This window comes from Lepisma saccharinum, chromosome 30 (assembly GCF_977018435.1).
Source record: "Lepisma saccharinum chromosome 30, izLepSacc3.1, whole genome shotgun sequence".
NCBI classification, from domain to species: domain Eukaryota; kingdom Metazoa; phylum Arthropoda; class Insecta; order Zygentoma; family Lepismatidae; genus Lepisma; species Lepisma saccharinum.
In genome coordinates this window covers 40,120,660-40,181,607 of record NC_139258.1, presented here as the reverse complement: position 1 = coordinate 40,181,607, position 60,948 = coordinate 40,120,660, and the positions used below count along the sequence as shown (strand labels likewise).

General features: G+C 36.8%; 1 protein-coding gene across 1 annotated transcript; it reads right to left on the bottom strand.

Annotated features, from left to right (window-relative positions):
• Positions 1-17,799: 17,799 nt before the first annotated feature.
• On the bottom strand, positions 17,800-58,342 carry LOC145981940 (uncharacterized). Its single transcript, XM_083115436.1, has 5 exons — positions 57,995-58,342; positions 26,835-27,000; positions 23,240-23,331; positions 21,367-21,511; positions 17,800-18,027 (listed from the first exon to the last, which is right to left on the bottom strand). The coding sequence occupies exons 1-5, from the start codon at positions 58,340-58,342 to the stop codon at positions 17,801-17,803; spliced, it is 978 nt and encodes a 325-aa protein (XP_082971562.1). The 3' UTR covers position 17,800.
• Between the last annotated feature and the right edge of the window lie 2,606 nt (positions 58,343-60,948).

The following is a 60,948-nucleotide window of genomic DNA, read 5'->3' as shown; positions in this document are numbered from 1 at the left end:
TTCATTAAAATTCCTGAGTTTTTATTTTAAACAACAAATGATACACAATTACAATCAGAAAGTTCGATTTCGATACTGAATGCAAGCCTGTACCACAGAGATGAAATGAACGGAATTTGGTTCGCGTTTGGCGATACTTCTTTATCACTTTTTGAAAAAAGCTTTGATACGTATTACGCAGTGATTTCATACAATGTTAAATTACGATTTCATTAACTACATTAGGCAACACTTATCGCATCCCCAAAATAATATTCTAATGACAAGAATCAGACGACACAATTTCAAAATGTAAACAGACTGGTCGGCCGGATGAAGCTACTTATCCAAATTAGAAACTAAATATTGTGTAAATGAAAGAGTTGTAGAATACGTACATTCCTGGTACTATTTGTAAATATTACACGTATTCTACTCTCATTCCCGCAATAAAATTTAGTAGAAGAAAAGGTTCGTGAATATGGACACGAATTTGACTTCAGCCGGTTCGCGAGGAACAGTAGAAACACAGAATACTAACTACGGTCAACCAATCTCCCATAAGACTGAAACAGCCCTGGGAAAACCCTACTCGGAGTGCCAGTTACCCAAGGTAACTTAATATACTATAAGGTAGCGCCATCCGAAAATTGCCGATCATGCACGAACGCGTGACGTCATGTGGGAGGATCGGTTATGCTCGGTGCCCCTTCGGTTATGTTCGTTCGGGGCTTGGCAGAAGCAAACGGCCGCTATCATTTCTATGCGAGTTTCAGAGAGGGAAAGTGTTTCATTACTTTGAGGGGTAAATATTGATTATCATACTTCGGGATGGTATTGAGGTATTCCTTTAATGATTAGTAACATAATTAAAACACGCTACTTTTAAAAGAAGGGGAAAATTGCACGTGCAAAAGTATTGTAAAAATTCATTTTTCTGAAACATGATCGATATATTACAAAGAAGGTTGTCCGTGTTCTAATTAGAATTTCAGATTTCATCATTTCATAAATCGTATTATGATTTTAATAAGAAACGTTGCATGCTAAAGAAGTATTGCATAGTGAAAGAGTTACAAAGAAAGAATTGATTGACAGATTTGGTTTATTTTTGCCTTTCTGTCTTTCTTTAAATATGAAAGGAAAACCCATAAGAGGATCTCTTTCTTTGTTTCCACAAGCCGGCCTCCTTGGCGTAGTGGTTAGCACATCGCACTTCAACGCCAGAGATTTGGGTTCGAATCCTGGCTTGGGCATGGATGTTTGTGAGTGTTCATTCATCATTTCATCACTCATCCCTATCTTCGCAAATTAGCCAAAAGTGGCACAAGAAGCGAAGTAAAATGAAGCAAATCAATCAATCAATATTTGTTTTCACATATACTATCACATTTACTAAATTCTCAATTTTCCCATTAAGGACAAATCAATATCTTGCCCGATTGGATTCGAATCCGGAATCCCTGGCGTCGAAGCACGATGTGCTAAACACTACGCCAAGGAGATCGACAGAGGCCTCCGAAGTACTACGGGCTCACAGAACATCACAGGAGTACTATCGGATTATAAATTATGGATATTAGAGTTTGGATAATAAATAAATAAATTATATAATATATAATCTATAAATAAAAAAACGCCCGTTCTTTATTTATAGAATCTCAAAGAGAGCAATAGTTTGCCAAACTAAAAATAATTCTATCTTGTTCTCACGATAATAAAAATAGAAGGCATAATAAAAAATAAATAGGTAACTATAGATTGACACAGAATTGAATAAGATGAATTTTGATGTAACTCGTTTTTATGTGGTTCTACTGATTAACTTTTAATTGGAGTCCAAACTTGAATATCCGTAATTTCTAATCCGATAGTAGTCCGGTATAATCTATTTACAACATTTAACACAACGAAGTACAAATGCCTAATATTTAGTTTTCTGACTAAATAGTTCCTTCTTATTCATTCAGAACGTTGCAATCAATTCCAGGAACATTTCAAATTTTACATAACATCAGAAAGTATTAAAATTATACTGATATACTTAAAATCCAATCCTTACCATTCACCATAATGTAACTTTATTTTTGAAGTTATCAAGTGAAAGAAGCAATATACAATCTAGATAAAATTTTACTCTGCATTTGATACTTACTCTAAATTCGAAAGAATTCCCAACCTTCTTCATATATTTATTTACTGTACAATAATTTACGTACGGATCAAAGTTCCACATGCAAAAATTTTTTGAAAAGTTTTATGTGGAGGAAGAATGATGAAATAGTTTGTAAGATAGTAGTTTCAGACTTTGAAAACGCAATTCCAGTTTGTAATTTGCAGATATTTTAAATTTATCTGGTTCAAATTTGGCTGCAAGTTATCGTTGTCATAGTTCTAAAAAGTATTTTTTCGTATTAAGAACTTTACATACAAACGCGTGCAGAAGATGAGTCAAAGTGTACAGTACTAATTTAACTAAGTTAACCTACTCGAAATACTTGATGAGTGCTAGGAACATCAAACTTAAATGTCTTAACCTACTAATTCAAGCCTATAGAAATAGATCTTTGATCACACGGTAAATGAAACGCTTTGAGAATATCGATGAAAATATCTTAGTTTAATTAAACAATAAAGGAGAAAAGTTACATGAACTCACAATGATTGACCGTGCAAGTGCACGAATTATTATTCGTTAAAGGACTTTGTCCGCAGATTTTCCATTTCCATTCCCATGTGTGTCTGAGTTGTATAACCGGAAAATATACTCCAAGGCTGATATGCGACACACATTTGTACATTAACGAAGTAACTTGCATTACACTAATCTTAGATCTTGCTCTTTTTGACAGAAATGTACTACAAAGAAATAATGTAACATCCATTGGTTTATATTGAGTACAAGGGTACAAAATTATTCACAATATATTTGTGAAATACCAAAATTGAACAAAGTTGCAAACATTTTAATGATAGGAGTAATATTCACTTATGCAATATTTACCATCGTGCATACAACGCTATGTAACTCGAATTGAAGATGTACTAAGTGAATTTCATTTCGAATAGCGTGAAAGTTAGTACACGATCTTCGAAATGCCCATTTCCGACAACGTTTTTCACAATAATGTGAACATACAAATCACAATTCACATCGGTCTGTGTTAAATGAAATTGTTAATAACTATAAATCCGACTTACATAAAATGTACTTAACAAATCAGTTAGGCTCACTACGTACTTCGCACTAGTTGAACACATTTTCAAGATATTGATGACTTCTCTTGTAGTACTTTCGGTTAGGTTACGTTCTAGATTTTGAACTTTTTTATTTGGTTAAAGCGGTTGAAAGAGGTTGTTTGTAATCTTTAATTTATTTGCTTCATTATGCAGATGTGTATTTCTCCTTTGTAATAGATCGAATATGTTTTCCAACAACGAAACATTGCTTGCAGTTTGTGTATATACCAACGTCTATATATTTTTCACTTTTTTGGCAGCATAGTCTTTAGCCTGTTTGGGGCACGTTTCCTTATTGCGTGTCTTTCGTAGCATACAGCTTTGCAAACCTTATCAGCACGTCCTACAAGCGAAGCATATTGTGAAGATAAGTGTTTAGGAGAACTACACCATTTCCTCGATTATTTGGTACTAAAGTAATTGGATGTAATTTTAGCGATGGCACTGCAGTTGGCTTCAGCACGTTCTTTGGTGGAAAATACAGAAATTCTGCTTTTAGATCTCGCACATACGTAGTCTTCTTCACAATAATTGGCACTGCACACTTGCATTTTTTACATTTCGTCTACAATCATGAATCCATTGTTTACTTACGCAATTATCGACTGGAAATCTATGATATTTTATGTCAGTTCCTTTAGTTTTCTGGTTATAGTTTTCATAGCTTGCTACAGCACAATTAGACATGATTGTAGTCTACAAGTACAAAAATACAATAAAAATAAATCGAACGCTACGAAATCAACAACCTGCTTGTTCCGATTTTTGCGACGTGTTAGTAGCTAAATGTACCCCGCACCAAACTTACTGCACATAGCAACGAGCACCGTCAAACCCGATCCTCCCAGATGACGTAATGCATACGTACTTCACATAGCAACGAGCACCCCCTGCCAGTTACCCTCGTAACTGGAAGTTACAAGACAACATGACGATTTAGAGAAAGCGTCAGCTGTTCCCGCCAGGTATTGTTAAGTGATTTCTTTGCCTCATAAAATGATGTTGAGGAGGAGATATGTGAATTCTGATACGTCTTCAGACGAGGATGACTTACTAATGGTGGAATATGCTAATCGGAGACGACCACAAACATTCAGAGACCGCACGAATTACTTGGATGAATTTGATGACTACGATTTCTCCAAGAGGTTCAGGCTGACAAAAACAACGGTGTCGTCACTCCTTCTGGAAATAGAAGAGTCTCTAGACACGCAAACAAACAGGTGAGATATCTATATGTGGTTGTTTATATTGTGTGCGTTATATTTATTTTAAAGTGTACTTATTGCAGTTTTGTTTATAATTTTAGTTGCTCAATTTTGTAAGCAGCGAAGCTGTGAAAACGATCCTAACTTTTGTGTAGTACTTGCTTGTGTTGGCATTTCATGTAGAATTAATTTTCCAGGCCTTTATGTTAATCATGACGATGAGGTTAAATAATAAATGAAAGAATACATACAATGAAAAACCCGCGAGGTTAATGATATATATGTACACAAGTGCACTCATGCTTTTTGACATTTTTCAAATTCTGTTCCAAGAATGGGTGGAAAAAATTAGTTTTCAGATTTTTTGAGTGAGGAAACGTGATTTCCCGCCCCCGAGTTCTAAATATATAATGAGATGATAAATTCGTAGAGCAGGCCATATTTTCGGTTTCCAGGACAGGGCCCCAAGTTCCTTTTGTTTATTGCGATTTCATCATGCTGCGAATTATATTTGAACATGGTTCGATTTCGATTTACTTCTGTTAATACATACTGAGGAGTTTTGGTGGTTACTCAAGATTTTGTTCAACATTTGCTTTTGTAGTTAGGTCAGGCTGGCAAAGTTTGGTTCTCTTAGCATTAAAACGAAGTGTCTAAATGCATTCTATTAAGGTTCTGATTCTTTTACAATAATTTACATTAGTCTACAATACTTACAGGCGCTTGTCAATGGAAAATACAGTGCCCATGGGAAGTCTGCATTGTTGCGTAAGTTTTTCCAACATAAATAACTTTTGGTACTATTTTACTATACCGGAGACACCTATCAATGATTTATTTCGCAATTTTTTACATTGGTAACGTACTATTCTGCATAGCGGAACATTTTTCTAGGTGAAATAATGAATTTCTAACGAAAAATACCTAAATTTTAAAAAAAATTAAAAACGTTTTTTAACCAAAAAAAGTTGAAATTTTGATATAAAGAGTAATTATTAAACCATTGACGTTAGCCCAAAAATTCACGATAGCCCCACGAACCATCACGGGGTCGAGGTATGCCTACTAGGTTAGGTTAGGCCTGTTAGGTTAGGTTCCATTAGCACTCCTTTTGTTCAATTTAGCATATACGGACAACATCGGTTTTTCTCGATGACGTGCAGAAAGCAAATGGCAGCAGCAGCAATAGCGCGTCGGAAATAGATTTTCGTAGAAAACCACATGCATTCGCATTAAAATGGATCGAAACTACATTCCCGAACATCAACAATGCTACAGAAAATGATTTGCGTAAGTACTTTCTCCTGTAAATTTGAAGAAATCCGTCTCCGGTATAGTAAAGTGTTACCTAACTTTTTGGTAACAGTTTCATAGACCAGAGACACATTAAAATCGAATATTTTGTGTTTTGCATGGTTTGTACTTACCAATTCTGTATTGCAGAACATAGTTCATGTTGCCGTTATGCTTTTTACACGAAAACAACCTCAATTTTTCACATTCTGAGTGCCTTTTTTTTATTCCTTTCTTTGCTTCCAGAACACACAATATGCCGGGCACATCTTGACTCACGTGGCTATGCAGGGTTTCAACCTTGTTCACCGAAAAATACCTACTATCGTGTTTGTCACGTGTGCAAATTATACATTATGCACGGGTAGCTGACGGATAGCCCCACGAACCATTATGCACGGTAGCTGACCGATAGCCCCACGAACTATTTCCGATAAGGTTAGGTTTGGTTACGTTAGGCAAACATAGTAAAAAAAAGGGGGGGTTGAAACACTCACAGGGGCTTACGTCATCAAACGTACGCAGCATCCAATTGTCATAGGGCCAGGAAATGAAAGCAATGGCAATTGTGAAATATTTCTCTTGAAAAATATGTAATTTCCCAGTCAAATAAATTCCACGATGAAAGAAAATACCTCGACGAACGTTGTAAACCTTGGAGAAACTCATTTCCGTAAGTAGTTTCTTGTGTAAAATTGAAGAAATGTGTCTCCGATGTATGAAACTGTTACCAACTTTCTTCGATATCCAAACAGTGCTCATTACTTTAAAGAAGGTCCAAATTTCGGGTGACAAAATTCTACGATAATTAGTGTTCCTATTAGGAGAAGAAAAGAAGTCATAAAACAATCAGAATGATTACCCCAAGACAGTTCTTGGCCTGTCTCACATAGCTTTTTTTTATTTTATGGATAATAAGGTTCCGATTGTTTTATGATATACTTTTTTAAATTCATCTAACAGGAAGGCTAGTTATCGTAGAATTTTGGCAATCATTGTAACATGAAATTTGAACCTTCCTTAAAGTAATGAGCACTGTTTGGATTTCTAAAAAAGAAGTTATTTATGTTGCAAGCATGCTTTCTTTACATGGACAATGTATTTTCTGTTGACAAGTATGTAAGTAAGTATTGTAGACTAGTAGGAATTAATGTAAAAGTAAATCGGAACCTTAGTAGAAAACATTAGGCGACTTTATTTTAATGCTCAGAGGACCGAACTGTCCTGTCTAACCTACCTACGAAATCGCTAAAACTTCACAGCATATATTAACATAAAAACATCAGAAATGGAAACTGAACCATGTTCAAATTGTATGATGAAATCGCAAGAAAACAAGAAGCTTGAGCATATCGGAGTGACTATCACCAGATTATAAACTGTGCATGTGCATAATCTACAACCTGGCTTCCTGCAACATGCATGTGTGTTTTCTTTAGTTGTTGATGTGTGTGAAGCTTATGTCGGTGTGCATTTATTTCCGTGCAGGAGACTAGTACTTTTGTTGTGCACGGAGTTGTAAAAATACTGCTAGATGTTCTGCTAATATGTCACATGACATAAGTAAATGCTTTCGTTGTTAGGTTAGGCAGGTCAGGTTTAGGGCCCTTAGAATTAACAAAATATCTGTAAATCCTTTTATTGTTGGGTTAGATTAGTCAAATTTGGGGTTCTTAGCATTAAAATAATGCCATAGGTAAATGCTTTAAACATTCGAAACCATTACCCCTTGAACACATTCTTTCTGTACAGTGCAATTTCAAATTATTGTGAGAATAAGTGAGCTTGATTAATGCAACCTGCCCTCATGATAAATATCTCGGGTTATGTTTTTTTAGTCCCTAACAGCCATGGTCATGTGAGATGATGCATGGCACAACAAATCATCCGAATTTTTCAGAGGTAGGCCTCTGTAATTTTATTTTCCTTTTGTCTGAATATTTTTCCAGATATATATATAACTAGAGGCTTATTATTAAAAATCCATATCTCATACAATGTTGTTGTATAGTACATTAATACTTTTTTTCAAGAAAACCAAGACCATGACTCTTTGGAAATGCTACAGTCCTTGCACAAAGTTATGAGGAATTTTCAGTTGTCCTGTTCCAAGAATTCTCAAAACTTTCTGTAGTTAAATCCATATTTTAGACACTAACACAATTGTGATTAGCCTCACTAGATCCTTTTATTGAATAAGAATGCGAGTTAAATGGAGAACACGATGAGATCATAATAAGAAGAAACTGTCAATATAAATTAGGTGGCACCACCAAATGTTTTAAGACTGCATATTCTCCTATTCTAACAGCTATTCAATTCAATAGTCTTTATTCTTGCCCAAGATTCAGCACATGCTGATCTACCACATAACCTGCCAAAGAATGATGTTGCAGAGTACATTATTATACATGAAAATTATAAGATACTACATAAAAAAAAACATGAAATAAAACTACTACTACTGCACATAGAAGTGACAAAAGGAGACATTTATTTAGTTTATTTATTTGTCTGTATTATGTAGACCCCTGTTGAAAGGGCATGGGAAGCGACAATTACAGAGATTGTTACATTTTTTTAGTAAAATGTTACCTTTTAACCATTACACATACATATTCACAAACAGATAAGACTTCAGCTAGGAACATTTTTAGGACTACAGATTTATAGTGTTACAATATTTTGTGAATTCTGCAATACTTAATGAAATAGGCAAGCAATTAATGAAAAAATGATATGACAAAAATATTAGTAATAATATGTATAGAAGAAGCCATAACTGGATGCATTTTGACTACAGGTTTACAGTTGAATTTTGTGATATTTACAGAATGAAATATGTGTTTACATAATGAACAAACATATTTCTTAATCTCTATCATTCAATTTTTATTAAATATTGGATTCAGCAGGAAGCGGCCCCGGTATCCACCCAGCATCGAATAACATGGGTACCCGGGGGGAAACCCTGGGGGGTAAAGGCGGTCAGGGGCGTGGTGCTGATCACATCACCCCCACTCACGACCGGATCAAGAAAGTGTGGGGCGTTACCCTCACACCCCCTATACGCCTTCATGGCACTTTACCTTTTTGTACCTTTTAGCATATTCATATATTTCTTGAGTATTAAAATGAGCCAAAATTTAGCTACGGAATATGTACAGTGTGTGTGTGTGTGTGTGCGCGCAAACAAATGACAAAAATAACATATTATTACTTAGTTTCAGTCTAGTTTAAGGTAATATATTTTATAATAATTCACAGGAAATGTTAGTTTTAATTGTGCAGTCTTACTTTGCTTCTGATCATCAATCAGTGAATCATATACAGTCTAGATCACTTTGAAACACTGGAAACATGTATTACTGGACTATTTATTTTACCTGTACCTATTCCAACATTACTTTCCTTTCTTGGACTGCATGCTGAGTGGTCAATTCACAAACTTGCTTCACAGAAATAGTATCCCCATTTTAGGTGGGATTTAGCTCTGACAACTCTGGCCTGTGTCCGGCAGGCCTTACCGGTAACTGGGCCCCTAAACAGGCATATACAGAACCCACAGCACACTTACCCCAAAGTCTTTCCCTGCTATTCCCTTGCATTGGCGCCTGTCTTCTCCTCTTGTTACCTCTTGAGGGTAGTGGTACGACCTTGCTCTTCTCTTCTGTTGGCTGCAGAAAAAAATGTCCTCTGTAATATCTACTCGACGGCAACGCTATTGGTTAACGTATTTAACAATATTGTCATTTTATTGAAGCAACTTTTTAATTGTTTTTCTTGTATGTACGCATTGCTTGCATTATAGAATTATTTTCCTGTAGTTTACGGTTATTACAAGCATAAGAAAACAGTTTTTCTTTGTGACGTTTCAGGAGAACACACGCTCCTTTCATCAGACATTTATTTTCATTTTGACTAAAGATACAGTTATAACAATGGTTAGTAATTTTTAAAACAAAAAGAATCTGTTGTATAATGGATGTTGTCAATGTTACATTGTTGTAATATAGCAACTTAACAGTGAAAAAAGCAGTCCGTTTTATTTTTATTTCAGATTTTTCTTAAATTATGAATCCCAAATATCATCAGTTAATTCAAATTCATCATTGTGTTCACAAAGTCTCTTGATGTTTTCTGTTACATTAAATTTTAAAGATGTAAACATCAAGAGACTTTGTGAAAACAATGATGAATTTGAATTACCTGATGATATTTGGGATTCATAATTTTAAAAAAATCTGAAATAAAAATAAAATGGACTGCTTTTTTCACTGTTAAGTTGCTATATTACAACAATGTAACATTGACAACATCCATTATACAACGGATTCTTTTTGTTTAAAAAATTACTAACCATTGTTATAACTGTATCTTTAGTCAAAATGAAAATAAATGTCTGATGAAAGGAGCGTGTGTTCTCCTGAAACGTCACAAAGAAAAACTGTTTTCTTATGCTTGTAATAACCGTAAACTACAGGAAAATAACTTCTTAATTGTTTACATTTTGCGGTTACCTGTGGTAACACCGGTTACATGCATGCCACGCTGCTGCAATAGTGTATTTTTTAATACATCTTTTGCATGTAATTATTAGAGACAGCAATATATTTGTATGAACTACTTTAAAATATAACTTGAGTGGAATTATGGCACTAAGTCCGTATATTTTCTTTTGCAGGAATCATGCAGTACTACCAATGGACCAGCTGTTGTTGGCTCTGCGGTTTTATGCAACAGGCTCCATGTTTGTTACTGTTGGAGACTTCAGTGGAGTGCATAATTCTACCGCAAGCAAAATTGTGCATAGAGTGTCTGCTGCCATTGCTGCGCTGCGTCCCAGATACATCCGACTTCCCCAGACTGATGTTGAAGTGCAAGAAACATACCAGAAATTCTATAATATCGCAAGATTCCCACGTGTTATCGGGGCACTTGATTGTACGCATGTGCGAATTCAGTCTCCAGGTGGTGGTGAGGCTGAAAATTTTAGAAATCGCAAGGGGTACTTCTCCCTAAATGTGCAAACTTTAAGTGGTCCCCGAATGGAGATATTTGATATTGTTGCTCGTTGGCCAGGGTCGACACACGATGCCACAATATTTGGTAACTCAGCATTGTGTGGTCATTTTGAAGCTGGGGGAATGGGAAATAGTATTATTGTGGCTGATAGTGGTTATGGGATACGTTCATATTTGATGACACCCTTACAACAAACGAGAACGAGGGCTCAAGAGCTCTACAACGAGTCCTTGATAAGGACGAGAAATGTGGTAGAGCGTCAATACGGCATCTTGAAAAGAAGGTTTCCAGTATTAGCTGCTGGTCTACGGGTGAAGCTGGAAAATATTCAACCAATTATAGTGGCAGTGGCAATATTGCATAACATTGCACTGCAAATGGGAGAGGAACTTCCTCCGGAAGACCCAGAAGTTGCAGCCAGAGTTGATTATGAACTGGGGTTCATAAATCAAGGTGTTGGTTTGCCTCAACAAAGGGGAGAAATGGTCAGGCAAGCCATGATTAACGATTATTTTAGAAGACTTGTTTGAATGTTTCCTTGAGTAAATATGTACATACAGATGTATTTTTTTTATTATTAACTTGGCTTCTACTGTTTTATGTATTTCAAAATAAAATGTTTAAATGAATAATCTTTTTACTTTGGCCACACTGTACAGAGTTCTTTCAGTTCCTCTCTTCACCATGATTCATTGTTAAGCTATCAAGTAATTTGCACAATGTTTTGACGCACTATGAACATTATTCATTGCCTTTCATGTACTACATACTTCAGTGACATTAATGGTTAATATATGTAGAAGATATTATAAGAAATGAAATTTTTAATGGTTGTGAAATCTCACTTTTCATGAACAGATTCACAAGAAAATAATTGTAACAAGTGCAGTAAAAACATCATTTTACAATTTTCAGGAGATTGTGGCTTGAGAATGCATGATACGTGTGAATGTATAATTCAGGGAAGATTTTAAAGTAGGGTCCAGGTGTGTGTATGTATGTAATTTATTTCAGGAAGTTTTTACTCAAATACAGCAAAAAAAAAAAGGTATAGCCCATGGCCAGCTTCATTACAGGCCAGAATCTAGAAATTTGGCAATGCTGTCTCACTAGCCTAAACATCAAGCTACATAGCATGGGCGCAAATAGCAACATTGATGTTGACTCTTAAAGAAATAAGGGAATCTGTGTAATTTTTTTCCCCCTCAAATCTGGACAGAAGATTGACATTACGATGTAAGTAGAAAACACATTGACAACAGAAATATAAATTTTCTGTTACGAGGGTCACTATTTATATTTTGAGCCTAACAATGAAAAAACAGGAATTTGGCATTGAAAACTGCTTTATTGTTTTTCGAAGTATTCTCCTTTATGGTCAATACACTTTTGCATTCGTTCGAACCATTTGTCAAAGCAGTTTTTCCAATCTTCTTGAGACACCTCCATAATATGGTTTTTGAACGCATCAACGGCGTCTTCCGCCGACGAAAATAGTTGTTCACGCAACTTATTCTTGACATTTGGGAACAAGGAAGAAGTCGTTGGGTGCCAAATCAGGACTGTACGGCAGATGACCCATCAATTCGATTTTTTGACTGTTCATAAAGTCGGTTGTTAGACGAGATGTGCGACAGCTGGCATTGTCTTGATGAAGAATGATCCGACGGCGTTTGTTTGTTTTCTGTATTTGACCGAAGACCTCTGGCAAACAAATTGTTGTGTACCATTCAGAGTTGACTGTTCTACGTTCCTCTAAAGGCAAGGTTGCCACATGACCAGTTTTCCCGAAAAAACAGGCGACAATTTGTTTCGGTGTGCTTCGAGCGCGAACAACTTTTGTTGGATTGGGTTCATCTTGAAACACCCATACAGTCGACTGCTGTTTACGTTCCGGCTCATATGCATATATCCATGATTCGTCACCTGTTACAATCTTATATACGTCTTTTGAAGCACCACGATTGTATTTATTGAGCATTTGTTTGCACCAATTGACGCGAGCATCTTTTTGAGTTTTTGTCAAATTGTGTGGGATCCAACGAGAACATACCTTTCTCACAGCTAAATGATCATGTAATATTTTATATATGCTGGTGGAACTAATGCCTATGGTTGCCTCAATCTCACAGTATGTCACATGACGATCTTGCAGTATTAGGTATTGCACAGCATCAATGTTTTCTTGAACAACAACTGATTTTGGACGACCTTCGCGAATCTCGTCGGTGAGCGAATGGCGGCCACGATTAAATTCATTATACCAGCGTTTCACAGTGGCAAAGGATGGGGCTTCATCGCCAAATGTGGAAGTAAGTTGATCGATGCACTCTTGTCTTGATAATCCACGTCGAAAATCGTAAAAAATCATCGCACGAAAATGTTCAGGAGTTAATTCCATTTTATTGTTGTCGCGCAATCTCCAAGGCAACATAAACAACACAAATCAAGCTATTGACAAAACATTTGAAGTACGTTATGGTCAATAATGCCAGACGATTCCGTGCAAACTTCAAATCGCGCCTAACTTCAATCAGTGTTGCCAAGGCTCAAAATATAAATAGTGACCCTCGTAAATAACTGGAAATAGGCAGAAAACACAAGGCCAACTTTACATTTCATACGCAGTATGGAACTTTCCAATAATGTGTAGTTTCCCCTTATTTCATTTGCTAGCATTTCGGAATGCCATTCGAACCTCTTTAACAACTAAATATTTAAATGACCTAACACACTGGCCTTAAAGTTCTAAAAGTAAGATGTACAAAGTAGTTGTGGATGTGATAAACACATAGCCCATGTATAAAAGGCTAAAATAATGCAGAGTGCTGATGACTATGTACTCCCTGGAAGAAAGTGGATAATTTTGCATGGTTTAGAAATTAGGTGGTGTTACATTTCCGTTGTTTTTTTCTTGCAGAGATAGGTGTTTGTTTACAGTGAAGGAATTAGTGTTTGTGTTCTACTGTGTGTTAGGTTAGGTAGTTTTATGCTGTATAGGTTTGTTTGAGTTTGTAATATTTCCCGAATTCTTGTTTGAGTGTACAAGTAAAATCTTAGTGTGTGGTGCCTCATGCATACAACTTTTCTCACCGTGGAATTTGCTTTTTGCGTAAACATGTTAAGCCTCTATGTCTTGGTTATAGATCTTCGACGTCGCTAATTCATTTAGAACATGATAATTAAGTTCATTAATGACATATATATTGGATATTTATTATATTTGATGATTCAACACATGTGAAACGTACAGAATGCTCCGTGAAATGCTAGTATGCATCTCAAAAATGTAATGTATATTTTTCACAGCTTAATAACATACTGCTTTACTGATGAAAAAATAACGTTGAATTAACTAGCGAATGAAGTGATAACAGGATGAATAGGCTACATAAAATTATTACAGTCTGTAAGTTCATTCTCTAATGTTCCCTCCGAGTAACATCGGCCAGCTGATGTCACAGTTTACAGGGTTGCCAAATTGAAGGCTCCGGCCTCCCTCTAATTAAAGATGGCCTTGTATGGCCACTACAGCTCCTGTGTAAAAGTAGATTGATGACATCCTAACAATACTGTAATAAATCAAGATAATAATATAACTTATATTTCATTGTCAATTACAGTAGAGCGTCGATTATATCCGAAGTAATTGGGGGACATGGGTGTTCGGAAAACTGGTTTGTTCGGATAATCGAACTGTACATGTTTATTTGCCAAAAAGAAGTACTGTACAATAAATTTATTCATAAAAACAGGCATCTCTTTAAGTATGTATTACAAAGTAACGTACAAAGGCAACTTTAGTAGGAATATATAGTATGTGGTACAGTTTATTAAACAAAAATATGTACATATTACATACGCATTTTGCATGAACAATACACACAGTACACAAAATTAACGTTTAAAAAAATCCTTTATTTTGGTCTGTCTAAGCAAGCCTACACGCTTACGAGCAGCTAAGTCACGTACTTTTTTCATTACAGATATCTGAAAGTGAGCGAGTACACAGTTCGGTTAAGCGGTCGTTCGGTTGACCGACGTTCGGATAATCGACGCTCTACTGTATCTAGTTACATGCATGTCTGAATATATGAGGTGCAAGAAAAGATTTTGTCTGGCACTCCCTCTGTCCCATAATTATTGTCCGGTACACCTTTGTTGGTTGTCTCATATTTGCCCGATATTCAAACTGTGACATTGGTGTATACAGAAGAACAACATGAAACACTGGAATGAGTCATACAACTTTATTACTCAAGGATCAGTACAAATTGTGCTTTCCATCTGCCTCTTCGGTTGTCATTCCTGTACTACCATTTTGGCATACCGGACTATAATTATGGGACACAGGGAGTAATAATTATCGTAACATTACCAACAAGTATAAATTACAATATGCATGCACAATCAGCAATACAAGTGTTTGTTTGCATGACAATATCCAGTGCTTTCTTTTTCACCAACAACCTATACTGTGTTGTTACAGGGTGGCTACTCCAGGACCATTATAAAATTCAAGTATAATTCTCGGTTTTCAAGGTGAACTCTCCAAAAATTCAAGAGTACAAACAGATGTTTCCTCTATTTCAACCTTACGTATTACCACCTCTCACCACCCACACGCATATATATTAACGATATAAAGGGTCTGTGTGATTCCAATGTATCCAAAATTTCAAAATTCTATTCAATTAAACGAGATATATATTTCAAATATTTAATGCAAGGTGCAGAGTTTAAATTTGCTATTTCATATACTCATACTTGAAACGCATGTCATGGTCTATACTAATCTACGAAAAATTGTTAATTGTACAAGAATTTCAAACTTACATTTACCTAATCTACTTCAAGATACCTTGCTATAATTTTCCGTCTGTCAAATATTGTTCTGGAAAGGATACTAACAAAGTAAAAGGATTGAGAAAATTGTTTTATTTTGCATGCAGTTTTATTTACCTTGATAAAAGTAAAAGCTAAACTGTAAAATACTGGCCTAAGGGCATTTATCAATATGTATAAATTCAATGGGATTTGGATAAATTTCAACATTTCACGTCTATAGAGAAAAATTCACAATTCCCGGAGCCAATAATTTGCACAGAATTCCTAAGAGTAGCCACCTTGTGTTAAAGAGCTGAACCAAAGGTGAAGTACATAGAGGTCAATGTGTTCATTTATTATTATTTTCTATATTTTCTTTACACAAAGATTTATCTGATATGCCTTTTTAATTAACACCATGATATTTCAGTAACATACCCCTGTAGCAAAAACCTATTTCTTTTTTTTTTTTACATTTTACCATGGTTACCTTTTTTCTTTGATTCAAAATATTTTCTTGCTACATTAGAATAATTTATCCATTTTTAATAGCAATAATATTGAATAGAATGATTTCTTTACTAAAAAGTGTTAATCAAGAAACCTTTGGTGGGAAAGACATACAGCGTGGAACAGGATAGAAAAGTTTTTCAGGAGTCTGGCGGGAAAGGTGATGGCAAGAAAGATGTAGGAGTGTTAAGATAAAGGTGAGCAGACAGTATTAATATGCAAGTGACAAATTGGTAAGAATGATCAAGAGTGCCCACGTATTATCCCACTCTTGTTGGGGGGGGGGGGGGGGAAATATTTCACAATATATGATTGGACAATATTTTTAAGACAACGGTATCTGACGCACCAAGTTGAGGATCATCTATAGATGAGGCATGCATATTTAGTTTTTGACGAAAACACAAAATGTGAAATAAAACATTGTAATGTTAATTCATGTTTCTGAAAGGTGTGACGTGTATTTTGCTACCGTATTTTGTCACGAAATGAACTGCAAAATGTGAAATTGACTTAAACATAAGGTCTGAATTATCCTGAGAGTTATGCAATTCATGGACAACAGATTAATTCTGCTGTAAATATTTGAGAAGCAATTTTAAATCAAATTTAGGATTATATTCACAATTTTGAAACAAATTTATTTTTATATACTGATTTTTCACTGCTGTACCTAAATTTTATTTTATTCACCACTTTTGAACCTGAAATTGACTGTTTTTAATTATCAAAAATATGTATCTATAGATTGTCCATCCCATTATTGTTCTCTCAAAAAAAAAATGTCGTTGAGTGCAACAAAAGGAGTCTTTATCTCCTTGTATATTCCTTTGTAAGCAACACTCATCTTCGTAAATTGGCCAAAAGTGCCAGAAAAGTTACAAGTACTCCCAAGGTATAACCTCTGAAATGTTGGCTTGAGAAAGTTCTTGCAGTGTAATAACCTATTTAACATCTTCATAATAAGAATTATTATATTCTACAAAATACAACCATGATTATGCACACCCTTTACAAAAACCTATTGGACTCAAATTATATATATGATTTAATGAATCCTAACCAATGCTACTGCCCCTAGCTTTTCTTTTATAATTGTTGCAATTGCTGATCCTGATACAAACGTGTATTTATTTTTTTACCCAATTTCAAACTTTTCATTGAGTATTGAATAATGTGACCTGATTGGGTAAAGAAAAAAGTTGTGTAATTACTGCACCAGCCACCCTTACCAGTGCACAAGAACTAGGGTTGCCAGACGTCCCATATATACGGGATTGTCCCCTTTTTTAAAGAAATGTCCCGGTATCCCGGAAAATGTTTTCAGGATGCTCATTTGTTCCGTATTTAGCTAAAGAAATAATAAGTGAATGAGAATAAGTCATGATCTGAATTTTATAATAATCATTGAAAAAAAAAGTCTTCTTAAAGAACGCCAAGAGTTCACTCAAATAATACATTTGTCAAAATGTTAAAACTTACGGATTAACAATGCTTTAAACAGCAAATGATTTTGTAATGTTAAAAAATAAATTTAACTATATCCATGCCTATATAATGTCCCATTTTTTTTATTTTAGAAATCTGGCAACCCTAAGAAGAACAGTAAGAAGGGCTTGTTTTAATACTACATTTTCATGGGAGAGATAAAAAAATCCAAAATAATTAAGAAAAAATATTATTTACTGAAAAAGTACAATATGTAAGTAACTGGTTGTTCACAATGCCATTTTTCTTTTCTTTTCCAGCAACTGGAGTCTCATTTCTTTCTCTCTCTTCTCAAGTTTCAATACTTCCATTTGGAGATTATGCTCCTCTTCCTGTTGTTGCTTTTTTTCCTTTTGCACTTCAATTTTTAATAGTGCAAGTTCGGAAAATTTACTATTTGTTTCTCCTGCCGTAGACTGCTTTCGCATTCGTCTCTTGCGAAAACTAAAAACCGGATCTATTGAAGGAGAAAAAAATACAACAAATTACAATATTCTAATAGAATTTAATATCATGAATTCATATTACAGTGAAACATCAATTTTTACAGCTGAAAAAGGTTAAAATGCAAAATCGAGGAAAATTTTTATAATATTTGGCCATGTTCAGACCACCAAGATTTAATGTTTAATGAAGGAAAATGTAAAATACAGTAACAAAAAATAGGGGTCCCATTTTACATGTGCTGTAGAGAAAATTAATTTACATATGTAGTGCACGTACATTAATATTGTAAGCAGGTGCAACCTTTAATATCAACTTCTGAATGTGTTCACTCACAGATCTTCATCCTCTCAACTTGAAAATTTATGTTGCTCCCATTTTCATGTGTGAAAAGCAAATATTGTACATAAGGCATAACTTAAACCACATGCCATCACTTCATTAAGTAATGAAGACCAGTTTTGACATGTACTTCTTTGTTCTCTAGCTTTCACCACATCATGTGGCTTCCTCAGGAGAAAGGACAAGAATAGTCAGGATTTAAGACATGGAAAGGTAAGTTAAGGTTAAAAAGATGATAAAAGCGTGCAGTGCCCTGTCACTCCTTCCTATTCCATGGCTGGCTGGCAACTGACATTAACCTTTTTTGACCTTGACTTACCTTCCCATGTCTTAAATGTTGACAATTCTTGTCCTATCTCCTGAGGAAGTCATATGATGTGTTCAGCTAGAGAACAAAGAAGTACATGCCAAAACTGGTCTTTATTACTTAGTCAAATATTGTACATTTTCATTTTAGATGAATGGGCACAGATTGTAGTTTCTAATCCTGTGTAGTGTGTAACTACATGAACAGACTTAGGTGGTTAGGGTGCATATAAGAATTAGGGATGACCAAACGGATCCAGATCCGAAAAATATGGATCCGTTCGGATCCGAGAGTTTCGTATCTCAATCCCATTATAATATTACCACACCTTAAATACCTTGCTACGTATCAGCTAACACACTTGTGCACAAAAATAATCTTACTTGTTTAACATAAAATGTCAGAGGTGATTTTGTAAATGCCATTGAAACAAATATGTATTCATTCGAATGTATTGGAAATGGAAACATACATAAATGTGTGACATTCCATTCCAGGATGAAACCTTTAACACATTTAACAAGATAGAAATGTTATTAAAAAATTGTACAATTGTTCTACAGTTACAGTGTGTAAGACTAACAAGGGAGGTTATCTAAGTGTCCTCCTCAGATTTCCATGAAACTTGGCAGGTGTATACAGGGGCCCTATGCCATATTTATGTGGTTTCGGGGTCAGATCCCCACTTCAATTTCTCATCATTTGAGGGGGAGGGGGGGTTGCCTCCTAAAACAGTTTTTTAGCTGAAACACAAAAACACGTACTTCTTCCTTTGGGCCCCTCCATACTGTTGGGAGCTGCGAAGACTGCGAGTGCGGGGTGAACGGGGAGGGAAGCTTCAACTTGGTGTTCTATTTTTCAGTGTTCCCAGACATGCAGAAGTCCCTGTAGGAAAGGGTGAGAATCTGATAATGGAATCGGGAATTACAGTGTGAGGTGCAGTCTGGCGTTTGGAACCATTCGTGAACCTCCACGGATGACGTCAGCCACGGGACAACTCAAAAACCAGCAACGGCATAGGAATTCACACTTCTTCCGTGTTTTCGGAAATAAATTTGTTTTAAAAATCGAATGAATGTTCTGGCGTGTGTGTGTATAAGTAAATGTATATGTATAGAGCAGACTATATCTAGTAAACTGGGTCGCTGAAGGTTAACTATCAATAGAATTAACATGCAACGAAAAGAGGGAAAGCCAGCTCGGGGGTTGAGCAAAGGTTTATTCAGAATTTTCTATTTGATGGGTGTAAGTTTGTGTTTATGGGTGTGAAAAAGTATACTTAGAGCCAAAATGACCATAAATTTGTCCTTTTATAAAAATTGTGAGGGATGTTAGGGCATAGTTGGTGGATAAATCACTGGGGCCGAGACATTACAACTTCATGTTCCATAATCCGAAAGTTGCAGAAAAGCGATGCTACAAACAAGAGAAAATGTACTACCCTGCATAACAAGAGAACATGTACTACCCTGCATAAGTTAAAATTAATTGATCCATGTCCAGGAAAGAAGCATTAACAAGACGCTAGGAAATACACAAATAGCACACACACACCCTTACTTTCTTAGTCACCTTGGAAGCAAATTGCTTTGATTTATGAAGTTTTACTCCATTATTAGTGTTGCTTTCACTTGTTACTATGTAATATGTTCCATTCATTTGCAATGAGTTTTCGTACCATGCCTTTTTTATTTATGCCGCTGCCACCCTGAAAGGAAGAAGAGCTGGCTGCACACAGCGACAACAGGCAGGTCAGTTTCACGTTCCTCAGCCTCGCAGTCTTCTCAGTTCCCAACTGTACACCTGCCAAATTTCATGGAAATCAGAGTGGCACACAGGGGTCAGATCTCCACGTCAATTTGTCTTCATCTTGACATTTGAGGGGGGGTTTTGCCCCCTAAAACAGTTTTTTAAGCTGAAACACAAAAACACGTATATCTTCCTTTGGGGCCCTCTATACACCTGCCAAGTTTCATGGAAATCGAAGGGGGAGACTGACCTCCCTTGTAAGTGTATTAATTACAAATCGTGCACACACACACTATATATATATATATATGTATATTAGCACATGTGTTATAAACACATTCTTACTTTCCAAAGAAGCGCTCATGTGGGATGGCAAAACGGATCCGGATCCGAAAAATTTATGATCCGGATCTGGCCATCCCTAATAAGAATCTTATAACAGCTACTTCTTTCTAAAGAAATTACCTGACTTTTCTACCTTGAAAGTTGGTTTGGAAGGAGATACTTGGTGAATATGAACGAAATGAAAGGAATACCTAGGCCACATTTCCCAATCCACAAAGTGTAAGCTTTTAAAAAGTTGGAAGCAAATAGATTGACAGATGGCAATTCTGAGTGTGTCAGCACTTTAGCTATTTGAAACCATCAGATTATATGGGGCCAAGCCCCTTACCATAGCTAAAATCAAAATATTTGGGGACTAAAATCTTACCCAAGTTAAAACTGAGGCTGTAATGTGCACTCAACACACAAGGACAAAACAATGAACGAAATACCCTACAGAAGATTATACTGGCTGTATGTCCAGGCACCAGAGCCCTGTTAGTTCAAATTAATGGGATGGGGAGAGAGAATATAAAGTAGGGAAAACACAAGGTAAAATGAAAATATTACATGTTCTTTTCTTGCAATGGAATTCATTCCAGTAATATTAGGGAATAATTCTGAACAAACCTCTCAATTTTGGGGTCTCAGTTTCTTCATTTTCATGGACGATTGGATCCTCTTGAACCCTAGTGCCAGTGATGGATAACTCAGCCGACTTCCTCTTCCTCAGCGAATCTGGTGTCCATTTGCACCAGTCATCCACAACTGTCACCTAGAAACAGTAATATTGATATTTTTCAAAATTATTTATAAAATAAAAGGAAACCTCCTTTTTTTATTTATACTTAAAATCTAGTAGCAGTATATTAATACATGTGTTTGTCTTGATACCTTCCTCAAAGATTTATCATTATTCTCATCACTACAATTATGAAAGGAGAACAAAAGCTAGACAATATAACAAAAATAAAACTGTAACCAAACACTGTGTAAAACTCAAAAATTCTGGAATCACAGGGCATATAGTGATACCAATTAACATAGATGAAACATTCACACTTCCACCTCCTCTTCTCTGCCTTTCTTGCATAAATAAAAACACAGTTTATGGTGGAAATAAAAAATTCTTTCATCATGGAAATGTACTGTATATTTGGTTTGTATTATATAAAAAGACAACTTGGGTTTTTACTTTTTGCAAGTTGTGGTTATGCAAACCTTTAAGAAGTTACATGTAAGTTTGGTACATTACATTTTGATTTTGTGCAATTTTCATGCTATTTTGCACATTGTTACCAATTTGCAGGCTAACAATCACTTCTACTGCAGCTACCATAAACTATAGATCAATGGAAAAATAAAGCTATATTGTTTTATGGAGCAAATATACCTCATTTCTAGACTTAATATTGCAAGCTAAGAAGAAAGTTTCAAGACAACTGTATGAATTGACATTTTCAGGCAGGAAATGCATTTGCAACAGAAGAAAATACAGTGCAAAATGTATTCTCAAGCACATTTGTTATGGTTTAAATTATTTTCCATTTCTTTCCTAGATGTAAGTGAGAAACACATTATCACAAATCATATTGAAAACTGAAGATATCACAAAGCGTCAGTAACTTTGGCCCAGGTTCAGATTGTCATTTGTATCTAATTATACACATGGTGTCTACACAATTCGATTGCTATTGACATACAGACACCCTTCTGTAGACATATTTATCTTTAACTGTATCTCATGGAGAATTATTTTTTCAATCCCATACATGTGTTTCCCAATGAACAGCTATTCATTTTTCTGTTCATAATCTTGTATATGGAATACTGCTGCCATCGGAAGTCTTCTGTGGATAATTTACTCAAGTCGGGATTGAGACTCTTAACATTAGCTCTCTCGTTTGCTAGTTTGGTTCAGCCCAGTGTGAGGCTGGTACGGAGATAATGTGTTGTACCAAGTTGATAGTGTGTGCAAGATAGTGGTGTTCAATTTCAGAAGATTCAACAAAAGCCTGCCTGCTTTTTCAACAATTAGTGATTGGTCAGCACATACAACATGACTACACAACACACTGTACACCCCTGCAGATTGTGGTGCACACACTATTTGCAGTATGTAACACCAAATCAATGACAACTCTGCGTTGCACTTTGCACCCAACTAGGCACATGAGTGCAAAGAGGGTAAGAAAGTGCAGTGAACCAGAGGGGCTATTACAATCATGCCTCTAATTGCTCACATTACTCTATTATGTAAATGTTGGTAATTTAGAATCTTTAGATTTGATAACTTCAGTATTTCCCTCTCGTCCTTCACATAATTGTGCTAATTATTGACAACATCTATTGCATGTAGAAAGGTTTAATATATATTTTTTAAAATTTAATTCTAATTTCTTCCAACTCAAAGTTCTAATAAGTCTTGCCTATAATTTGTGACAATCATTACACAATTTGAAGCACGAATGTAATTTTTAACATTTTTATTATTGATTGTTACCTCAGGAGCAGGAGCAACTTCAACCACATAATCCACAAACAGAGGATCCTCGTTCTCTGCTGCTGGCATTTGGGAGGTTGGCACAATAAATTCTACAATAAAAAATATTATATATATGAATACCAAATAAATGAAAAGTAATACATTTAAGGAAAGAAAGGCCCAGGTTCTGATTGTGTAATTCCAGTATCATGATACACATTTTCCATATGAACTGAATCCCATGCATGTCTATAGCACAAACTGAACAGATTTTCTGATGCCCCATTGCATGTTTTTTTTTCATTCTGTTCCAATGTGTAAGTTGGAAACATCATATCTGATGCTTTTAACCATTATAATTACACTCCTACCATGCTTATAATGTTTACTATTATGCTTTGAGTAGGTGAGAATTGTTACATTTGGTTTCTTTACCATTTCTCACACACTTTCTTTCATTCCCTCCCACACAAGTAGGGCCCAACACTTCAGACAGTGGTAACTTAAGAGCAAGATTGCTTACACAACCTACTTTTCACATCAGAATTTCTCACAAATGAATGACTTCTGGTGTTCAAAACACACACAAATTACAATTTTCATATCAATTTCTGGAATTATTGTAGTCCAACCAATTTATATATCTTTATAAGGTCTTAACTTAATTTTAAACATACTTTCACAACTATTTCCAGTATTCTGTGTTCCTCACCCTCCTGTAAAACTTGTAAAAATTATTACACAATCAGAACCGTGACTGAAGGAAATACTCATTGTTTACTGTCCCATGGAGAATATTTTTTCCATCCCTTATATGTGTTTCACAACAAATTTACTAGTAAATTAATGGGTATCTTTGACCCTCTGTATCCCATCGAGAAAGTGAAATATTTTGCACGGTATATGAAGATTATGTTCTTTATGAAAATTTTCAGTAGTTTTTGCTCATGGAAATGTGTTATCATGAAATAAAGTACACACATGAAGCAGAACACCCAACACGACATTCCACAACAGTAGCCATATTTTAACATCATTAGGTTAAGATTGTTAGGTCTGGGACTGTGCTCTCCTATTTTAGTGTGCATTTAAATGGTTCTTGATGGGGTACAGTGGGTCAACGGCCTTAATTAATGTAAAGTATCAATATTACCTTATCCACAATTCTCACATCAGTGAGGAGCTGCCTGCATTTACTGGTAATAACGAATAATTAGAAAGAAAAATGAAAGTTCACAACAATGACATTTTACTAGACATAATCAACCTGTAGTAAGAGTGGTACCCTTGACCCTCTGTAAAGGAGAAAGTGAAGATGATGACGTTTATAAACATTTTCAGTTGATTTTTGCTCACGGAAATGCATTATTGTGAAGTAAAGTACATCTGGTAGCAGGCCCGGACCCAGGAATTTTTTGAGGGAAGGGCCACATCCGAAAATATGTGTGTGTGTGTGTGTGTGTGTGTGTGTGTGTGTGTGGATGGATGGATGTATATATATATATAGATAGATAGACATATTACAAAATAGTTCGAAAAGTTCTGTGTTCCACAAATTAACAAGGTTTTCAAATTTTGTTATTTTCTTATACCAATGCCATAGAAAAGTAATGATAATTCTATGTTTAGAAAATAATATATATATATAATTAAATGTTACATAATCGCAACTATTATTACAATAAGGAACATGTCTAAATGCGAGTTTCCAAGAAAAACTAATAAAGACATTTTCGAATCACGACTGCAGTTTGAAGAAAGTTGGGACAGGAATTAAAAATAATTGACTGTTCTCACTAAATCAGTGAATCGGATGTCTGGTAGCCTTGCATCAATAGTTACAAACCTAAAACTACCCAATATTGCACATTGCAGACTTCTGTTAGCCCACCTCTCCACAACACATTCATTTATGCATGAACAAAATTGAAATATTTACAAATTTGAAAAATCGTACATGTTTTTTCCATAGTTTTTTATATAGCTTCACATTTAAATAATTCATGGTTCGAGGATGGGGGGGGGGGACTCCAAAATTGTAGGTTTTAACTTAGGTGGGCATGGGTCAAATATCTCTGTTATTTGTGCTTTCCTAAGGCTGAAACCACTTTTATATTACGTAAAACATTCAAATCTGTCAATTATAAAAAATTCGAAGCAATACTCGAGGGGGTATAGTGGGTCAATGGTCCCCTAAGAGCTAGCTTAGAAACACATTTTTATGCAGTACGAGGATGTAAGCAATGACCTACGTTTCGGTAAATTTCTCGTATCGGACAAACAGCTGAAATTTGCTACTTCATTTAATTTGAATATTCATACTTACGTATTCTGCATTGAGAAACATTGCTGAAGGTGGCATTTCGCTTATTTCACGGAAATAAGCTCTATTTGCGACATATCGAGTAAGTTTTCTTCATTTCTTTTTGCCTTCAGTAACACGCAAAATGGCGGTAACAGTTTCACTACTGTACTCGGCATGCAGTATTTCCACCCCACTGCACCCAAAAATACCTACGTAACCCCACAAACCATTGATGCATAGCCCCACGAACCATTCATACATAGCCCCACGAACCATTTCCGGTAAGGTTAGGTTAGGTAGGGTCACTATAGGTTACAATAGTGAAAAATTGGTTTCGAAAAAAATATGCGTAGCCCCACACACCATTCTCGCATAGCCCCACGAACCATTGACACATAGCCCCAAGAACCATTGACACATAGCCCCACAAACCATTTGTGGAAACGTACCTTCTTCAGTTACAAAAACATGTGTTTGGAAACACTGACCGGGATTATGTCATCAGACACAGGTTACATCCACATGGAAGTAAATGGATGCAAGAGCTTTCGTGCATCGGTCACACATTTATATCGAAAAATAGATGATTTACCAGGAAAATTCAATGAACAATGCAAGAAAACACTTCCCCGAACTTCCACAAGTCTAAAGAAACTGCATTCGGTAAGTAATTTCTCCTGTAAATTTGAAGAAATCCGTTTGTCCGATACGAGAAATTTACCTACGTTTCTTTTGTTTTATTGCAATTTCATCATGCTACGAATGCAATTTTTACATGGTTCAATTTCCATGTATATCTGTTAACACATGCTGCGGAATTTTAGCGATTACTTAAGATTTTGTTCAATATATGCTCTTGTGGTTACATTAGGCAGGTTAGGTTTGGTTCCCTTAGCATTAAAATAAAGTCCCTAAGGTTTATAAGCATTATACTAAGGTTCTGATTTACTTCTACATTCATTCCCACGCTTCTACGATATTTACTGTCGCTCGTCAACGGAGAATATCTTGTCCATGAAAAGTGCGTAATGTAATTTTCAAGTTGTTTTTTTTCAACATAAACAACATTTTTCGAGTCCAACCAGTGCTCATTACTTTAAGGAAGGTTCAAATTTCGTGTGACAAGGATTCCCAAAATTCTAAGATAATTACTATTTGTGCTAGGAGAAATCATAAAACAATTGAACCGTTATCTAAGCAATTGTTAAATACGAGCGACATCCCTATTTTGTAAGACGAATAACATTAAAAAAAAAACAGCATCACATTACTAAATGTTCTTTTTTTAATATTTTGTGTAAAACATACCTGGTGCGATAGTATCACTGTCGTATGTACTAGGAAGGCCATCCACTGTTATGCCTATCATTTCCCTCAACCTTATTTCCTCCTCTTCTACGTTCTTTGCTTTTGATGGAGGGCCTCCTCCAGTTTTAAATAAGGCCTGGCGTTCTTTGGCAGCATTCTTCCTCACCTGTTTTTTTAAGTTTTCGAACTTTAATTTTAATGACTTCACGTCCCTGGGACATCCCGCAGTTTGGCTATTGAAACTTGCCGCTATGTACTCCCACGCCTTCTCCTTCTACTTCCACGTGACACGATCAGTTCTTTTATTTAACACAATAGTTTGATACTTTTCAACACTGTCCAAAAGGACAGTAGTTTCAAAGGCTGAGTAGGGCTCGGGTACCCTTTTCTACACCCTCGATTTTTCGCACATTTAAAATATTCTCGTTACGAAAATTAGTTCTTCATAAGAAACGATGTTTCTAAATAGCGCGGAAAGTAATTTTTTTAGATCTACGTGCTAGGAAACTTACGTTTTTCAATATTTAGATTTCTTATGTAACGTCGAAACTGTTTTGCAGGGATTTGATCATGGCGCATCTTGGATTCATGTCACAGGCGCACGTCTGAACATTTTCTTTTTCTTCTTATCTTTGACTTGTGCAATGGGATAATTTGCAAATTTTTCTTGTTATGAATGACTTGTGCAATGGGATAATTTGCGATTTCAATATATTATTTATGTAATTTATTGGCGGATTGGATATTTGAGACATTGCAATTGTTTTGTGCGACTTTAGACATTGGAATTGATTTGTGTGACATTGAATTAAGACAAAAGGACTAAATATGAGATTGACACACGTTCAACGGATGAAGTACATAGAGGACTTTGTTCGACGAGACATACGGGACATTGTAATTGACTTACAGGGAACCTAGCCCCACGAACCATTGACGCTAGCCCCACGAACCATTGGCGCTAGCCCCACGAACCATTGACGCTAGCCCCACGAACCATTGGCGCTAGCCCCACGAACCATTGGCGCTAGTCTCACGAACAATTGGCGCTAGCCCCACGAACCATTGGCGCTAGCCCCACGAACCATTGGCGCTAGCCCCACGAACCATTGGCGCTATGCCCACGAACCATTGGCGCTAGCCCCACGAACCATTGACGCTAGCCCCACGAACCATTGGCGCGTGGATAGGTTAGTTCAGTTAGGTTGAGATCGATAGTTAAAATTTGGTGTCGTGTTAGTATCACGATCTAGAAATTGGAAATAATTGCGAACCATTTCAAACGACAAAATTTCAACTTTAAACGGCTGTACAGTCGTAAATACTTCTTTCCGCGCTCCAATTTTTTTAATTCACAAATAGGATCAAATAATGTTCATAATGAAAAAGAAAAAAATTCAAAATTAGAGGGTGTAGAATAGGGTACCCGACCCCTTTATTTAATCCAATATGAGCTTCAAGAATTAAAAGAAAACTCAAAACAAGCTGTTGACAACTTCTGCACCAGCATACATAAAAATCCATCGCTTTAAAACACATAGGATGTGAGAGAGAAATTAATGAAAATAGTCATGGACAATTTGCATGATTATACTCATGAATCCCACTTTACGTACAAGATGTTTAATCCTGCTAAGAAAGTAAAATTAATTACCACTACACACTATTTAAGTTAGATATTTGTAGGAGGATAAAAACATGTGTGTGTGTTCGTGTATAGGTTAAATTCCTATGTGTATTTCTTTCTTTTATTTTTCTTCCTTTATTTATTTACATTTTATTTGGGATTACCGCTAAGCAGTTTTTCCCATATCTATATATGTACTGTACATAAACTTACATTTTTAGTACATTATTATTAAAAGACACGGTATCAGTTCGTTATATCGGAGACACTTTAAAATCGGATATTTTGTGTTTCGTATGGGCTAGACTCTACTTTACGTCCTTATCTGCATGGTGATTGCTACTTTCCTTGCGCGGTGCGCGTTCGTGGTGCGGCAGCCGGCATATCTTCGGGTAAGTACCTTTTCCTTTTTACACTTTCTGTTCACGATAGCCCCACTAACCATTCACGGGGACGAGGTATACCTACGAGGTTAGGTTAGGCCTGTTAGGTTAGGTTCCATTAGCACTCATTTCACCCCTAAATGTGCTTCATCATCGAAGGTTAGGTTCCATTAGCACTCATTTTACCCCTAAATGTGCTTCATCATCAAAAAATTCCTCAGTACGTTCAATTACGCATATCCAGACAACATCGGTTTTTCTCGATTTACTCCTCCACGAAAAGACGAGAAAGTACTTACGGAATTGCGTTCTTGGGGACTTTCTGAAGCCGGGGAAATTGTTTTTTAGAATCGTGCAACGTATTTTGCCTGTAAATAAGGTATTTTTCGTCAATCATGCATCTCCGTTGTACGATAGCTCGTGCCGCGATTACCGTCGACTATGTGAATCAAATGTTCCGTGCATTCGGTTATGTAACCCCCTCACAGTGTAGCAACCACGCGGTAGTTTGACAAGATGACGTGTGAGCGAGGTTTTTTTTTTTCCAATGTAAGGTAAGACTCTAGTTTACGTCCTTTTCCTAAGGAATACGTGTCACATATCGTTGGAAAGCTTATTTTATAAGGAATTCAACAACGTAAATCCCAAAGCGAGCAAAAATTTCCTGAAGGAGTAAATCGAGAAAAACCGATGTTGTCCGGATATGAGCAATTGAGCGTACTGAGGAATTTTTTAGATGATGAAGCACGTATTTATGGGTGAAATGAGTGCTAATGGAACCTAACCTAAGAGGCCTAACCTAACCTCGTAGACATACCTCGACCCCGTGAATAGATAGTGGGGCTATCGTGAACAGAAAGTGTAAAGAGAAAAAGCTACTTACCCGAAGAGATGCCGGGTGCCGCACAACGATCGCGCACCGCGAACGCAAAGAAGCAATCACCATGCAGATAAGGATGTAAAGTAGAGTCTAGCCTCAATTTTCGCTTAAAAACCTTTTGTGAATAGTTTGTGCGGCATTTATCGGTTCGTAAGTTTGGATACACTGCACATCAGCTGACGATACTGCATATCAGCTGACGATAGATAACGTGAGTCAAAATTTGCGCGCCGAATTAGCAACGACCAATAAATGATTATAATGTTAAAAATAACGCTTTTTTCATGGGAAAAAGTGATCCCGAGCTTGAAAAATCTTCCGCTATGCATATGAGATAAGTAGCAATGATTTTTATTTGAAAACAAACGAGTTTAATGTGTCTCCGGCTTATACTACTGGTACTTTTTTTTACACTAAAATAAGCCATTTTTCGAAGTGTTACGGAACACACGTCATGGTGCAAGCCCCACAAACCATTCACACATAGCCCCAAAAACCGTTTGGGATCATATAACCATTCACGAATAGCAACAAAAAATATTCCTGGATAGCCCAACGGACCATTCACAGAAGGTTAGGTTAGGCAAACATAGTTAAAAAAACAGCGTGGTTACGTTTTTGCTTAAACTGAAGCAACGGGAATTGCTTTCCAGCTGAAATTGATTGAAAGGTGAAAGAAAACACCTCGAAGAACTTCGAGAATGCTACAGAAACTGATTTCCGTAAGTAGTTTCTCCTGTAAATTTGAAGAAAAGTGTCTCCGATATAACGAACTGTTACCAAAGACACTATCAATAAAAGTTTTTTTCGGTAAATGTTTACTATCCTTCGGATGCCTGTGGGGCTATGGGTCAATGGTTCGTGGGGCTATGCGAGAATGGTGTGTGGGGCTACGAATATTTTTTTCGAAACCAATTTTTAAGTATTGTAACCTATGTGTAACCCTACCTAACCTAACCTTAACGGAAATGGTTCGTGGGGCTATGTACGAAATCTGTCCGAAGGATAGTAAACAAGTACCATTTTTTTCTGCTAAATAGTTAAGCCACATTTTCTAAAAAAAGATAACAATATATATCCAACTGTAAGGTTAGGTTCACAAATCAAAGATTCCAAACACTGAGGAAGAGGAATTTCACAGTTTATAAGAGTTTTATAGAATGTCTCTCTTTCTTGTGTGTGTCTATTACACTCATATATGATATGGTGTATATCTTCCTTGTTGCCACATGTACAGTTTGGGTTTTGTACAATCTGGATCTTTTGTAAATGACTTCTAGTAGTTGTATGTCCTGACCTAATACGATTTAGTAATACTATCACATTCCTTGTACCTTGAACTTTTGTAAACCAAGTCCTGATTCTATTGAAATTACAACCTTAGTGACAATGAAGTTCGACCAGTCACAAATATAGGAGTGCGTTGTGAAAGAAGGAGAACACATGCATATGCTGAATATATTTTAGCTATTCAGCAGGCTACATGGAACAAAGGAAAACATAAATTTCCGCTGCAACGCAGCAATGTATGGTGTCCACACAACACATCGATGCGGTGCCATTCCTCCTGCAGGCAGGCGATAAGAGCAGCCACTGTCGTGGGTCCCCTCTGTTGCACACGTCGCTTAAGAACACGCCACACATTCTCAATGGGCGAGAGGTCGTGACTCGATGGTGGCCATGGCAGAGTTCGCACGTGATGGCGAGTCAACCATTCTCTTGTCAGCCGCGCTGTATGAGGCCTGGCATTGTCGTGTTGAAAGATGAGACGCCGCCTGTGGAACAGGTGCATTCGCACCGTGGGAAGATTCCGCTCCAGTATGCGTGTATGGGTGTGTGCATTCACAATGCCCTCACAGACGTGTAGTGGGCCAACCCCAGATGCTGTCATGCATCCCCATACCATCACTGACGCAAGTTTCTGTACCCGACGTGCATAACATTTTGCTTCATTCTGTTCCTCCTTCCGACAAATGACTTTTTTTCCGTATTTTCCCGTACACAACATTGAAAATGGATTCGTCCGTCCACAAAACCCTGTTCCACTGCCGAAATGTCCATCCCCGGTACATTCGTGCCCACCGTAGTCGATTGCCTTTGTTCAACATGGAAAGGAAGGGTTTACGTTTCGCCTTGTACACTCGGTAACCGCATCGCTGTAGGTAACGGCGAATGGTTCTGGTTGACACTTCAATGTGAAAGCGTTCTCGAGTCCACAGTCGTAATTCGGCCACAGAAACATGATTGTTGGTCTGGATATAGCGCCTAAATATCCGTAGGTCACGCACGCTCAGCAGGCGTTTTCGATCGGGGTCCTTACCTGGGTCTGTAGTACCCATATTTTGGTGGTGTTTGATGCTGCAGTGGACGGTTGAGTTGGGTAAGTTCAGTTGGCACCCTATTTCCCGTTCACTGAGTCCATCCCGTTGCAACTCCACCACTCTTCTCCTCACTGTGTTGGCTTGCCCCTGGCCATGCTGATGATGCACTGCGGTTCCTCGGTGCACAGCACGCGCTTATATACGGTGGACTCCCTTATCGTGTCCGTGACGTCTTGCTTCCGTCGAATGCGCCACTATCTGGAATTTTCCGTATTGGTCTGGTGCCTGGTCGAAGTTCAATGTCACGCGTATAGTTCCCCGTTTTCGTTCTTTACGTGACCTTGGGTGCAACATGCTGGGATCACGATTCTTGCCTGTTCACACGCCTCCTCTTACACACACATGCGTCACTTCTGCGGGTCACCCATTCCACCGCCTATGCCTCTGTGCATTTAATCACGTATTCCTTTCTGGTCGAACTTCATTGTCACCAAGGTTGTAGCTATCCTCTGATAAAAGCTGCCTGCATTTTGAAATTCACCTTTGCACCATTCCTTCAACTTTTTCTTCAACCTGTGTACTAGGTTTTCAATTCCAGTACAGGTTGAATTAACCTAGCTTGTTTTGCATACAAATTTGCCATATCATTTTCTAAATTTTGACAATGTGCTTTAACCCAGGTAAAATAAATTATCTTTCCCCTACTCCTTGAATTTTGTAAAGTTTTTACACAGTTTATAATGTATGGGGAGCATTTAAATAATAAATCGTAATTGGACTGAATTGAATATAATACACTTTTGGAATCCGTTAATATTAATTAATTGTTCTTGCAATTTATATGTATAAATTAGTGCTTGGTAAATTGCCTAAGCTTCAGCTGCAAAAATGGAAAAATCTTCCGGTAAATGTATCATAATTGATTCCTTCTTCTGTACATCATAAACAGCACATCCTACGTTTTGACTACTTTTTGAACCGTCTGTGTATATATAAAGTAATAATCTTTCCATGTAATCATATTTTGTATATTGTTCAGGAAAATAAATATCTCTATATTCACAAACAAGAAAATCTAAAGTATAAATGGGCTTACTCCTTACTTTAAATAATTTTTGATGATCCTCGTAGTACTCATTATATAATTGCACCCATCGTATATCTTCGCAGTTGTTACTTTTGCCTGTAGCATATAATTCAACCAAGTCGAATAGAATGTCGTTAAATGGATGATTAACTTCTGACATTGTTTTTAACAGATATTTAATGGACATTTCTCTTTTCCTATAACTTAAGTTCCATTCGCATGCTTCCATGTATACTGCAACATTGGGAGTACTCTTCATCAGTCCTAGACACTTTCGAAGAACTTTCCTCTGCATTACTTCCAAATGTCGAAATACACGTTCCGAAACTGTATTAAAGACTATAATCCCGTTTTCTATTGTTGGTTTGTAATAGTTTTTGTAAAAATTCATCATGGTACTTGGATGACTTCCCCATTTTGTTGTGGCCATAGAACTAAATACATTGTAAATTACTTCTGCATTTTCACTAACATTTTTACATGAGGTTTCCATGTTAATTTAGTATCAAATATAACTCCTAAATATTTTACTGAATTTTCTATGGGAATGTGTAACTTTTTTGTGTATTGATTCACATTTTTCGGAGCTCCTTTTTTACTAAATATAATCAGATTTGATTTTTCTGACGATATATTCATAGACCTATTCTCAAAAAATTTCTTTATCTCTATTATTTTAGCTTCCATGTTGGTGACCCCTTTATCTACTTGCTTGACACACTCATATACACATAAATCATCTGCATATTGTATAAATCCAAATGGCTCAGGACATATTATTTGAACATCCATTAAATACATATTAAAAAGTAAAGGGCTTAAAGGGCTTCCCTGTGGAAGTCCCCTTGTTATCCATCTAGAACCCTCAACTTTATTGTGAAAGTAAAAATATAAACAACGATTTTTTAATAGATTCCAAATTATTTTTAGATACTTATAAGGTATTTTCATATTTTGTAGAATGTTTAATAATTTATTTATATTTACATTATCATATGCCCCTTTAATATCTAAGAAAGCAGCAATAAGACTACTTTTCCTTTTCATTGTATCATAAAATTTTGATGATAACATTGACAACGCATCTTTACACCCCATGCCCTTCCTAAATCCAACTTGAAGCCTTGAAAATAAACCATGTCCCTCTATATGCCAACTAATTTGATTTAGAATTAATTTTTCAAAAAATTTCCCCAGTACTGAAGACAAAGCTATCAGTCTATAAGATTCTCCTTTATGTGGACTTTTGCCAGGTTTCAATATTGGTAAAATTATTTGAGTGTACCACGATTGTGGTACATTTCCTGAATTCATTATATAGTTGTAGATGTTACAAAGATATATTATACCACATTCCGGCAAATTTTGAATCATCGAGTATGATATTCCATCTTTGTTGTGTCCTTGGCTCTAATTATTATGTCTCTTATTTCATCGATCATGATATTGGTGTATAATCCTTGTGAATGTCTATCTGTAGGACTGAAACAAAAATTTCAACAGGGGAATCTGCAGGTTCGTGTTTATTATTACATGTTACCTTCATAATAAATTCTTCTTTCCAGGTTTCTTTGAGTGGTATTAATCGAGGGGTATGTGGTTTGCTGATTGATTTAAATTTTGCCCACACGGTACTGATACTGTCTTTGTTATTTATGTCTTCACAACACTTTGCCCACAAGTGTCTTTTTGCACTGATATAACTTTTCTTGGCCTGCGCTATTGCTTTCTTATAATTAATCCAAGTTTCCTGATTTGGTATTGTTTTATAAACTTTAGTAGCTTCAATTCTCTGTATTTTAAAATTTTGGCAATCTTTATTCCACCAGTGTACTATTGGATACTTTTTTACAATTTCCTCTTTTGCCCTTGTACATGATCTGTCCATAACAATACTAACAGAATCTACAAAATAATCATATGTACTCTTACCAATATTATTTAAATCTGTATTTTTAAATAAGATTGTAAGTAATTTAGAATATTTATTCCAATCAGCTTTGTTTACTTTCCATTTTCTTAGCGGAATAGTGAAAGATCTCACTGAATTAGTATCAGGATAAAGAAACATGGATAATGGTCACTGGTTCTTTGATCACTGTCTGTTTCTCACTGATATTGGCCACATATATCATCTGACATTAACGTTAAATCTATAGCTGTTGGCTGAGTACCTAATCTTCCTATATATGTAGCAGACCTGTCATTAATTACAGTAAAGTTGTACAAATCCATACATTCTACTAACACTTTCCCCAACTTATCTTCATCCTGATCTCCCCGTATTGTGTAATGGCAATTGAAATCCCCTTCTAAAATAAAAGGCTTTTCTATGCATTGAAACATTTGAGATAATGTATTTGTCATTAATTTCTGTGACTCTGCACCTGTAGGTATATATACAGAGTGATTGGTAATTCGACCTATTCCTGGAAAGGGGTAATACTAGAGCACATTTGGAACAAATTTGACCCTATGCACCGGGGGTCGGAAATCAATGGGTTCCGAGTTATTGCAGTTTGTAGATTTTTGTGACATATTCCGACTTGCGACCAAAAAACTACTAATTGTGAAAAAACTACTACACCCTGGGAACTTAATCAACATGTTGCTGACGTATGAGTGACTACTGGGAAAAAAAATCCATGCCCAAAATTCCCATACCCACAGAAAGAAACAGTCATTGGAGCACACGTCATGAAGAAATTTGGAAATTATCATTTAAATCAAAGAGCATTACTCAAAAAAATGGTAACACACTTAGCGTAAAAATTATGGAAAAAACTTCCTCGTTTCATAAGCTCTCCAAAAAGATACAAATGTTTTCAACTGACACATGGGTTGGGGGGAAAATCTGAATAAAAGGCGGAGAAGGCGCGTTGTAGTCTCCCATCATCTGACAAGAATTCTGTGGACGGACGAATCCAAATTCGAGAGTGATGGTATTACGAATTTTCATTATGCGCATTTTTGGTCCCCTAAGGGTAATAATGCCAGAAAATCTAAAGAAAAGGCTCACCAGAGAAAATTCTCACTAGATGGGAATCATCCACAACCATGTGATGGGGCCATTTTATCTGCCGCAAAACCTAAACGAAAACTAAGGGAAGAATTGACGACGCTGCTGGAGGATGTGCCACTAGCCAAAAAAAGGGGTATGATTCACCAACATGATGGCTGCCCAGCCCCCTATTTCCAGTGTGTGCGACAGTGGCTGGACAACAATTATCCCATACGATGGATTGGTTGAGGCGGCCCGACCCCCTGGCCGGCGAGGAGTCCGGATTTGACGCCATGCGACTTTTACATTTGGGGTCACATGAAAGAGTTAGTCTACAGTACACCAGTGGATTCCCAAGAAGAGTTGAGAAAGATAATTGTGACAGCTGCCCAATACATAAGAGACTGAGTGCCAACTCGAGTGACTGTGTCTGAAGTACACCGCAGGTTGTGTGCTTGCATACGTAACCGGGGAGGCAATTTGAACAGGATTTGTAGTTTTTGTAACAGTTAATTCTGACAACCTGGAATCATGAGAATGGTAAATAACATTATTATTTCACTCATTTTCGTTCCTTTATTTCTCATAACGGACAACTTCTTTTCACTTTACAAAGAGGACTACAACGTGCCTTCTCCGCTTTTTATTCAGATTTTTCCCCCCCAGCCGTATGCCAGTTGACAACATTTGTATCTTTTTGGAGAGCTTATGAAACGAGGAGTTTTTTCCCGTAATTTTTATGCTAAGTGTTTTACCATTTTTTTTAGTAATCCTCTTCGATTTAAATGTAATTTCCAAATTTCTTCATGACGTGTGCTCCAATGACTGTTTCTTTCTGTGGGTATGAATTTTGGGCATGAATTTTTTTCCCAGTAGTCACTCATTCATCAGCTGTTAGCAACATGTCGATTAAGTTCCCAGGGTGTAGTAGTTTTTTCACAATTAGTAGTTTTTTGGTCGCAAGTCGGAATATGTCACGAAAATCTACAAACTGCAATAACCCGAAACCCATTGATTTTCGACCCCCGGTGCATGGGGTCAAATTTGTTCCAAATGTGCTCTAGTATTACCCCTTTCCAGGAATAGGTCGAATTACCAATCACCCTGTATATATATAATACTAACTTTTTGGGCATGAGTTTACAATACCGGACAACTCTCCAATTTCTATAAAATTTCGCCTACTTACTAATTTTGGTGTTCTGATGACGTATCTGTAGTTCATATTTGTCGGTCACTTGTTAAAATTGTACATTTACGTGTAGAACTTGTAAAATAACCTTGCGATTTACCATGGTGATTGTCCATACACAGCAATTCGGAAACATCTTTCTTTCGCAATTCGTTAATGGACTTCCTTTACGCACAACAATCTTGCTGACGTCAGACGAGGAATGCCTACGAGGTTAGGTTAGGCCTGTTAGGTTAGGTTCCATTAGCATAAATACAAAGAAAAATTAATATTTTAGCTAAGAGAACTATACCTTGACTTGCCTGTTGATTTCTTCATGTTGGGAAAATGGCGTCTTCCGTGGAGCTATTGTTCTTATGGTAGGGTTACGTTATGTTAAGAAAACATAGTTTATTTCCTTATTTTGTCGATTTCAATACTTGACTGCCAATTATTACATGCAGATTCATGATAAGGAGTTCACAATTAGTGAGTATGCGAAATTTCATAGAAATTGGAGAGTGGTCCGGTATTGTAAACTCGTTCCACTTTTTGATTCATAAAAGCAATTTGAATTCCTACAACTTCAATTTTGTATGTATCGTATATAGACAATGTATAATCAAAAGATATAGGTTCAAATGGAATGCTTTCATGAATCATAATTGCAACTCCTTTACTATCATCTTTAATCTTTTCATAAACTATGTGATAATCAATTACTTTAAAATAATTTATGTTTGATAGGTTCAAAGATATTTCCGATAAACATAAAAGTTCAGGTCTACATTCATCTATTAATTTCACCAGATTTTGCTTTCTTGCTTTCAGTGATCTTACATTCCAGTGTACCCCACGAATGTTTTCCATTATTTTTTCTTCAACATCCTAAGGTGTCTCTCCAAAAATTTCCAAATCCTCAATAATTTTCTACACCCGGCCATTTATTTGTGAGCATTCTGTTAGTATTTCTTTTATGCTTAATAAGTCAGAATTTTTAGTTAATGTCGCCATAAGTTTTGCCATTAATTGTAACAAATTATACATAAGATCCTTCTGAGATGTTATGTGAGGAAAGTACACGATTTTTTTCTGTTCTTCATTGTTGTAGATTCCGATGTTCACCTCCTGCTTGCTTCTATTTGTACTATCCACATGTTCCTCATGATACCTTGTCTGAATTACAGTTCCTGTAGACTTTTCATTTAATTGTTTTTGATTACTTTGTAATTTCTTTAGAGTACCTTTACTTGATTCTCCTTGAGAATTTCCATTATAATTCTTTGTTTGCGAATAGGAATTTAGTCTGAAATTTTTCCCAAATTTATTTTCAAATTTGGAATAGTCTCTATGACCTTCTGGAGGAATTGTTTTCCATGAAACATTTTCCAAGTATGTATCTGATTTTCTTTCACCCCAATCACTTAAGGCTTCAAATCCGTTTTGTATTGTTATGTTATTTCCTACAATACCGGTCTTTCTTGTATTAATTTCACTTGTTTGACTTTTGTTTATATGTTTTTTTTATTTGATCAGCATATGTGTTGCCTTGAACAACATAATTGCTTGGAACATTACCTGTTATTACTTTCTCTCTTGCTTCTTGCTGGGATAAATTATCATATGCCATAACTCTCATCATTTCTCTCTCCATTTTCCATTTTACACATGACTTATCAGTAGCAACATGTTCTCCTCCGCAATTTAAATACTTCGAAATTTCATTACAATTTTCATGTTCCTCTCTTCCACATCTAGCACACTTAGCTTTATCCTTGCATATGGCTGCTGAATGTGCGAATCTGTAACATTTCTTACATTGCATCACATTTCTAACTTTAGGAGTAACATCGAAAATGTGACTAACCACCATAATCTGTTTAGGCATTTCTTGAGATCTAAACGTGATCGAATTCTCTTTTTTATTCTTTCCACTGATATTATTGTCGGGTCTTTAATACTTTCCTTAATTTCCTCCTCTTCAAATTCAGTGGGCACACCATATATCAATCCTTCCCTCATCAATAAGGATTCTGGGATGAACACATCAATATTATTTTCTTTATGAAAATGCATATTTTTCATGAAATTGTTAGCTTCATTCCTGGTGTAAAAATAAATCTTTGCTCTATAAGCCACTTGGTTGGATATATCTGACCCTTATATCTTTCTTTCGCAATTCATTTCCTATTTTCATAGAGTGTAACGTGTTGGCTGCGTACTAGAAAAAGGGACAATAAAGCCTTATGGGAAGCGTGAAGAAATAGGTCCGGGATCGATTAATGTACGCGCTATAAAGCAAGCGACAACCAACAGTTACAAGTAACAAATTGTTGAGGTCATTGGCCAGTGCTTTAACACCGCCACCTCAGTCTCAATAGAGAACCAATGGCGAGGCTATGTCCAAGGTTAAAGAAAAATATGATTCTCGATACTGGTCACCACCTATAAATCAATCGAAATAAGTAATAGGCAATAGCATTCACAAAATATCGTGGAATATTATACTCAGGTTTGACAATTCTCACAAATATCCTGCAATACAAAAAATACACACTAACTACTCATAATGAAACTACAAAGTCCATACTACCCGATGAAATTCTTAACTTCCTTTCTTACCAATACCAACTTCGCAGCTTCGCTTTCTTATGAGGAAGGTTCGTTAACAAAACGTATGTAACAATATTCAGTTTTAAGACTTGAGTCAAGAATTTATTAGATTCAATTCTGAACAAGAAACAATCAATATCTCAATTTTCAACAATGCGAGAAACATTTCATCATAAACAAATCCAATTTAATTGCATTTAGAAAATCTCTACAAGTGAAACTTTAAGAAATCTTTCTTACAACCTTTTCCTCCGTCATTTGACATATCAAGAATATGCGTTACTATTTAGACGTTAACAACAACATGAATTACAATCACGATTAAATTCCTTCCTTTGTACCCATTATAAAATCCACTTGGGCATCAAAACGAGCATTTTACAATTAATTAACAAATGGCTTACTTAGGTCTGTTAACCTTTTACCACAATAATTTACACGACTTTTCCTTTTTTACATTTGGTGCTCCCACCAATCTAATTTAATGTTGTGCCACCCTAACATTGATTATTCCAACATTTAAAGGTTCGCGACGATGGACAGGAAATATCATTCGTACGCCTCGCAAAATTTCAATGTTACGCGAACGTTGCAAGTTTCATCATTTTTCATTCTTGTATCACAAAATGTATCCAACTAGTAATGTCCCATTAATTTAGCCCACACGCATTAATTGCAATTGAGAATAATTTAAACTTTCATCCCCCGTTCTTCCTTCGTTTACGCTTTTAAGTTCTGACTCAATCGTAATAAACCAACGGGATTCAAATCCACTTTCGCGACTTGGACTTCGCAGAACTAACAGAACGTATCGACACTGTACATACCTCCATTTATCACTTCCAAAAATGTTCCAACCTCCAGTTCACGCTGCAAGGGGCGGTCAGTCAAACAGAACTCTGCCTTCCTTCGCTTTCTGGTATCTGGATATTGGGGTAACATCTGGTAACTTCCATCAAATCGGTCCCTCGACTACAACTCTGGATACAGGTCGACGTTGCGGAAAGTTGACGAAATCTAACAGGCCCTCGTTAGACTTCTCACTCCAATCAAATGCAACTTCCTTGCAAGCGTATGAGATCCGTCCCAAAAGGTACTTCTATCTCGCGTTGCCGTGTCGAACTTCATAGAGAGCAACAATAACGAAGTGTGCAATCGCAATCAGAATAAAGTTAAAGTCTCGCCCGCGAGACGACTTGCACACTTAAACCAGCACCATACTCTCTGCCCTTTTCCCCTCGTCAGCCAAGTCACGCTGACCACTTTCGCGTAGGTCTGCCAAGTCGGAACTGAATACTGCGGTTTTTTTGTGTCAGCTCGAGAAGCGAGCGCGGAGTGAGAGGTCAATTGAGACCTCTAGCGGGGCCTAACATAATCAAGAAAGACAAGCGAGACGCAAGGCGTACGAAGAATGAGGAATTGTGACGTTATTCCACGCAGAATTATTACGTAATACTTTTTTGTACGCAAAGCGTAGGAAAAACGTCACAAACTCCCCCACGTAGCAAAAGAAGAATATATGCCAAATATATAACAATTAGAATATGCAAAATTTAAGTAAAGGGCACAAAAATTATAGCAAGAATCAATAACACCTGCTGGGAGCATCATATCTACACCAATACAAGTAATAGTCTATATAAAAGAACCATAAATATGTGACTAGAGAGAAACAAGCATCAATAAATATATAGCCATATATATAGGCACACACAAATGATATGATTGGGACTAGAATATAATAATAACTTGACTAGACACAAAGTGGTAAACATGTTACACACACGAAGTAATATACATAATAAATATGATACCGTGATAAACATGAAAAATGAAGCATGAAAAGAATCGATTGCAATCGAAATGACTCCACGAGGTAAAATGTTAAAATGACAATTTTGATTATCCTCGTGCAATGGGTATAAACATAAGGTCGAAGAAAAAAGGGGGGGAACATTTATATGAATTCAAACACTAATGTGATCATAGTGACAGTAAGACACAGATACATGAGAGATGTCCAAATAACATTGTGTGGTGAAAGAATTCTGAAAAATAATACCAGAAACGACGCACTATCCAATGAGCAGTCCTAAATAATAACATTTTGGTTTTACTTATTTTTGGATGGATTTGATGCACTAAACGTTGATTTCCAGGGTGGCACACTCAACACATAAGTTCCCTCGGAAAACATGAAAATAAACAAAAAAAAAGAAGAATTAGAAGAGAAGAAGAAATGGAAGATAAAAAAAGGAATAGGAAAGGGGCGAGGAAACCTAAGGGAGGGGGATAAAAATTTAGAATTAGGAGCATCAATTACATATTGAATTATTTAAAGATTCAGTGAAACATCCATCATATATATATATATATCAAAATAGCGCAAGAAATGATATACTGTAACACATTATTGTCAAAAAGGTGATGATTCAACTTGAAAGGAAATGAGAGGCAAAAAGGCCCAAATATAATACACACAACAAAAAAAATTATATATATATATAACATTAAGCATGTGAATATAGTACTCATTGAAAAACTAGTACACATCAATTAATTTTTACATAATAAATACCTCTTCAATAATTCTCATAATTGCAATACAAAATACACAATGAAAAGTTCAAACCTGAGTCAATACCAACAAGAATCTGCATTATCTGCGAGGAACAGGAGCGTGAGACGCAGAACGAGTAGTAGGAGGGCGACGTCGACAGTGGGAATCAGAATGTCCTGATTGACGACAAAAATTGCAATAAAAGGATTGAAAAGAACGTGAGGAACGCTGAGGGTTTTGATCCCGGGGGGTAACCGTGTGAAGTGGAAATTCCACATACCGGTCAACACGACCTGAGGAGTTTTGGGTATATGCATTTTGCATCTCCAAGGGAGTAATAGAATGGGCGAGAGTAACCAACTCTGACATAGACTGTGGTCGGGATTGAAATAGTAAACAATTTGTGGAGGTGTTATTAAGGTGTTGTAAAATGAACGTAACTAAGATATTTGAGTCCCAACCCAATGCCAAGGCCTCCGCCGAATCATGAACGTCCGACACATAAATGTGGAGAGTCTCCTACTCACGTTGAGGGCGGGTGACATAAGTATTCACTAATGTATTGTATAATGACATAGGGACGGAATGGCGCCAGATGTAAGTTTTCATCTCTGGCCAGGACATTGAAGAAGCAAGAGCAGTTGCCCAAAGAGTTTGAAGAACTCCCTCAGTACGGCGAATAGCGTTATGGAGTAACCAAACTAATGGATACTGATGAGACGCTACAAGACGTTGGAGAGCCAACATAAACATAAATAAGGCCGTATGATTATGACCATCGCACATGATCAGAGCGTTCACACGGGTGTCCAAATTCTTCAACATAATCTTGTGTAGAACACGTGTATCATCGTTTGAATGGGAAGACAAAACCAAACTGGGTGAGGAAGGAACCGTTACAGTCGCAGCTGTCGTAACAGGCAAGGGGGAAGAAGGCATGGTGGGAACAGTGGAGGTTATAGCTGCTGTAACTTGCAACGACGGAACCGAAGAGGTGGCCTGAGCCGGATGTACAACATGGGGACCCGTCAGAGAAGGCGGTGGCGGTAAAACAAAGGGAGGAGGTTGATTCTGTTGGAACGTTACTAGATCTAGAACGTCGCTCAATTCTGGTGGCGGCATAATAACAAGAAAATACACGTATAACAAAAAAAAGGGGGGTAAATCTATCGTCCGGAAAAAAAGGGGGGGACTCCAAGGTTAACAAAAAAATTGTTAAGCAGCCAACAATGTATGGCCACAAGGGAATTTATTAAACAAGCAAGGTTATAAATCGGAATGGTGGTATCACCTATACTACCAAAAATAGTAGTGTGAGGAAGGGAAAAAAAATTTGTGATATTTCTTGTATATAATTGAATAAAACCATGCTCTGCTACCAGGAACTTTGTAACGTGTTGGCTGCGTACTAGAAAAAGGGACAATAAAGCCTTATGGGAAGCGTGAAGAAATAGGTCCGGGATCGATTAATGTACGCGCTATAAAGCAAGCGACAACCAACAGTTACAAGTAACAAATTGTTGAGGTCATTGGCCAGTGCTTTAACACCGCCACCTCAGTCTCAATAGAGAACCAATGGCGAGGCTATGTCCAAGGTTAAAGAAAAATATGATTCTCGATACTGGTCACCACCTATAAATCAATCGAAATAAGTAATAGGCAATAGCATTCACAAAATATCGTGGAATATTATACTCAGGTTTGACAATTCTCACAAATATCCTGCAATACAAAAAATACACACTAACTACTCATAATGAAACTACAAAGTTCATACTACCCGATGAAATTCTTAACTTCCTTTCTTACCAATACCAACTTCGCAGCTTCGCTTTCTTATGAGGAAGGTTCGTTAACAAAACGTATGTAACAATATTCAGTTTTAAGACTTGAGTCAAGAATTTATTAGATTCAATTCTGAACAAGAAACAATCAATATCTCAATTTTCAACAATGCGAGAAACATTTCATCATAAACAAATCCAATTTAATTGCATTTAGAAAATCTCTACAAGTGAAACTTTAAGAAATCTTTCTTACAACCTTTTCCTCCGTCATTTGACATATCAAGAATATGCGTTACTATTTAGACGTTAACAACAACATGAATTACAATCACGATTAAATTCCTTCCTTTGTACCCATTATAAAATCCACTTGGGCATCAAAACGAGCATTTTACAATTAATTAACAAATGGCTTACTTAGGTCTGTTAACCTTTTACCACAATAATTTACACGACTTTTCCTTTTTTACATTTGGTGCTCCCACCAATCTAATTTAATGTTGTGCCACCCTAACATTGATTATTCCAACATTTAAAGGTTCGCGACGATGGACAGGAAATATCATTCGTACGCCTCGCAAAATTTCAATGTTACGCGAACGTTGCAAGTTTCATCATTTTTCATTCTTGTATCACAAAATGTATCCAACTAGTAATGTCCCATTAATTTAGCCCACACGCATTAATTGCAATTGAGAATAATTTAAACTTTCATCCCCCGTTCTTCCTTCGTTTACGCTTTTAAGTTCTGACTCAATCGTAATAAACCAACGGGATTCAAATCCACTTTCGCGACTTGGACTTCGCAGAACTAACAGAACGTATCGACACTGTACATACCTCCATTTATCACTTCCAAAAATGTTCCAACCTCCAGTTCACGCTGCAAGGGGCGGTCAGTCAAACAGAACTCTGCCTTCCTTCGCTTTCTGGTATCTGGATATTGGGGTAACATCTGGTAACTTCCATCAAATCGGTCCCTCGACTACAACTCTGGATACAGGTCGACGTTGCGGAAAGTTGACGAAATCTAACAGGCCCTCGTTAGACTTCTCACTCCAATCAAATGCAACTTCCTTGCAAGCGTATGAGATCCGTCCCAAAAGGTACTTCTATCTCGCGTTGCCGTGTCGAACTTCATAGAGAGCAACAATAACGAAGTGTGCAATCGCAATCAGAATAAAGTTAAAGTCTCGCCCGCGAGACGACTTGCACACTTAAACCAGCACCATACTCTCTGCCCTTTTCCCCTCGTCAGCCAAGTCACGCTGACCACTTTCGCGTAGGTCTGCCAAGTCGGAACTGAATACTGCGGTTTTTTTGTGTCAGCTCGAGAAGCGAGCGCGGAGTGAGAGGTCAATTGAGACCTCTAGCGGGGCCTAACATAATCAAGAAAGACAAGCGAGACGCAAGGCGTACGAAGAATGAGGAATTGTGACGTTATTCCACGCAGAATTATTACGTAATACTTTTTTGTACGCAAAGCGTAGGAAAAACGTCACAAACTCCCCCACGTAGCAAAAGAAGAATATATGCCAAATATATAACAATTAGAATATGCAAAATTTAAGTAAAGGGCACAAAAATTATAGCAAGAATCAATAACACCTGCTGGGAGCATCATATCTACACCAATACAAGTAATAGTCTATATAAAAGAACCATAAATATGTGACTAGAGAGAAACAAGCATCAATAAATATATAGCCATATATATAGGCACACACAAATGATATGATTGGGACTAGAATATAATAATAACTTGACTAGACACAAAGTGGTAAACATGTTACACACACGAAGTAATATACATAATAAATATGATACCGTGATAAACATGAAAAATGAAGCATGAAAAGAATCGATTGCAATCGAAATGACTCCACGAGGTAAAATGTTAAAATGACAATTTTGATTATCCTCGTGCAATGGGTATAAACATAAGGTCGAAGAAAAAAGGGGGGGAACATTTATATGAATTCAAACACTAATGTGATCATAGTGACAGTAAGACACAGATACATGAGAGATGTCCAAATAACATTGTGTGGTGAAAGAATTCTGAAAAATAATACCAGAAACGACGCACTATCCAATGAGCAGTCCTAAATAATAACATTTTGGTTTTACTTATTTTTGGATGGATTTGATGCACTAAACGTTGATTTCCAGGGTGGCACACTCAACACATAAGTTCCCTCGGAAAACATGAAAATAAACAAAAAAAAAGAAGAATTAGAAGAGAAGAAGAAATGGAAGATAAAAAAAGGAATAGGAAAGGGGCGAGGAAACCTAAGGGAGGGGGATAAAAATTTAGAATTAGGAGCATCAATTACATATTGAATTATTTAAAGATTCAGTGAAACATCCATCATATATATATATATATCAAAATAGCGCAAGAAATGATATACTGTAACACATTATTGTCAAAAAGGTGATGATTCAACTTGAAAGGAAATGAGAGGCAAAAAGGCCCAAATATAATACACACAACAAAAAAAATTATATATATATATAACATTAAGCATGTGAATATAGTACTCATTGAAAAACTAGTACACATCAATTAATTTTTACATAATAAATACCTCTTCAATAATTCTCATAATTGCAATACAAAATACACAATGAAAAGTTCAAACCTGAGTCAATACCAACAAGAATCTGCATTATCTGCGAGGAACAGGAGCGTGAGACGCAGAACGAGTAGTAGGAGGGCGACGTCGACAGTGGGAATCAGAATGTCCTGATTGACGACAAAAATTGCAATAAAAGGATTGAAAAGAACGTGAGGAACGCTGAGGGTTTTGATCCCGGGGGGTAACCGTGTGAAGTGGAAATTCCACATACCGGTCAACACGACCTGAGGAGTTTTGGGTATATGCATTTTGCATCTCCAAGGGAGTAATAGAATGGGCGAGAGTAACCAACTCTGACATAGACTGTGGTCGGGATTGAAATAGTAAACAATTTGTGGAGGTGTTATTAAGGTGTTGTAAAATGAACGTAACTAAGATATTTGAGTCCCAACCCAATGCCAAGGCCTCCGCCGAATCATGAACGTCCGACACATAAATGTGGAGAGTCTCCTACTCACGTTGAGGGCGGGTGACATAAGTATTCACTAATGTATTGTATAATGACATAGGGACGGAATGGCGCCAGATGTAAGTTTTCATCTCTGGCCAGGACATTGAAGAAGCAAGAGCAGTTGCCCAAAGAGTTTGAAGAACTCCCTCAGTACGGCGAATAGCGTTATGGAGTAACCAAACTAATGGATACTGATGAGACGCTACAAGACGTTGGAGAGCCAACATAAACATAAATAAGGCCGTATGATTATGACCATCGCACATGATCAGAGCGTTCACACGGGTGTCCAAATTCTTCAACATAATCTTGTGTAGAACACGTGTATCATCGTTTGAATGGGAAGACAAAACCAAACTGGGTGAGGAAGGAACCGTTACAGTCGCAGCTGTCGTAACAGGCAAGGGGGAAGAAGGCATGGTGGGAACAGTGGAGGTTATAGCTGCTGTAACTTGCAACGACGGAACCGAAGAGGTGGCCTGAGCCGGATGTACAACATGGGGACCCGTCAGAGAAGGCGGTGGCGGTAAAACAAAGGGAGGAGGTTGATTCTGTTGGAACGTTACTAGATCTAGAACGTCGCTCAATTCTGGTGGCGGCATAATAACAAGAAAATACACGTATAACAAAAAAAAGGGGGGTAAATCTATCGTCCGGAAAAAAAGGGGGGGACTCCAAGGTTAACAAAAAAATTGTTAAGCAGCCAACAATGTATGGCCACAAGGGAATTTATTAAACAAGCAAGGTTATAAATCGGAATGGTGGTATCACCTATACTACCAAAAATAGTAGTGTGAGGAAGGGAAAAAAAATTTGTGATATTTCTTGTATATAATTGAATAAAACCATGCTCTGCTACCAGGAACTTTGTAACGTGTTGGCTGCGTACTAGAAAAAGGGACAATAAAGCCTTATGGGAAGCGTGAAGAAATAGGTCCGGGATCGATTAATGTACGCGCTATAAAGCAAGCGACAACCAACAGTTACAAGTAACAAATTGTTGAGGTCATTGGCCAGTGCTTTAACACCGCCACCTCAGTCTCAATAGAGAACCAATGGCGAGGCTATGTCCAAGGTTAAAGAAAAATATGATTCTCGATACTGGTCACCACCTATAAATCAATCGAAATAAGTAATAGGCAATAGCATTCACAAAATATCGTGGAATATTATACTCAGGTTTGACAATTCTCACAAATATCCTGCAATACAAAAAATACACACTAACTACTCATAATGAAACTACAAAGTTCATACTACCCGATGAAATTCTTAACTTCCTTTCTTACCAATACCAACTTCGCAGCTTCGCTTTCTTATGAGGAAGGTTCGTTAACAAAACGTATGTAACAATATTCAGTTTTAAGACTTGAGTCAAGAATTTATTAGATTCAATTCTGAACAAGAAACAATCAATATCTCAATTTTCAACAATGCGAGAAACATTTCATCATAAACAAATCCAATTTAATTGCATTTAGAAAATCTCTACAAGTGAAACTTTAAGAAATCTTTCTTACAACCTTTTCCTCCGTCATTTGACATATCAAGAATATGCGTTACTATTTAGACGTTAACAACAACATGAATTACAATCACGATTAAATTCCTTCCTTTGTACCCATTATAAAATCCACTTGGGCATCAAAACGAGCATTTTACAATTAATTAACAAATGGCTTACTTAGGTCTGTTATCCTTTTACCACAATAATTTACACGACTTTTCCTTTTTTACATTTGATGCTCCCACCAATCTAATTTAATGTTGTGCCACCGTAACATTGATTATTCCAACATTTAAAGGTTCGCGACGATGGACAGGAAATATCATTCGTACGCCTCGCAAAATTTCAATGTTACGCGAACGTTGCAAGTTTCATCATTTTTCATTCTTGTATCACAAAATATATCCAACTAGTAATGTCCCATTAATTTAGCCCACACGCATTAATTGCAATTGAGAATAATTTAAACTTTCATCCCCCGTTCTTCCTTCGTTTACGCTTTTAAGTTCTGACTCAATCGTAATAAACCAACGGGATTCAAATCCACTTTCGCGACTTGGACTTCGCAGAACTAACAGAACGTATCGACACTGTACATACCTCCATTTATCACTTCCAAAAATGTTCCAACCTCCAGTTCACGCTGCAAGGGGCGGTCAGTCAAACAGAACTCTGCCTTCCTTCGCTTTCTGGTATCTGGATATTGGGGTAACATCTGGTAACTTCCATCAAATCGGTCCCTCGACTACAACTCTGGATACAGGTCGACGTTGCGGAAAGTTGACGAAATCTAACAGGCCCTCGTTAGACTTCTCACTCCAATCAAATGCAACTTCCTTGCAAGCGTATGAGATCCGTCCCAAAAGGTACTTCTATCTCGCGTTGCCGTGTCGAACTTCATAGAGAGCAACAATAACGAAGTGTGCAATCGCAATCAGAATAAAGTTAAAGTCTCGCCCGCGAGACGACTTGCACACTTAAACCAGCACCATACTCTCTGCCCTTTTCCCCTCGTCAGCCAAGTCACGCTGACCACTTTCGCGTAGGTCTGCCAAGTCGGAACTGAATACTGCGGTTTTTTTGTGTCAGCTCGAGAAGCGAGCGCGGAGTGAGAGGTCAATTGAGACCTCTAGCGGGGCCTAACATAATCAAGAAAGACAAGCGAGACGCAAGGCGTACGAAGAATGAGGAATTGTGACGTTATTCCACGCAGAATTATTACGTAATACTTTTTTGTACGCAAAGCGTAGGAAAAACGTCACAAGAGTTAAATTATTTTTCTGCACCTTTCGTACTAGTCATTATTACTAAATATGGCTCATTATGTGTATCATAATACATTTTACACTTATCTACATTATTTTCTCTTCGACCTTCTCTAAGCTTGTTTACTTTATCTCTATTATCTAACCTGTCCATCCTTACCGCTTTTGCTGGAACTTGATCATCTTCAGAAGATCTGACGCTTTTAGTTTTTTTCCTAGATGTTTCTTCTATAATGTTATCTTCTATATCAATTTCATTGTCTTCTACCAAGTTCGTTATAATTTCTAGTTGATTATTAAGTTCCATATAACCTATGGCATCCGCCATGACGTTAACAAGAACTGCCTTACGCAAATCACATTAATGTGTATATTTCCTTTTTCCGTAGTTTAAACTTCAACTTAAATAAGTATTTGGGTTTAACTCAATTTCAGTCACAAAATTCTCTCTTTAAAAACACGGAATTAACAACTATAATATTACCACAATATTACACAAACAACTCAGTTTCCATCAACCACAGGCTCTTTCTTCCTTTGAAATTTATATATTGTTTTTTCTTCTTCTTTTTTAGAATACTTACTTCCATATTCAAAAATTGTGTAAACGTGGTCAAGTGGAAGAAAAGGCTTCACAGCCTTAACTTCACAATGTAAAAGTGGATGAAATAAATAAATAAATAAATAAATAAAGCAATGATACCCCATAGTGACAGTCAGGGGCGTCCACAGTGGATAATTATGGCTCAAGCTGCGCCATCGAGATTTTGGGAGGGGGGATTTTTTTCATTCAAATAATATAAAAATACAACATTTATAATTTTTTTTCCAAAATATATATAAAAATTTTACACCTTAAATTTTATTTAATCCATTAGATGAAGAATAGAAAGAGTTTAAGGGTATTATCTAAGGAGAGGAGGAGAGAAATATCCAACTCTTACATGTTACGCCTTATTTGACACGAGGGTTCTGGGCACTACATTAAGGTAGGCTCTGAAACATTGGCGGTAGTTAAGGGGGGCAACTGCCCCCCACTGCACTATGCTAAACCTTATTACTAGGACCCAGGACTTTATGTTATAACATGTTTTTTATTTGGCATCGAATCAAATACTGGGGTGATATCTTTACAAAGCTAATGAAAATCGGCGAAAATACCAACTTAGCGTTTTTACAACATATTTATTCAATTTTCTCGTAATAATACATATTCCTGCATAATTTCGTAATTGTCTTGCATATAATCGGTTATTTTATAATTTATTCTTCTTACCTTTCTTCTTAGGTTAAAGGAATTCTGACTTAATTTAATACCCTACCCCCAACCCTAGTCGATCTTCCCTGGAATATACTGACATCCTGTATAATCAGAAATTCGAAAGTACTGTTGTGAATATCTTCGACTTTACTGGGAATATGTCTGCATTTTTCTGACATATTTTTAAATTTCCATGACATATTCTCCCATTTTTATGACATAATTACATACACATTTTACAGTTTTATAGGGCATAAAGTCCCGGGACTTACTTATTACCAAGGAAATGTAAACTATGCTTGTCCCCCCACCAGTTTTGGAACCACCACTGCCTGACCTGTAACTGAAAAAGTGAACGCAAATGACTGAGATATTTCGTGTGAAATTTTCATGTTTCTTCAACGCTCTTGTAATAATTAATAATATAAATAACTGTGACTTCTTAGGTAGACATTCAATTTTCAGGTTAGGGGGGGGGAGGCATGGGTGGCCATTCCTCGCCCCCTTTCCGGACGTTCATGTTGATAGCATTGCTTGGTGAGATTATTCAAGTTGTAACCTTCCTTACTCTACACAGTCCGTTCTTGTTATTAAATCCACTTAGAGAGAGACATAGCCTAATTTGGACCTTGATCTATTGTAGGAAATTAGATTTGAAGTTTATTTAGAACAACTATATTAGAAAGCAATAAGCATGGCCAACAAAATAATTTCTGAGTTTACAGCTATTCACGAACCAATCAGTCATGTCATATTATATTAATGTGATGAAAATTAAAATTGCTTAAGTATTCCCTTCCCTTTTCTGTAAGTAATTTTTTTCAAATTTGGAAGTGCTGGCACAGGTCTCCCTATATTTATAATATCACATTTCTCACTAAAAGTGTGACATCCAAATGGTTTCTTCAACACATCATCAATTACAAACGCACTTTCTGCCATTGCAATAAAATATCTTCCATTGTAAATACACAGAGAGAGCAATACACAAAATAAGAGCATGGTATCCCGTCACACTACGGCTAGTAGGCTGTCTACAATGCATTCAATGGAGAAGCACAGCGAATCCACACAAGACCATCTTAGAGGCTCAGGCCACAGCACTCAGTCCTGACGTCATCATCTGGAGGCGATCATCTTAACGCTCTAAAAGGAAGACAATATTTCATCGTAGAGAATTTAAGTTCGTTTGTTTCTTTTTTTAAATGACTGGAATCTCAGAGGAAGTCACATTTTAACATTTGCCCTCACGTAAATATGGTTAGAAGAGATAGAAGAAAAAATTGAATATTTACACCAACATTTTCATTCAAGAAGCCACTATGGCCACCACAAAAAATCCCTATTATAACCCAAATTCATGTTGAAAATCATTAGAAACTTCCTGGTGGATTTTTTTTAAAAAATGCATGTATTTATGAAATATTATCCTTAATATTTTTACGTTTTACATAAAACTCATTACAGTTTTTGTAAGAAAAGTATAAAAAAATTGAATAAGTTAATCACCGCCTGTTATGTTGACAGGAACTTGGTAAAGTTGCCTAACCAATTAACAAACTCTTAGACACATCGCTAGAACTTTCAATATTATTATCATTTAATTTTCTTTCCGATAGCACTTTGCTGTACACTTCGCAACTTCTTATTTGACCGCCCTGAAAAATTTCAAAGTCCGGAATTCGTAAATTTGGCAGCATAGCGCTTCAGAGCCAACTAAGAGTAGCCAACTTTGCAACATTTCTTCTTCCTGAATGAAAACGCTCGTGAATTTTTTTTTCATTCTTTCACTTTCCATAAAGTAAAGATACCCTAAAGCACTAATAAAATACATGAGTAGACAAAAAAATGTTAAGTAGAAATACGAATGTTGAAAATATTTCAAGATTCCTCGCTCTGAATTTGAAAAGAGGTAAATTTATGTGCATTTTGAAACACTGAACAAGTTCTCATCCACTTGGAAAGAATTGCCGTCACATTTGAATGCAAGGAGGCAAATTCATGATGATTTTATATGAAATTTTTATGAAAGATACCTTGCACAACACCAAACGATTCTGCAAAGTGTGTCTTTTCCTTGGTTATTGGCGAAAAATGGTTCGAAACTCCGGCACAAGGTTTCTTCAACTGAGATCAACGTGCTTTACTGAGGTTTTCGTTAGAAATCTCCTGGAGTAGTTGGTTAGATGACAACACTTTGCATTTTTTACTGTTTTCGTCAAGATCGAAACATCGTAGGTTCAAATCCCACCCCTTCCTGATTATGTTTTCTTTTTTATTTACCGAATACGAAGTGTTGTAATAACGTAATATAAGATTATATGATATTACTGTAAATATTTATGCGATGCATACTCAGTGGCGGCGATTGAATTCCAAAACTGATGGGGCAAGGTATCAAAACTGGGGGTTTCCCTTGGGAGATAAGGTTTAGCATAGTGGGAGGGCAACTGTTCCTCTACCCTCTACCCCCCCCCCCCGTCTAATCGTTGCCACTGTGCATGCCTCAAGTAATATTTCTACTAATGTTCTTAAACTTTCAGTGATTGGCAGGATGTAGGAAAAACTTATCCTTTCATTCAGCTGTCATAAGTTATGTTAACACATACGCGTATTTTAAGAACTTATATGTCATTAATATCTGTTCTTAAACAGGATGTTGTAATCAAGGGGTCCCGGGCTCAACACCCGGTGGAGGCACGTTGCTTCGGATTCTAGTTTAAAATATAGATCCAGTACCGAATAGTCTGTCTGTGCAGCAAGTAGACTTAAAACAACAATAGAGAAACATATACAAATCAGCGGCGTATACTCTGGGTCATCTAGGTAATAGCAGATGACCCGGCTGTATTTCTTTTTTTTTTTTTTTTAAAAATGTATATATATACACATTTCTTCCCAATTTTCTTCCAAACCAATTTCGATGCATACATTTCCTTGCTTCCAGCGCGCGAATACTTCCAATCGTTTGCCGCCGAATGTCCGGGAACCTTTCTCCAGCCGGTGGAATGTCTACAGGGAATCTCACCCTGACGTCATTCCTCCCGCTTCCCTTGCAACCCTTGGCGAGGAGGGAGGAGAAAGGAAAGAGGGGGAGGAAACATTGCTTTTCAGGCGCGGTGATTCCGTGCCCAGGGTAAGCTCCTTCTTGTGAGAGTCCACCGGTCGCACTCTCAACCTTCAGAGCCTCTCCATTCCCTCCGCTGAATAGGGAAAACATACCCGGTAGAGTGCGAAGAACAGGAAAACTGAATAACATGGGCAAACCAATTCTACGCTAATTTTCACTTTACATTTGCTTCTGTCTTGCTGATTTCTGTTACTTGAACATAAATTTATCAAAAGGGAAAAACTTAAATATTGAAGATGAAGCAAACTGAATTAAAATTCAAAGCTTAAGAAATTAAAGCACCTATTTGCTGACTCCCCCCAATCCTTGTATTTACAAAAATAGTGATTGTTTCTCCTGTCTAATCTTCAAAAGCAGCGAGAATACTTCTTTCACGGAACTGAATATTTTTTAAAGGGAAAGATATGAAAAATAAATTATATATATTAGTTAATTTAAGTTGCTATATTCCGCCTGTTTAGATTAATAGTGATGAAGATGAACGAATTAAACATAAACGAAAAAAACACATCAGGCACGTAACCAGGTGGAGGACTCGGGGGGCTGAAACCCCCCCTCCCCGAAATCCTACAAATATCTAATTTAAAAAGTGTATAGTGATAATTAATTTTACTTCATTAGCAGGATTAAACACTTTGCATAATACGTTGTAATAATCTGAGATTCATCTTCAGGACTTCTAACCCCACTGTTTCAACTTTATGTGGCGGCTGCTAATAAGGGATGATCCCCATCCCGAAATAAAATTCTGGCTCTGACCTGCAATGATTCGAACTTTTAAAAACCTGTCATTTCGAGCTCGGAAAGGGATTTTTTTTTATCATTCATAGGGAATTTCTTTCTGAGCCAGGAGCACAACAACAGAAGTTTGGCGCGTGAAACTGAATGCGTGTAGTCGTTGGCTTCGTGTTTATTATTTATTAAGGTGTTAGTGTTTGTCGTGATAGTGCTGTGTTAAAGGGTAATGGATGTGATACAAGATTTGCTGGTGAAACCTTTTGGAACAAGATCTTTTCAGGAGAAGTTGCAAATTGTTAATACAGGTAGGCCAGTGTCATCGCTTGAACTTATTTCTACACACAAAGACAAAAATCGGGAATATGTGAGGCATATTCGCAAGCAAATTATGACAAAACACCATGGTTGACAGGAAGTATAAGTGTTAATAAGCTTTGCATTTTTGTTGGCCGTGCTTACTTTTCGGGGCTGAAAAGAATGTATGGACGCGTGGCTGATACTGTAATCTTTGCAACACTTGTGTCAAACATGAAAAATCCAAAAGTCACATAACTTCCTTTGTTAAGCTGCAATCTTTCGCAAAGACACGTATTGACGTGAACTGGACAAACAGCGTGCTTTGGATGTGGTACGGCACAAGTGATCGGGTCCTGGAGTAAGTTGAATTTTGCACTTAAATTAATATTGCGGGTTTTTATTTCACTAGTGCACGTCTTTCATTTTATATTTCACAGGCTGTTTTTTATAGCTTCATAATACTGTCTTGTTTTATTATTTGAAATTCTACACGTATAGTAAACTGCAATAACGAGAATTAATTGATTGTGATCGTAGCAATAAGACAAATATTCCGACACAATATTCCTAAATCCAATATGGAGCTTGACATAAATTGCACGGAAACTTTTGGAGTTTGAGGATCAAAAGGTCGGAGATTACCCACTCGTTAGAACCAGCATACACCACTGATACAAATAGAATGTTCTTTGCTTGGAAGTTACGAGTGAGTAGCGTAACCCGGTCATAAAAATCTTCTATAACGGCTGAGGGCTCGACGTGCTGACCCCACGTCACCTCATACCAGTTGAAGAACTCACACCTCTAGGTAGAATTGTGGGAAGGAGACTGGCAGTCGGGAGATAGGCCAAGGCCCTATATGCTCGTCAATACTCGTCAGAAATTCAATCAAATTCATTCAGCTGTGCGTCATAAGTTGTGTTAACACACATTATGAGTCAATAATAATAAGTTAAGAAATTGACAAGACGTTTCTGTACTGAAGGTAACTAGAGGTTGTTTTCTTGTAACGTCGTTACTGTGTCCAGCTCGGCATTGTGATTAAAATTACTCTATCTGCATGTTCACTTTCCTCTTACATAAGTTTTCCTTTCGCGAAAACATCGTTCCATAGTTTCCAGTTTCTCAATATATTTTTCTATGAAGTGTTGAATATAATTCTAGCCTGCTTTCCACAAGCTACACAACTTCTTCCTCTCTCTCTCTCTCTCTCTCTCTCTCTCTCTCTCTCTCTCTCTCACTCACTCAGAGGTGCAATGTAACATAATTTAAGAAGGCCATTGTTGCACAAACGATAAACGAACATGTGTTAAATTCGGTAAGATCAGCAGGTAAGGAAACTCGATTTTAGCTGCAAATCAGTGCCTTCGTTACAGGAAAATCCCCAACAAAGCAAGGAAATAACTAATGAATGGTTATGCTTTACGATCTTTAGGGTTAAAAATAGGTGATCTAAATCTTTAAAAGAAAACCGTTTTCCAAATAGAATAGGTGTATGCATGAATAGAAAACAAAAATTAAGATATTGTATTAGCTGTGGAGTTCATTCTGTTGTAGCTTTGTGGCACATCCGGTAAAGGCACCCATTTCCAGTTCCACTTGTGTCTTTGATTAGGATTCGAGCCTCACTTCATCTGGATATTTTTATTTATATTGAGGCCTGTAAGACAATAATATATGAAAGGTTCCAAATTATTTCTTACACGAGTGTATTTTTTTTTTTAATTTGTTAGTCCTGAAAAGGACTGTTTGGGAAAATTGAACATTTATTTAATATCTTGTCCAGTAGCCACCTGCATCTATGACATGTCTCAGGCGTCGAGGAACGGATTGCACAAGATGTCGAATATACCTGTGCGAAGTGCACACTTCATTCCAGGCATTGTTGACGTGGTCAAATAGTTCATCACTTCTGCGAGGTGGTGGATCGGGCCAGCTTTCGTTCAAACATCGAACGACCTCGGCCCACATATTTTCAATTGGGTTGATGTCGCATCCCATGGGTGGCCAGTCAATTAGATGTATGTCGTTTCGTTCAGAAAACCAACGCTGAACGATGGCTGAATCATGGATGGAGGAGTGGTCTTGCTGGAAGTCAATATTTCCCTCGGGATACAAAGCTCGCACGCCAGGAACCATAACATGCTCCAAAATGTGCACATACTGTATCCCGTTGAGACGTCCTTCTATGCGGTGTAGGTCACCTCCGCCACCGAGAGATATCCAACCCCAGACAGGCACGCTCACGCGTCCACGCCGACGTGAGTTAGCAAAAAAATGGGGATCAAATCGTTGTCCTTGACGCCGGTAGACCAGAACCGGACCATCATTTGCAGTAGAAAATACTTTCTCGTCTGAGAAGATTACTCTATCCCAAATCCTATCAATATTTTCTTCAGCAAATGCTAGCCTATCAGTTCTGTGTGCATCCGTCAAGACCTCCTTCTTTGCTGCCCTACGTGCCCGTAAACCAGAAGCAGCCAGCCTCCGCCGAACTGTCTGTGGGCAACCAGGAAAATCGGCCCTTGCCTTGAGTTGAGTGGCTGACTGGAATGGATTGGCTTCACACTCCGCTATCAGCCGATCGTCTTGCACTGGTGTCGAAACACGGCCCCAGCTCTCGCGTCTTTTCCGTGATGCCTCACCAGTTTCTTCGTATCGAGCCCACCACCTCCTTGCTGTCCGTGCTGGAACGCCATACTGCTCGCCAGCTAAACCAGGTGACAATCCAGCTCCCTCGATCAAACTGATCACTCTTTCTCTTGTGGATTTGTTGTAGTGCTCCATTCTTCGCGAGGTTGAAGAAAGAAATGTTGCATGCCTCTGTTTAGAGCGTAGTTCAAAGGAAATAAGGTCTTCTATTGGTATAGTTAATCACGTGATGCTGCAGTTGGTTCAAAGACGACTTCCAATTACATTCAGCCATGAAAAGTTTCGTACGAATTCACACCAGAAAAGGATGTCAGGAATAATAAAATAAATTTAACCATTATTTACAATTACATTACTTTCATTTAACAAATAAATAAAGAATAATTATGACAAATGTGCTACAACGAGTGCTCTTTACATCCATGTGTAAAAGTATTTGGTATTACTAAACACGCACACACGTTCGGAACATCTGTAGCGTAGTTGTAACGTTTCAGACAAGCATACATCTTCTTACGTTCATCTTTTCTCTTTGAGGTATTGGTTCAAACCCGGCTCAGCTTTCACGTTTTTTTTATGTAATACTTAGTAAAGTTTTTGTCACAATTTTTTCGTCCACAAAAAAAACAATAAAAACGATAATTAAACGATCTTCTCCCCAAAACAATAATTGCAACATCATATTTATTCACATAATAAATCTATTCCACTCATAAAATTGATTCCTTCGGGTCTTAATGCAACATCACCGAAGCATTCAAGTTTCAATGTTCATGTTGGAAATTGAACAATAAACAGTTTTGGGGACACATTGCTTTATATAAAACCTCATGTTATTATAGAAATATACACAAGACGTCGAATGAAAGTATGCGTAAGGAATACTCTTGAAACTCTAGAGTTGTAATCATGCGATTTGTTTTTCATAGAGTAATCTGTTATATTCAAGGTTAATTATTTCAAATTTTTTGTATTCAGTAAATATCGTACTTCTGTGTTCACTTCAACAGAAAAGAAATTGAGCGGCTAGGATTTGAACCTGTGATCTTTCATTTTAGATAAAAAAAAATACACGTCTTACCAACTGTTCTACAAGGAAATAGACAAAAAGTTTCCTAACATGGTTGCGGCAACAACCACCTGCCAGTGCTCCAAACATTTCTTTGCCACAGATTGTGGATAAGTTCCTCTCTACACAAATGCCCGGTATTTTGCAGTGTATTTTAGCTCAAATTTTGCCTAAACTCATGCGAACTTTGATGAAGAGGATTTACCGGGATATCAACGAGGTTATTTCTGGATAGGCTTCCGAGGTTTCGAGAGCTCTTTTATCTTCAGGGATTGAAGGGATGACGGATAACGTGCTTGTTACTGGCAAGCGTGGTCGTAACTGCGATTCCTCATGCTGCCGAATTTTATTTTCGGAAGGAGTATGGCATCGGACGTAAAATATATATATACTGTTCTTGGATGATCTCTCTGTGTATATTAGGAGGTGGCAGTAATGATGAAGCGTTTAGAATTTTCGGAAACCATTTCAATTATATTACTGAATGACGTGCAACGTGGAATGGCAGAATCAAGTAACGTATAAGCAAGTCTGAGGGTGGCTGTTTTGAATATTGCGAATTTGGTGGAAAGTTCGTTAGATATACTTTCTGTTGAAATAACAGTATTATTTTGTTGAAATTAGACAAGTATTTTGGATATAAAGCAGTGCCGAATTAATGATCATTCTCAAGTTTTGCATTTATTAGATGTCACGTAATATATAAATAGTTATTAGTAGATTTTTATCGCATCGGCCTCGGTCGCAAAAGGTATTTACTTACGTTTATTGGAGATTTATTATTAGATTTAGATGCATTGGAAGATCGAAGTGAGGGGAACAAGAACAGTCATTACTAAATAAACGACATCACATAACCAATCTTAGCGAATTGAATACATTAAACTCTCCCGTTCGTTACAAAAATTCAATACATCAATGTAGTGGATTATTTCCTATTATAATTGTGTGTGTTTGTGTGTTAGTATTTTGAAATAATTAATATTTTAGTTGTGGAGTGAAGAGCGTACACAATACTTATCTTAAATTCCATTACTTGATTGATGATTTGGTTTAATTTACTTCGCCTTTGTGACGTTTTTGGTTCATCTCGAAGATGAGAATGGGTGATGGGATGATGAAATTGATGAAGGAACACTTACAAAGAACACCCATGCCTGACCAGGATTCGAACCCAGGATTAAATACCATTACCTACAGCATCCTGAATGCATATATATTATATGTAAATTAGTCATAATGTGTGTTAACTCAGCTTATGACGAATAGCTAAAATACAAAAAGTTTTAACTTTAAATCCTGGCAAGCAACTGAATAAGCATTAACCTTCTTAGGGAGAAAATGTGCAGAAGAGACATCCTTTGAAGTATGCATCGGATATTTTACAGTGTTGAAATATCAATTGTCTCTGTTTAGCACACACACACAAAAAAAAAAAAAAAAAAAAAAAATAGAGGGTGGGATTTGAACCCGCGACCTTTCAAGTATGTTGAAAAATATGGATACCAGCGTCTAACCAACTACTCTACGTTAACTTAATGACAACATTCCCTTACAAACACGTAGATGTTTATGATAAAATCGATCTTCCTGTGTTCCAGCATGTTTTCTCCACAAGTCGTGAAATAAATGATTTCTTTTAGATCTGTTCGATATTGTGCAGGGCATTGTA

Excerpts from the sequence above, each read along its gene's own strand:
- LOC145981940 (XM_083115436.1), bottom strand. The coding sequence starts at position 58,342 with ATGGAGCACTACAACAAATCCACAAGAGAAAGAGTGATCAGTTTGATC. Across the intron at positions 21,512-23,239 it reads AAGTTGCTCCTGCTCCTGAG|GTGACAGTTGTGGATGACTG; the intron begins GTAACAATCAAT and ends TACTGTTTCTAG. Across the intron at positions 18,028-21,366 it reads TGAGACCCCAAAATTGAGAG|ATCCGGTTTTTAGTTTTCGC; the intron begins GTTTGTTCAGAA and ends CTCCTTCAATAG.